At 54.9% G+C, this 69,540-nt stretch overlaps 5 protein-coding genes and 1 long non-coding RNA gene across 7 annotated transcripts; 5 read left to right on the top strand and 1 right to left on the bottom strand.

Moving 5' to 3' along the window:
• The first annotated feature begins 4,115 nt into the window (after positions 1-4,115).
• Positions 4,116-13,795, top strand: LOC133342099 (AF4/FMR2 family member lilli-like). Its single transcript, XM_061551038.1, has 2 exons — positions 4,116-4,376; positions 10,481-13,795. The coding sequence occupies exon 2, from the start codon at positions 10,505-10,507 to the stop codon at positions 13,040-13,042; it is 2,538 nt and encodes an 845-aa protein (XP_061407022.1). The 5' UTR covers positions 4,116-4,376; positions 10,481-10,504; the 3' UTR covers positions 13,043-13,795.
• A 3,194-nt stretch (positions 13,796-16,989) lies between these two features.
• LOC133342725 (SAYSvFN domain-containing protein 1-like) lies at positions 16,990-25,689 on the top strand. The gene is made up of 5 exons (XM_061552068.1): positions 16,990-17,449; positions 18,496-18,766; positions 20,498-20,633; positions 25,009-25,043; positions 25,329-25,689. Exons 1-3 carry the CDS (start codon positions 17,084-17,086, stop codon positions 20,605-20,607), a joined length of 747 nt encoding a protein of 248 aa, XP_061408052.1. The 5' UTR covers positions 16,990-17,083; the 3' UTR covers positions 20,608-20,633; positions 25,009-25,043; positions 25,329-25,689.
• Positions 25,690-27,533: 1,844 nt separating this feature from the next.
• On the bottom strand, positions 27,534-38,374 carry LOC133342529 (Ig-like V-type domain-containing protein FAM187A). The gene is made up of 11 exons (XM_061551693.1): positions 38,340-38,374; positions 37,616-37,757; positions 36,578-36,639; positions 36,201-36,293; positions 35,489-35,553; positions 34,287-34,362; positions 32,498-32,657; positions 32,114-32,232; positions 31,943-32,023; positions 31,131-31,263; positions 27,534-27,984 (listed from the first exon to the last, which is right to left on the bottom strand). The coding sequence occupies exons 2-11, from the start codon at positions 37,680-37,682 to the stop codon at positions 27,686-27,688; spliced, it is 1,155 nt and encodes a 384-aa protein (XP_061407677.1). The 5' UTR covers positions 37,683-37,757; positions 38,340-38,374; the 3' UTR covers positions 27,534-27,685.
• A 602-nt stretch (positions 38,375-38,976) lies between these two features.
• LOC133342535 (sepiapterin reductase-like) lies at positions 38,977-56,052 on the top strand. 2 transcript variants are annotated; one of them, XM_061551702.1, is made up of 5 exons: positions 38,977-39,131; positions 51,484-51,882; positions 52,880-53,056; positions 53,328-53,483; positions 54,183-56,052. In XM_061551702.1, the coding sequence occupies exons 1-5, from the start codon at positions 38,990-38,992 to the stop codon at positions 54,446-54,448; spliced, it is 1,140 nt and encodes a 379-aa protein (XP_061407686.1). In that variant the 5' UTR covers positions 38,977-38,989; the 3' UTR covers positions 54,449-56,052. The 2 variants fall into 2 exon arrangements, with proteins under 2 accessions (XP_061407686.1, XP_061407694.1); XM_061551710.1 differs by lacking the exon at positions 38,977-39,131 and adding an exon at positions 39,995-40,101.
• A 1,168-nt stretch (positions 56,053-57,220) lies between these two features.
• LOC133342829 (translocon-associated protein subunit delta-like) lies at positions 57,221-64,503 on the top strand. The gene is made up of 5 exons (XM_061552140.1): positions 57,221-57,378; positions 60,246-60,439; positions 61,018-61,107; positions 61,837-61,902; positions 64,244-64,503. The coding sequence occupies exons 1-5, from the start codon at positions 57,273-57,275 to the stop codon at positions 64,346-64,348; spliced, it is 561 nt and encodes a 186-aa protein (XP_061408124.1). The 5' UTR covers positions 57,221-57,272; the 3' UTR covers positions 64,349-64,503.
• A 2,213-nt stretch (positions 64,504-66,716) lies between these two features.
• Positions 66,717-69,169, top strand: LOC133342959 (uncharacterized). Its single transcript, XR_009755203.1, has 3 exons — positions 66,717-66,988; positions 67,194-67,247; positions 69,086-69,169. It is a non-coding gene; the product is annotated as an uncharacterized LOC133342959 (long non-coding RNA).
• The last annotated feature ends 371 nt before the right edge of the window (positions 69,170-69,540 follow it).

Below are 69,540 nucleotides of genomic sequence, written 5' to 3'. Positions count from 1 at the left end.
CTGCGCCACCGCTCCCCATCACTAGCATCAACCACCATAATCTCCATAAACAACACCAAAACCAAAGATCCCCCGTGTAGCCTTAACAGACTGTAGGAGCAAGTGCTCCCACCAACTCAAACCATCACCCAGCCCGCCAGCAGCAGCAGTCGTGGGTGCTGTGGGGGGCGTGTGAGTGAGGGCCGCGTTGCATGGCCGCGTCTCGCTCCCCCAGTTCCATTGATATGTTAATGAGCCCCCCCCCTCCCATACTACCCCCCACACACACCAAAGACCACCCCACACACACCATACACCACCCCACACACACCCCACACACCCCACACACCACACCCCACACACACCATACACCACCAAACACCCACCCCACAAACACCCCACACACCCCACCCCCCACCTCACACCCCATACACCACCCCACACACACCCCATACACCACCCCACACACACCATACACCACCACACACCCACAACACCCCACCCACACCACACACCACACACAGAACCCACACCATCCCCGCATAAACCTCCCCCCACCCCCCACACACCCCAGACATACCCCACACCACGCCACACCCTCCACACACACCCCACCACACCCCCACACAAACCGACACACCACACCCCCACACACCACACCCCACACATACCCCCATACACACCCCTACCACACACCCCACACCACGCCACACCCCACACACACACCCCACCACACCCCCACACACACCTCCACGTCACACCCCACACACACACACCCCCACACCACACCCCCCACACACACCCCCACACACCCCCACACACACCCCCCCACACACCCCCACACACACCCCACACACATACACCACGCCCCGACGCCACGCCCCGCACCTCACCCCCACACCACGCCCCTACACCACCACACAACCCCCCCACCCCACACCCCCACACACACCCCTACACTACCACACCCTCCACACACACCCCACCACACACCCCCACACACCCTCCACACACACCCCACCACGCCCCGACGCCACACCCCACACCGCCCCACACAATGCGAGACGCGCACAGACAAAGGTCCTCCCCCCGTGTAGCGCACGCGCCTGTCGGGGCAAGTGCTATTTAGAGAATGCGAGGAGCAGCCACTGAAGACCGCCACGACACCGCAGATAAGGCGGTGGCCTGGCCCCTGTTGCCTCCCCAGTGATCATGATGATGATGAGCTGATGATGATGAGCAGATGATCATGATGATGATGATGATCATGATGATGATGAATATGTGATGATCATGGTGATGATGAGCTGATGATGATGAGCAGATGATCATGATGATGATGATGATCATGGTGATGATGATGATCATGGTGATGATCATGGTGATGATGAGCTGATGATGAGCTGATGATGAGCTGATGATCATGATGATGATCATGATGATGATGAGCTGATGATGATCATGATGATGATCATGATGATGATGAGCTGATAATGAGCTGATGATCATGATGATGATCATGATGATGATGAGCTGATGATCATGATGATGATCATGATGATGAGCTGATGATCATGATGATGATGATCATGATGATGATGAGCTGATGATCATGATGATGATCATGATGATGATGAGCTGATAATGATCATGATGATGATCATGATGATGATGAGCTGACAATGATCATGATGATGATCATGATGACGATAATGATGATGATGAGCTGATGATCATGATGATGATCATGATGATGAGCTGATGATCATGATGATGATGATAATGATCATGAAGATGATGAGCTGACAATGATCATGATGATGATCATGATGATGATCATGATGATGATGAGCTGATGATGATCATGATGATGATCATGATGATGATGAGCTGATGATGATGAGCTGATGATCATGATGATGATCATGATGATGATGAGCTGATAATGATCATGATGATGATCATGATGATGATGAGCTGACAATGATCATGATCATGGTGACGAGGGTACTAATTACGAAGCTGATGATGATGAGAGTGAAGATCGTGGTGGTGATGAGCTAATGATGATGGTGCTAATTACGAAGCTGTTCATGATTAGAGTGAAGACCAAGACCATTCGAGTGAAGATCGTGGTGGTGATGAGCTAATGATGATGATGATACGTTAGTGATGATTACAGCGAGGATGATGATAATCTGTCGACGATTTCGTAGCTGATGATAATAATTGATCGATCATGAATATGCTGAGATTATATGATCTGATTAATAACGATGAGTTGGTGATAATTAGCAATGGATCTGATTAATAACGATGAGTTGGTGATAATTAGCAATGGATCTGATTAATAACGATGAGTTGGTGATAATTAGCAATTGATGCTGAGGGGATGGTGAGCTGATAATGATGAGATGGTGATGATCGGTTGATGGTAAAGCGATGAGAGTCTGATGATGAAACTATGGCGATGATGGTGAGATGGTGATGATGGTGATGACAGTGTGATGATGATGATGGTGAGATGGTGATGATGAGATGGTGATGATGATGAGATGGTGATGATGATGGTGATGATGATATGGTGATGATGAGATGGTGATGATGATGATGAGGACAGTGTGATGGTGATGATGAGATGGTGATGATGATGAGGACAGTGTGATGGTGATGATGATGAAATGGTGATGATGATGATGATGAGGACAGTGTGATGGTGATGATGAAATGGTGATGATGATGAGATGGTGATGATGATGGTGATGAGATGGTGATGATGAGGTGGTGATGATGAGATGGTGATGATGATGAGATGGTGATGATGATGATGATGAGGACAGTGTGATGGCGATGATGAGATGGTGATGATGATGAGGACAGTGTGATGGTGATGATGAGATGGTGATGAGATGGTGATGATGATGATGAGATGGTGATGATGACATGGTGATGATTATGATGAGGACAGTGTGATGGTGATGATGAGATGGTGACGATGAGCTGGTGATGATGAGATGGTGATGATGAGATGGTGATGATGAGATGGTGATGATGAGATGGTGATGATGATGGTGATGATGATGAGATGGTGATGATGATGAGGACAGTGTGATGGTGATGATGAGATGGTGATGATGATGATGAGGACAGTGTGATGGTGATGATGAGATGGTGATGATGATGGTGATGATGATGAGATGGTGATGATGATGAGGACAGTGTGATGGTGATGATGAGATGGTGATGATGATGATGAGGACAGTGTGATGGTGATGATGAGATGGTGATGAGATGGTGATGATGATGATGAGGACAGTGTGATGGTGATGATGAGATGGTGATGAGATGGTGATGATGATGGCAGTGTGATGGTGATGATGAGATGGTGATGAGATGGTGATGATGATGGTAATGATGATGAGATGGTGATGATGATATGGTGATGAGATGGTGATGATAATGACAGTGTGATGGTGATGATGAGATGGTGATGAGATGGTGATGATGATGACAGTGTGATGGTGATAATGCGATGATGATGAGGACAGTGATCTCATCATGATCATAATGAGATGCATGATAATGAGGAGGAGGAGGCGGCTGCGGTTTTCCCGCCAACGTCGAACGGGCGCCGCGGTGACGTCACGAGGCCCCGCCCCGCGCGCGCTGCTCGAGGAGACGACGGAGACAACGGGGGGAGACACAGAGGGGGACACGGCAGGGAGACTACGGGGAGACACAGAGGGGGACACGGCAGGGAGACTACGGGGAGACACAGAGGGGGACACGGCAGGGAGACACAGCGGGGGGAGACTAAAGGGGACACAGGGGGACACGGCAGGGAGACCACGGGGGACACGGCAGGGAGACTAAGGGGAGACACAACGGGGGACACGGCGGGGAGACCACGGGGAGACACAACGGGGAGACACAGCGGGGGACACGGCAGGGAGACCACGGGGGGACCACGGGGGGAGACAACGCGGGGAGACACAGAGGGGGACACGGCAGGGAGACACCGCGGGGGGACACTGAGGGGAGAGACCACGGGGGGAGGAGACAACGGGGAGACACGTCAGGGAGACCACGGAGAGGAGACACCGCGGGGGGAGACATCGCGGAGAGGAGACAGCGGGGAGACACCGCCGAGGGGAGAGACCACGGGGGGAGACACGGCGGTGAGATCACGGGGAGGAGACAACGGGGAGACACCGCGGGGGGACATCGCAGGGAGACACCACGGGGGGAGACGGGGAGGTCGCACGGCGGCGAGGAGGAGGAGGAGGAGACGTAGAAGTGGATCGCGTCGTCTGCTCCTCGCGATTCTGTGAAGGCGGCGCCATGAACTCGCCCAGCTGCGCGGCGAGGAGACGCGGCCAGAGAGCGGCGCAGAGGCGGTAAGGGTGGGGGTGGTGAGGTGATGGTGGTGATGGGGGTGATGGTGGTGGTGAGGTGATTGTGGTGATGGGGGTGAGGTGATGGTGGTGATGGTGATGAGGTGATGGTGATGAGGTGATGGTGGTGATGGGGGTGGTGATGAGGTGATGGTGGTGATGGGGGTGGTGATGTGATGGTGGTGATGGGGGTGGTGATGAGGTGATGGTGGTGATGGGGGTGGTGATGTGATGGTGGTGATGGGGGTGGGGATGTGATGGTGGTGATGGGGGTGGTGATGAGGTGATGGTGGTGATGGGGGTGGTGATGAGGTGATGGTGGTGATGGGGGTGGTGATGTGATGGTGGTGATGGGGGTGGTGATGAGGTGATGGTGGTGATGGGGGTGGTGATGGGGGTGGTGATGTGATGGTGGTGATGGGGGTGGTGATGAGGTGATGGTGGTGATGGGGGTGGTGATGAGGTGATGGTGGTGATGGGGGTGGTGATGTGATGGTGGTGATGGGGGTGGTGATGTGATGGTGGTGATGGGGGTGGTGATGAGGTGATGGTGGTGATGGGGGTGGTGATGAGGTGATGGTGGTGATGGGGGTGGTGATGAGGTGATGGTGGTGATGGGGGTGGTGATGTGATGGTGGTGATGGGGGTGGTGATGTGATGGTGGTGATGGGGGTGGTGATGAGGTGATGAGGTGATGGGGGGATTGGTGATGAGGTGATTGGTGATGAGGTGATGGTGATGGGGGTGGTGATGAGGTGATGGTGGTGATGGGGGGATTGGTGATGAGGTGATGGGGGTGGTGAGGTGATGGTGGTGATGGGGATGGTTGTGAGGTGGTGATGGGGATGGTGATGGTGGTGATGAGGTGATGGTGGTGATGAGGTGATGGTGGTGATGGGGGTGATGGTGGTGATGGGGGTGATGGGGTGGTGGTGATGGTTGTGAGGTGGTGATGGGGGTGGTGATGAGGTGATGGTGGTGATGAGGTGATGGTGGTGATGGGGGTGGTGGTGATGGTGGTGGTGATGGTGGTGAGGTAATGGTGGTGAGGTGATGTGGGTGAGGTGATGGTGGTGAGGTGATGGCGGTGATGGGGGATGGTGGTGGTGGTGATGAGGTGATGGTGGTGAGTTGATGGAGGTGGTGGTGGTGAGGTGATGGTGGTGAGGTGATGGGGGTGATGGGGGATGGTGGTGGTGGTGGTGATGAGGTGATGGTGGTGAGGTGGTGGTGGTGAGGTGATGGTGGTGAGGTGATGGTGATGAGTGATGGTGGTGAGGTGATGGTGATGAGATGATGGTGGTGAGGTGATGGGGTGATGGGGTTGAGGTGATCGGGTGAGGTGATGGGGATGAGGTGAAGTGATGGTGGTGATGCTGTGAGGTTTTGGGGGTGATGGGTGAGGTGATGGGAGTGAATGTGATGCTGCAGATGAGGTGGTGATGAGGTGATGGGATGGGGATGTTTGTGATGCTGTAGATGAGGTGGTGATGTTTTTGATGGGGGTGCGGTTGAGGTGATGGTGCTGCAAATTAAGTGGTGGTGTGATGATGAACGAGTTGAAGTGACTTAAAACATGGGAATGAGGTGGTGGTGATGGTGATGTAGCTGATGAGGTTATGGAGTGGTGGGAGATAATTGATAATAGAGTAAATCTTGTGACGCGGCTGATGCATTTGTGTGTTTGTGATGAGGTGATGTGATGGCGTGATGCACGTGTGATGATTCTGCAGATGAGGAGCTGATGATGGTAGTGAGTGTAGTGATGATGGTAGTGGTGTAGTGATGATGGTGGTGAGTGTAGTGATGATGGTAGTGGTGTAGTGATGATGGTAGTGGTGTAGTGATGATGGTGGTGGTGTAGTGATGATGGTGGTGAGTGTAGTGATGATGGTAGTGGTGTAGTGATGATGGTAGTGGTGTAGTGATGATGGTAGTGAGTGTAGTGATGATGGTGGTGATGTAATTTAAGTACGGGAGGGAGGGTGGTGATGATGATTTAACGGTTTGATGCTATGGCGTGATGGGTGTAATGTTGGGTATGATGTTGGTGATAGGGGTGATATGATGGGGATGTGGTGGTGGAATTGCATGTGACGGTGCATGTAATTGTGGTATGGTAATGGTGAGATTAGGCACCACCATCACCACCATAAGCCCTTCTCACGCCTTGTGAGGGGCGTTACCGTGGTAACGCGCGCGTGATTGGACGAGGCGAGCTCCAGAGGTCACGTGGTATGTAGTGTGTGTGGTTGTGTGGTGTGTGTGTGGTTGTGTGGTGTGTGTGGTTGAGCGGTGTGTGTGTTGTGCGGTGTGTGTGTGTGGTTGTGCGGTGTGTGTGCTTGAGCGGTGTGTGTGTGTGGTTGTGCGGTGTGTGTGTGTGGTTGTGCGGTGTGTGTGTGTGTGGTTGTGTGGTGTGTGTGTGTGTTGTGCGGTGTGTGTGTGTGGTTGTGCGGTGTGTGTGTGTGGTTGAGCGGTGTGTGTGTGTGCTTGAGCGGTGTGTGTGTGGGGTTGAGCGGTGTGTGTGTGTGGTTGTGCGGTGTGTGTGTGTGTGGTTGAGCGGTGTGTGTGTGTGGTTGTGCGGTGTGTGTGGTTGTGTGTGTGTGTGGTTGAGCGGTGTGTGTGTGTGCGGTTGTGCGGTGTGTGTGCGGTGTGTAGTGTGTGCGGTTGAGCGGTGTGTGTGTGTGCGGTTGTGCGGGTGCGGTGTGTGTGTGCGGTGTGTGTGTGTGCGGTTGAGCAGTGTGTGTGTGTGTGTGGTTGAGCGGTGTGTGTGTGTGGTTGTGTGGTGTGTGTTGTGCGGCGTGTGTGTGTCGTTGAGCGGTGTGTGTGTGTGGTTGTGCGGAGTGTGTGGTTGAGCGGTGTATATGGTTGTGCGGTGTGTGTGGTTGAGCGGTGTGTGTGGTTGAGCGGTGTGTGTGGTTGTGTGTGTGTGCGGTTGAGCGGTGTGTGTGTGTGTGTGGTTGAGCGGTGTGTGTGTGTGTGGTTGAGCGGTGTGTGTGTGTGTTGAGCGGTGTGTGTGTGTGGCTGAGCGGTGTGTGTGTGGTTGAGCGGTGTGTGTGTGTGTGGTTGAGCGGTGTGTGTGTGTGTGGTTGAGCGGTGTGTGTGTGTGTGGTTGAGCGGTGTGTGGTGTGTGGTTCAGCGGTGTGTGTGTGTGTGGTTGAGCGGTGTGTGTGTGTGGTTGTGCGGTGTGTGTGGTTGAGCGGTGTGTGTGGTTGAGCGGTGTGTGTGTGTGTGGTTGAGCGGTGTGTGTGTGGTTGAGCGGTGTGTGTGTGTGGTTGAGCGGTGTGTGTGTGTGGTTGAGCGGTGTGTGTGTGTGTGGTTGGGCGGTGTGTGTGTGTGTGGTTGAGCGGTGTGTGTGTGTGTGGTTGAGCGGTGTGTGTGTGTGTGGTTGAGCGGTGTGTGTGTGTGTGGTTGAGCGGTGTGTGTGGTTGAGCGGTGTGTGTGGTTGAGCGGTGTGTGTGTGCGTGGTTGTGCGGTGTGTGTGTGCGTGGTTGAGCGGTGTGTGTGGTTGAGCAGTGTGTGTGTGTGTGGTTGAGCGGTGTGTGTGGTTGAGCGGTGTGTGTGTGTGGTTGAGCGGTGTGTGTGTGTGGTTGAGCGGTGTGTGTGTGTGGTTGAGCGGTGTGTGTGTGTGTGGTTGAGCGGTGTGTGTGTGTGTGGTTGAGCGGTGTGTGTGTGTGGTTGAGCGGTGTGTGTGTGTGTGTGGTTGAGCGGTGTGTGTGTGGTTGAGCGGTGTGTGTGTGTGTGCGTGGTTGTGCGGTGTGTGTGTGCGTGGTTGTGCGGTGTGTGTGGTTGAGCGGTGTGTGTGTGTGTGGTTGAGCGGTGTGTGGTTGAGCGGTGTGTGTGTGGTTGAGCGGTGTGTGGTTGAGCGGTGTGTGTGTGTGTGGTTGAGCGGTGTGTGTGTGTGTTTGGTTGAGTGGTGTGTGTGTGGTTGAGCGGTGTGTGTGTGTGGTTGAGCGGTGTGTGTGTGTGGTTGAGCGGTGTGTGTGTGTGGTTGAGCGGTGTGTGTGTGTGTGGTTGAGCGGTGTGTGTGTGTGTGGTTGAGCGGTGTGTGTGTGTGGTTGAGTGGTGTGTGTGTGTGGTTGAGCGGTGTGTGTGTGTGTGGTTGAGCGGTGTGTGTGTGTGTGGTTGAGCGGTGTGTGTGTGTGTGGTTGAGCGGTGTGTGTGTGTGTGGTTGAGCGGTGTGTGTGTGTTTGGTTGAGCGGTGTGTGTGTGTGTGGTTGAGCGGTGTGTGTGTGTGGTTGAGCGGTGTGTGTGTGTGGTTGAGCGGTGTGTGTGTGTGGTTGAGCGGTGTGTGTGTGTGGTTGAGCGGTGTGTGTGTGTGTGTGGTTGAGCGGTGTGTGTCTGGTTGAGCGGTGTGTGTGTGTGGTTGTGCGGTGTGTGTGTGGTTGTGCGGTGTGTGTGTGGTTGAGTGGTGTGTGTGTGTGTCCGCGGTGTGTGTGGTTGAGCGGTGTGTGTGTGTGGTTGAGCGGTGTGTGTGTGTGTGGTTGAGTGGTGTGTGTGTGTGTGTGTCCGCGGTGTGTGTGGTTGTGCGGTGTGTGTGTGTGGTTGAGCGGTGTTTGTGTGTGTGTGTGTGGTTGAGCGGTGTGTGTGTGTGTGGTTGAGCGGTGTGTGTGTGGTTGAGCGGTGTGTGTGTGGTTAAGCGGTGTGTGTGTGGTTGAGCGGTGTGTGTGTGGTTGAGCGGTGTGTGTGTGTGGTTGAGCGGTGTGTGTGTGTGTGGTTGAGCGGTGTGTGTGTGTGTGTGGTTGAGCGGTGTGTGTGTGGTTGAGCGGTGTGTGTGTGGTTAAGCGGTGTGTGTGTGGTTGAGCGGTGTGTGTGTGGTTGAGCGGTGTGTGTGTGTGGTTAAGCGGTGTGTGTGTGGTTGAGCGGTGTGTGTGTGGTTGAGCGGTGTGTGTGTGTGTGTGGTTGAGCGGTGTGTGTGTGGTTGAGCGGTGTGTGTGGTTGAGCGGTGTGTGTGTGGTTGAGCGGTGTGTGTGTGTGTGGTTGAGCGGTGTGTGTGTGTGTGGTTGAGCGGTGTGTGTGTGTGGTTGTGTGGTGTGTGTGTGTGGTTGAGCGGTGTGTGTGTGGTTGAGCGGTGTGTGTGTGCGTGTGGTTGAGCGGTGTGTGTGCGTATGGTTGAGCGGTGTGTGTGGTACGATGTGTATACATCGCCACTGTGGAGACAAAGGCGGCCGGGCATGGTCCTGGCCACCCACCCCCTCGTGTGCCATCCCAGCCTTCATAGCTGCCGGCTAACAGCATTTGCCCCAACAGTCTGTTCGGGCTATAGTGGGGATCTTTGCATGTTGGGGTGTCCAGTGATGTCCTGTGTGTTGTCCGATTCTGTTTACATATAGTGGTGCTGTGTTGGTCTGCTGTGTGTGATCCTGCACATGTTAATGTTGTTTTCTGATAAGTGTGTATATTGGTGCATGTGTGGCTGTGGGCGCATGCCAGAAACCAACCAAGAATATCTACTGAACTCTTGTGGCTAGACGGCAAATGATAGCTCATGTTCTTGACACCAGGACTTACAGTGGAGCTGATCTGTCCACTGACCATCAGCTTGTCATCTGTAAGATGCACCTGCTGTTCTTCCACTGTGGACTGGCAATCCGCGTCTCATCATGTTCAAACCAGAAATAGCCCCGTCTGGACTCGCTGTTGAAAGTTGCAAGCGAGAATCTGATCATCGCTTGTGGCTGGGGTTGGCATCGTAACCCCCACCTCCTCCTGAAGTCGAGGGGTAATTGGAGAGGTTCAGGACTGCGGCTCATGCAGCTGCTCTGGCTTGATTGGGCACGTGGTCTTGACCTCCCCACAAACCCTGGTTAATGGAGGTGTTCCAGCGAGCTGAGAGACAGCGACAGGCCCACTCTCACTGCTTATAGCTTCCTACATGAGGGAATGAGGAGGCTCATTGCAGCCTCCTCTTGGAGGTTCGGAGAGTTATGTGGCATTGCTTTAAATGGTTGCAAGTGAGAATTTGATCGTATTTGTGTGATGTCTGTCTGTGATGGTGTGGTGACTGTATTATGATGTGGTGGCTATGCGCGATTGTATTTGACCGTGTGTGTCGTTGGCTGTGTGTGACACCGTGTGATGCTGTGCCGTGTGTGCGTGTACACCAGGCCCCTGCGTTCGCTACTTCGACAATGAGTGTAGTAGTCGAGGCAACTCCGATCCTTACGGGGGAGAACGGTGCGGTCCCTGGAGGTGGTGACGCCACTCGCATATCAACTCGCACTCACCCCGTGCCCACTTGTGAAACCACCGAACCCCCCGAGCACCCGGGGGGTAGCACGGGGGGTGGGTCCGCATTGCACGGAGACAAAGAACATGGGGGAGACACAGGACACGGCGGAGACACGGGACACGGCGGAGACACGGGACACGGCGGAGACACAGGACACGGAGACACGGGACAAGGAGATACGGAACTCGGGGGGCATGATGGAGATGAGGGCGATGCGGTCCTCGCCGTTCTCACCGGGGATCCGTCTGGAGACCTCGTCGGGGACCTCGTCTTTGATTCTGAGACAACGGGGGTACCCTCCTCCTGCCTGGTCCCCACTGCCCCCGTGATCCACGGCCTGCCGCCCCCCTCGTGTCCCCTCGGCACGGACCCCGACGGCCACGGTGAGTTGGAGGCCGCGGCCGTCCCCCGCTCCTCCTCCCCAGGGGAGCCGGCGTCCGCCTCCCTCCCGTGCCCCCCCGTGTCCCCTCCCCCGTCCCCGCCTCCGAGTTCCCCCGCACCCCCCACGGCAAAGCCCCGGGGGGGCGCCCTGCAGCAGGGGCTGGCGTTCCTGCGCCGATCGCTGCGGCTTGACCGGGCGTTCCAGCGCTCCAGCAAGCACAAGCACGGCGCCGGGAGCGGGGGAGGCGGCCTGCTCACCTATGCGGCGCAGTTCCCCCCGGAATGGTGGCCCATGCTGGGGGAGCTGCCCACCACGCAGCACCAGCTTCAGCAGCAGCAGCAGCTTCTAGGGCAGCATCTGCACAACGCGAACCAGCTGCGCAGCGTGTCCCTGCTGCGTCTGGCGGTGGCGGGGGAGGGCAGCAGCGGCGGCAATCCGGCAGCGGCGCTGGTGCTGGTGGTGCCGCGTGCCGTGGAGCTGGAGATCGTGCGGCGAATCAACCCGCAGCTCACGGAGGAGAACGTGGCGGCGCACGCGCGCGCGCTGGCGCACGCCCACGCGGCGCAGCCTTTGCCGCCAACTGCCAACGCCAATCAGCAGCGGCAGCGTGGCGCCGCCACCGCCGACGACGGCGGAGGCGGCCGCCCCGGCGGAGCCACCGACAATGACCCCCCGCCCGCCGGAGAGCTCCACTCCGACCTCAACGCCAATGGCGAGGCGGGCGCGGACGGCGAGTGGGGGCACTACCGGCGCTACCAGGAGCGGTGGCGGGGGACCGGTCGGCGCTGGCGGGGGTCCCTGCGGGGCGGCTGGACGGACAAGTCGAGTCTGGGCCCCGGCGTGTCGGACGCCCAGACTTGCGCCACCCGCGCCAGCGGCACGCGGGGGCCCGACGACGACGACAATGACGATGTGGGAGGAGGAGTGTTCCACGAGGGCGGCCACGCGGATGAGGTGTCCTCCACCACCTCGTCATCGTCCTCTCTGTCCGATTACGAGCGATACCACCGCCACCACCACCGCCACCACGAGGGGCGGCACCATCGGCGACAGCAGCAGCAGCAACAGCTGGGTCCAAGCCACCACCAGAAGCAGAAACACGAACAGCATCAACACCACCATCACCACCACCATCACCATCGGCAGCAGCAGCCGCTGACGTCTTCGCAGGGACGCGTGTCTCCTCCTCCTCCCCGCGTGCGCCCACGCGAGGCGACGGCGGCGGCTCCGCCGTGCCCCTCCGCGCCAACCCCCCACCACGCGGCGGGGCCGCCCCCGTCGCGGGCACCGCCGCTGCCGCCCATCGCGGGCAGCCCCGTGCCGCCCCCGTGCCGTCCCCGCCCGCCCTCGCGCGACGCCAGGTCGGAGGGCCGCTCCCACGGGAGGTCGCGCGACAAGCGGCCTCGCGGGGACCACCGGGCCCACGACCCCGGCCCCGAGTGGCCGAGTGGCGGGGCCGCCACCGGCGGGTCACGTGACCCGGAGCGCGGGTCACGTGACCCGGCGACGGTCGGGGCTGCGGTAGAAGAGAGGAGGTCGAGGGGTCACGGATCACGGGAGGAGGGGTCGCGGGGTCACACGAGGTCGCACGGACGCAGGTCGGCTGACGACAGGTCGCGCGACGAGCGGCACCATGCTCACGGGCGGCCGCGTGACGTGCGCGACGACGCGGCACACAGACGTAGGTCGCATGGGCGCAGCTCGGCCGATCAGAGGTCGCAGGGTCAGAGGTCGAGGGACGAGCGATCCCAGGGTCAGAGGTCGAGGGACGAGCGATCACAAGGTCAGAGGTCGCGGGACGAGCGATCGCAAGGTCAGAGGTCGAGGGACGAGCGACCGCAAGGTCAGAAGTCGAGGGACGAGCGACCGCAGGGTCAGAAGTCGAGGGACGAGAGGTCGCAAGGTCAGAGGTCGAGGGACGAGAGGTCGCAGGGTCAGAGGTCAAGAGATGAAAGATCGCAAGGTCAGAGGTCACATTCCTTGGCCCGGAGACGGAGCGGGGGAGAGGAGAGGTTCACTCTGCCCCGACCCGGAGAGTTCAGTGTGATCCTGTGATGCTCGCCCGTGCTTCACACAGCACCACCACGCGTCGTGGTCGGTGTACGTGGGAGATGCTCTGGGGAAGAGTTTCCCAAACTTTCGTCCTCACGATCCACCCTGCTCCGTCTTCCCAATGTAACCCCCCCCCACTTCAAATCAACTCGTGCCACGCTATATGCGCCTGATGATGGTTGTACATGCACCTGTACATACGCGCACGAGATTCCGATCTTCATTTTAATACTCTATTAACCGCGGACAGCGTTCATTGTTTAGCGCGCCACGTGGGACGTTCAACAATCAACGGACGCGTGCAGCGTGAAACGAGTTAATTTAAATGTGGAGTAAATGGCTTAACGCGGAATGACGTAGCGTGGTCGGGGGTCGCGAGGACTCAAGTTTGGAAACGACGTAGTGGCTGTACGTGAAGGTGACTGAGGTCACCAAATGTGTTTTTTTTACATCTGGACTTTGTTCAAGGGTTTAAAACCTCGCCTCAACAACAACCACCTTGACGACGTGCCAATGCGCGGGGCTACCCGAGGTGGAGTTCCATGCTGTAGGTAGAGGTGGGAGATGCTGTAGAGGACGGGGTGTAGATAGCTAGAGGGTGTAGGTATAGGTGGGAGGTGCTGTAGATTTTATGGAGGAGAAGGCGCTGGGTACACCCAGACTGAGCAGTATTCATTCCTCGACTGACGTCACCGCACGCGTTGTTGCTTTTCGTGACGATTTCTGCCAATAAAACTCAACTCGCGGTACACGCGGCGTGGCAGTGTCTGCGTAGGCGTTTGTGGCGGTGTCTGCGGAGGTAGGTGTGGTGTTATCCTGGGTTTAACCAGGCTAGCTTGTGTGGCTAGCTCACACATTCTTGAAGGCTCTGGACACATTCCCATCGGTGAGCTCTGGCAGGCAAGGCTGCGTTGGCTTCGTCATGTAGCCCGCAAGCCCAGCCACCGCCCGCTCAAGCAGCTTCTGTTTGACCGCATAGAGGGGGCTACACGAGCACGACATGGGCTGGAGAAGAGATGGACTGATGCGGTACGGGAGGATGTGGAGCTGAGTGGACTTGCCCATGACTGGTACCAGCGGTGTCAAAATCGGCCTCTGGAGGAGGCTCGTGAAGGACGCTACTGGACAGTTGGAGGCAGTCGCCCTCCAGCAACAACGGAGGGTGGAGGAGCGACGCTCGCAAGCACGAGCAGAGCGCCGTGTGGTTAAAATGCGGCAAGTTGCCAAGGTACGGGCATAGCTGGCACAGGTGGGGCGTCACGGTCGCGAGATGTTAACTACCTCGCCTGGTATACAGGAGGTCGTGCGCTCGATCCCGACCATGACGCCTGCTGTACATTTGGCGTTTGCATCTCAGTCAGCCAACCCATGTCACCTGGGTCTGTACCGAGACCTATCGGCGAGCCTTCGACACTTCACCTGGCCTGGCACAGGTGCCGTGGTGACATCACCGTCGCTTCGTGGCGAATGGCGGGCGTGGTGTTGGCAACCCACCCACCCCCTCGTGTTCCGTGCCGGCATTCATAGGTGCTCACGAACAGCATTTGCCCCGCCAATCTGTTAAAGGCTATATGGGGGATCTTTGTCATGTAGGTCGGTGTGGGGAGCGGTAGTGTAGCGGTGAGCACGCTGAGCTACAAACCTGCTAACACGAATTCGAATCCTGCTCACGGACAACGTGGTTATCTTAACCGGTCCGGAGCCTCCCCTGGGTCGACTCGGCCTCAAATGAGTACCTTTTACGATGTATAAACATTGCCACTTGGGAGACAAAGGCGGCCAGGCGTAGTGCTGGCCACCCACCCCCTCGTGTGCCCTGCCGTCATTCATAGGTGCTCGCTAACAGCACTTGCCCCAAAAGTCTGTTACGACTATACGGGGGATATTTAATCGTGTGTGTGTGTAGGTGAGTAAGTGAGGAGTCGGGCGGCATGATCTTTTCGTCAGCTGTGTAACGCTGTATTGGAAGCTACCTGGCCTATCGCTCCACACTCAGGCAGGGGTGGGGAACGTCCGGCCCGCGGGCCGTATAAGGCTCGCGAAATCATTTGGCAGTTCCAGCCATCACATTAGGGGCGAGTTAACGAAATGTTTAACCGAATATAACGGGCTAATCTTTAAGTTTATACTCTTGTATGGCCCGCGAATGATGTTATTAATGTTCAAATGGCCCTTGGCAGAAAAAAGGTTCTCCACCCCTGCTCCACAGTGATACCCCTCCTCTCTGCTTGTGAATCGTGGATCTCTCCAAAGGGACATCTTCGCTGGTTTGAAACATTCAGACTGGCCTGCCTACGATCCATCCTTGCTTTGACCACGTTGAGGTACAGTGTGAGGAGCTCAGAGATCCTTTAAATATCTGGACGCAGTCCCATGAGTGAGCTCCTCCGGCAAGGCGCGGAGGCTGCTTTTGCTGGGTCACGCAGCCCGCATACTCAGCCACCGCAATCCTAGGCGGCTTCTGTTTGGCCGGATCGAGGGGGCTACATGGGCGCCCCACGGGCTGGAGAAGAGATTCAGCTGATGCGGTACAGGAGGATGTGGAGCTGAGTGGACTTGCCGATGACCGATACCAGCGGTGTCAAGATCGACCACCGCAAAGGAGGCTCGGGAAGGACGCTGCTGCGCAGTTTGAGGTCGTCGCCCTCCAGCAAAAGCGGAGGGCGGAGGAGCGACGCTCACAACAACAAGCGGAGCACGGGGCGGCTAAAACGCAGCGAGGTGGCACGTTGTGGAGCACAGGTGGTGCATCTCTGCCAGTGGACCCATGGCAGCTGGGTTTGCCCTGTGACTTGTTAGTGAGCCGTCGACACTTCACGTGGCCTCGAGGCGCACCTAGCCTGGCACAAGCGCCCTGGTGACGTCACCACAATTTCGTGGTGAACCCGCTGAAAGGCTGCCCTCCTTCAGGGTGAGAAGGCACACGGGAAAACTAGACGGGGACTGATAATTGGTTTTTTACCCTTCTATCTGGCAACAAAACTGACACCTTTTTTTTTACAAGGAGTCATGTTTGCATTTACCACAATACCTGCAGTCGTAATGCAAACAAAAAAAAACAACTCTGATAATGTATGTGCACTGTCCTTGAAGTTGATTGGTCCACACCCGAGACAGCTTTCCTTAGAGCCTATTCTCACATGGGGTTGGACCAGATGACGCCAAAAGGCGCACAACTCAAGGACAATGCACCATCAGAGTATGAGAGCTCGGGGTAAGCATTTACACCATTGAAAAAGAAAAGGTGTCAGTTTTGTTGCCAGATAAAAATGGTAAAAAAACAATGATCATATTTTTTCTTCTGGCAAATGAGGTTCCAATGGTGTAGACGGGGACTCTGTCTGCTGAAGGCCTCTGCACCCTCTCGTCGTGGCGAGCAGCAGACCTCGGCACTCGTATCCAGCTCCTGAAACATATTTGCTGCTGCTGCTGCTGTCATCACAGTGGGGTCAGATAGAATCTCTATCTGACCCCACTTGAGCCAATTTGACCTGACCCTGACGTCATGTGACCTCACCTCGCTGCCTCACCTGACCCTGATGTCACGTGACCTCACCTTGTGGCCTCACCTGACCCCGATGTCACGTGACCTCACCTTGTAACCTCACCTGACCCCGATGTCATGTGACCTCACCTCGTGGCCTCACCTGACCCCGATGTCACGTGACCTCACCTCGTGGCCTCACCTGACCCCGATGTCATGTGACCTCACCTTGTGGCCTCACCTGACCCCGACGTCACGTGACCTCACCTCGTGGCCTCACCTGACCCCGATGTCACGTGACCTCACCTCGTGGCCTCACCTGACCCCGAGCCCCTCTCGTGACGTCATCACGTCCGGAGTGCGTGGTGACGTCATCGCAAAGTGTTTGTGGCCGCGTGGCGTCACGTACTACGGTGCCCGGCGGCAGCCAAATTGAAGACGGGGGGGGGGGGGGGGAAAACGCGATTCGTAAATAACAGCGGCGGGCTGAGTGACGGCTGATTCAACTTTTTCAACAGCGACGACGTCAACAACAACAACTGACACAGCAGCAGACACCAATGATACCGCCACAACAGTTACATCAACAGTCACGAACCAGCATTGACACATCAGCATCAACAATCAACAGGGCTACAACAGCAGCAGCATCATCATCATCAGCGTCATCATCATCATCAGTGCCGATGTCCCGCGGCCCGGACTCTGTTGAACGGCGTCTCGCCGAGTACAGGAGCAGCAGGAGGAGACGCGACCCGGGCACCACGGGGAGCCCCACGCACCACGAGGGGGCAGGCGGGGGGGGTGGTGGTGGTCCCCCGGCTGCTGCCGGAGCGGGGCACGGTGGCTCCTGGCTCGGCCGCCTCCTCCCGCGGCTCTGGGGACGCGACGCGCCGCACCGAGTGGAGGCCCCGCGCCCTGAGCAGGTGAGGAGCCGGAGGTTTCAGTGGTCAGTTACATTACACTGGTAGGAAGCTCCTGGTTACACCAGCCCACAGGGGATTGTTGTGTCCGTCCGTCCGTCGTGGAGGAGCTGGGTGGGGAGGGGGTGGGTGGGGTGGGGAGGGGCTGGGTGGGGAGGGGAGGGTGGTGAGGGGCTGGGTGGGGAGGGTGAGGAGGGGAGGGTGGTGAGGGGCTGGGTGGGGAGGGGAGGGTGGTGAGGGGCTGGGTGGGGAGGGGAGGGTGGTGAGGGGCTGGGTGGGGAGGGTGGTGAGGGGCTGGGTGGGGAGGGTGAGGAGGGGGTGGTTTGGGAAAGTGGTGAGGGGCTGGGTAGGGAGGGACTGGGTGGGGAGGGTGGGGCTGGGTGGGGAGGGGCTGGTCACCCCGTGGTGCCCTTATAAAACTCAACGTTTAACCTACTCACGCCGGCTTGTGCCCGCCCTCACAGTCGGGCATATTTGCGGAATACACCACGCCGCCGTTGACCGAGCAACCCAACGTACCTACCAGCTCCCTCCGCAGGAATGTGTTTAGGTATAACCCTGTGAGCCATGCGGCTCTTGACTCGGGTGCAACCGCAACAAAACAAAAACACGAAGAAACATCTTGAAGTGACTCCACGCAACAGAAAAATCCAACGAGGGTGTAAGTCTTCCAGAAAAAGAACACCGCGTTTCAACGCTGTGTGCAAAAAATCCCAGTGGGATGCAAGTCAAACAATAACAACCATAAGACAATGTAGATTAACGTTATCAGGTTTTGGTGGGGGGGGGGATGGGTTTCTGATGATGATGGTCGTGGTGCTGATGGCAAGTGGCGATATCACGGTGGTGGTGGCGGTGGTGCTGATGGTCATCTTGCCATCGTCTGCGTCAAGCTGTGTGGCAGCTACCTGGGCAGCCCGTCGCTCCACACGAAGCTTCTCGCTCGCATGGACCCCCTCCACTCTCTACGCTTTGCGAAACCTGGACCCCCCCTCTCTCTCTGTCTCCCCCGTCTCTTCCCCAGGATTTACCCCTGTCTCTCACCGCAGGAGCAGCCGCAAGGTGTGGATCCCTTGCGAGGAGAAGGGGCCCCTGGCGATGGTGACGTTGGTGGTGGAGTTGGTGGTGGAGTTGGTGGTGGAGTTGGTGGTGGAGTTGGTGCTGATGGAGGGGGGCGTGGGCCCTCCCCTCGCTGGGCCCTCTGGCTCCGCGTCTCCATCTGGCTGCTGCTCCTTGGCCTCTTCTTCTACCTGCAGCTGCTCACGCCCTTCCTGCTCGTGTCCGTTCTCATCTTCCTCCCGCTCGCCTCCTCCCGCAGGGGTAACCACGGGGATGGCGCGGGGGTCACGAGGGTGGAACCATGGGGATGACGCCGGGGTCACGAGGGTGTAACCATTGGGATGGTCCCAGGGTCACGAGGGTGTAACCATGGGGATGGCACCGGGTTCACGAGGGTGTAACCATGGGGATGGTGCCGTGGTCACGAGGGTGTAACCATGGGGATGATGCCCGCCGGGGTCACGAGGGTGTAACCATGTGGATGACGCCGTGGTCACGAGGGTGTAACCATGGGGATGACGCGGGGGTCACGAGGGTGTAACCATGGGGATGACGCCGGGGTCACGAGGGTGTAACCACAGGGATGGCGCGGGGGTCACGAGGGTGTAACCATGGGGATGACGCCAGGGTCACGAGGGTGTAACCATGGGGATGACGCGGGGGTCACGAGGGTGTAACCATGGGGATGACGCCAGGGTCACGAGGGTGTAACCATGGGGATGATGCGGGGGTCACGAGGGTGTAACCATGGGGATGACGCCGGGGTCACGAGGGTGTAACCACGGGGATAGCGCCGGGGTCACGAGGGTGTAGCCATGGGGATGACGCCGTGGTCACGAGGGTGTAACCATGGGGATGACTCCGGGGTCACGAGGGTGTAACCATGGGGATGACTCCGGGGTCACGAGGGTGTAACCATGGGGATGACGCCGTGGTCACGAGGGTGTAACCATGGGGATGACACCAGGGTCACGAGGGTGTAACCACGGGACTGACGCCGGGGTCACGAGGTGTAACCATGGGGATGGCGCCGGGGTCACGAGGTGTAACCACGGGGATGACGCCGGGGTCACGAGGGTGTAACCATGGGGATGGCGCCGGGGTCACGAGGTGTAACCACGGGGATGACGCCGGGGTCACGAGGTGTAACCATGGGGATGGCGCCGGGGTCACGAGGTGTAACCATGGGGATGGCGCCGGGGTCACGAGGGTGTAACCATGGAGATGACGCCAGGGTCACGAGGGTGTAACCATGGGGATGGCGCCGGGGTCACGAGAGTGTAACCATGGGGATGGCGCCGGGGTCACGAGGGTGTAACCATGGGGATGGCGCCGGGGTCACGAGGGTGTAACCATGGGGATGGCGCCGAGGTCACGAGGGTGTAACCATGGGGATGGCGCCGAGGTCACGAGGGTGTAACCATGGGGATGGCGCCGTGGTCACGAGGGTGTAACCATGGGGATGACGCGGGGGTCACGAGGTGTAACCATGGGGATGACACGGGGGTCACAAGGGTGTAACCGCGGGGGTAAGCGTGGGTAACCAGAGGGGTAACACGGGGGGCTCTAACTCCTCCAGAATGCAGACACAGCATCCCCATTCTGGTTTATTGTTGTAACATTCTGACCTGCCTCCACTGGGCATCTTAAAAAAAGTGCATTACAGCTAATCGGATTCCTCCAGGATAAATATTCTGATTTGACTTGATGCAGTAAATCTGGCTGTGACGGTCCCACCTGATGATGGAGACTTGTGTTGCCTCCGAAACGTCGTGATTTATTATTTTATTTCTATTATTACTTCTATTAATTTTACTTTTATTTTTTACCTACGTGACTTTACCGAAAAAGCCTAAGAGTATGAATCCTTGCAGTCACGAAAGCTTCAAATCTAGAATTCTGATTTGGGTTTGATGCGTTAGCCTGTGTGACCCTATGACCGCCTGTATCTCTCTGTGTTGTTTCACCCCTCCTCCCCGTGTCCCCCCATAGCCCGTGGCACCCTGAGCGCGTACTCGGTGTTCAACCCCGGCTGCCGCCCCCTCCTCGGGGCCATCACCACAGAGCAGCTCGAGAGGGAGATGGGCTACGGAGCCTTGTGATGCCACCACCATCACCATCCAAACAGGTGATGATGATGAGCAGGGCTCTTGCAACCACAACTAATAAGAAGAGACCATCTTTGTTTTCAAATTCGGCACAAAAGTCGGTATTTAAAGAGCCACAATGAATGTGAATACGGTCCTTAATAAATAACGTCACGCATCAGTCCTTAAAACGCCGCGGGTTGCCGACCCCCGATGATGCTGATGATGATGGTGGCAGTGATGTGTGTATGTATGTAGAACTTCTTTCGCACCGTACGTAGCCGAACCGTGTTCATCGGAGGTGCGGGGGAAGGACAACAAACTAAACACAAAAATCAGTTGTTCAGACGTGAGCTTTAAATCTCGATTTAAAGGCGCAAAGCTGCCAGTGTCTTCCTAACTTCCTAATATCGGAAGTAAGAGCGTTCAAAACGGCCGCAGAAACGCATCTGAAAGTGCGCGATGCAGTGATCATGATGATGATGGTGATTATAATGATGATGGCGATGTTGTAAGTAGTGAATGTGGTACCAGCCTGAATCATTTCTATCTCGTCCTCGCCACCACCGCCTTGATCACGACCAATAGCGAGTTCGCATCTTACGCGGCTCTCCCACGCCCTCTGGTGGCCGCTCTCGGGCATCACAGAGCCGCTGACTCCAAAAGTTTAACACATTCCTGCGGAGGGAGCTGGTAGGAACGTTGGGTTGCTCGGTCAATAGCCAGGGTCAACGGCGGCGTGGTGTATTCCGCAAATATGGCCGACTGTGAGGGCGGGCACAAGCCGGCGTGAGTAGGTTAGAACCAGGTGGTTCCTACCAGTATTATAATTCACTGATTTCTCGAGCTGATATACGGCAACTTGTTCAGCAGAGGGGTGGATGCAATGGCGGAGCCAGGATTATCAGGTAGCGGGGGTAACCCGTCCAGCAATTAAAAATGATAGAGGAGTTACACCATTGGAACCTCATTTGCCAGTAAAAATATGATAATTGGGTTTTTACCCTTCCATCTGGCAACAAAACTGACACCTTTTTTCAAGGAGTCATGTTTGCATAGACCACAATACCTGCAGTCATAATGCAAACAAAAAACACAACTCTGATCATGTGCACTGTCCTTGAAGTTGATTGGTCCACATCCGAGACAGCTTTCCTTAGAGCCTAGTCTCACATGGGTTGGACCAAATGACGCCTGGCAAATGAGGTTCCAATAGTGTAAATGCTTACCCCGAGCTCTCATACTCTGATGGTGCGTTGTCTTTGAGTTGTGCGCCTTTTGGCGTCATCTGGTCCAACCCATGTGAGACTAGGCTCTAAGGAAAGCTGTCTCGGATGTGGACCAATCAACTTCAAGGACAGTGCACATTATCAGAGTTGCGTTTTTTGTTTGCATTATGACTGCAGGTATTGTGGTCTATGCAAACATGACTCCTTGTAAAAAGGTGTCAGTTTTGTTGCCAGATGGAAGGGTAAAAAACCAATTATATTTTTACTGGCAAATGAGGTTCTAATGGTGTAAATGCTTTCCCCGAGCTCTCATACTCTGATGGTGCATTGTCTTTGAGTTGTGCGCCTTTTGGCGTCATCTGGTCCAACCTATGTGAGACTAGGCTCTAAGGAAAGCTGTCTCGGGTGTGGACCAATCAATTTCAAGGACAGTGCATACATTATCAGAGTTGTGTTTTTTGTTTGCATTCCGACTTCAGGTATTGTGGTCAATGCAAACATGACTCCTCGTAAAAAGGTGTCAGTTTTGTTGCCAGATAAAAGGGTAAAAAAACAATTATCATATTTTGTTACTGGCAAATGAGGTTCCAATGGTGTTAATCCACAGGATCTTTAAAGTCCACTGTGAGCACGTTGTATCATGGTGAATTCACACTCCGGTATTCACCGGGTTGACTGCTGGTCTTGTACTGTTATTGATGTTGTTTTACTTTCTTTCCCAAGCTTGGGAATTGATGCAATTTGAACGTAGAGGAATTACTCTTTGGTTCTTTCGGTAAAGTCACGTAGAAAGAAAATAAATTAAATAATAGAATACGACGTTTCGATTGCAACACAAGCAACCATCATCAGGTACGAATGAATGGGAAAACAAACAGCAAACTTAGAAATATAATGCGATACAACCTAGAGAGTCGGCTAACAACAGTCGACACCCTCTACCTGCTTGATTAACGTTCTTCCAAAGATTGCTAAATTTTAGAGACAAAACACAGACACGGAGACACACAGAGACACACAAGCAGAGAGAGACTCGCATAAAGACACACACAGAGACACACACAGAGAGACACACACAGAGACACACACAGAGACAGAGAGAGACACACAGAGAGAGAGACACAGCCAGACACAAGCAGAGAGAGACTCACACAGAGACACACACAGAGAGACACACACACAGGGACACACACAGAGAGACACACACAGAGACACACAGAGATACACACAGAGACACATAGAGAGACACACACAGAGAGAGACACACACAACAGAGACACACAGCCAGACACACAGCCAGACACACAAGCAGAGACTCACACAGAGACACACAGACAGACACACAGAGAGAGACACACACAGAGAGACACACAACATAGACACAGACAGGCACACAAGCAGAGAGAGACACACAGACAAGCAGAGAGAGACTCACACAGAGACACACAGAGACAGAGAGAGACACACACAGAGAGACACACACAACATAGACACACACAACATAGAGACAGACAGAGACATACAGAGACAGACACACACACAGAGACATACAGAAAGACAACACCTCTGTGTCGCGGCCTTAAATTGAAAGGTCGCTTCTGAAAAAAGAGCTACATAGCTCAGTGGGCCTTCTTAAACCTGCTAAAATAATTTTTTACTAAGTTTAAAATCGATCCAGTTCGCGTGTCACGAGTCACAAAGTCGATTCCCGAATCGTTACTCGCCTGGCGAGCGGAGTTTCCGGGGCGTGGCCACGAAACCGGACGACCAGTTTCGATTCCTCCGTCAGCCACTAATCGTGTTCCCGATTCCTGGTGGCGATGTTTTAATTTAATTGTCGCGATTAAAATTCACGAGCGTGCGAATATCACCATCGCCCCCCCGCTCGGGCTCCGTCGGTCAACAGCCGCCGCGGTTTTGTGTCTTCGCCTCGGGGTCGCGCGAAGCTGGCTCGACGATTCTCTTGTGAATCGATCCGAATACGCGCCGCGCAATTAAACGGAATCGATTCCTTGTTTAGCGGGTATATAAGAGGCTGCGCGGAGCCTTCCCGGGTCTTTCCGAGCCACGAGGTGGGTACCGGTGGGGCGGTCCGCGCACGTCTACCACGATGGGGGGGTCACGAACGACCCTCATCGGTTCGATCCCTGTTCTGATTGATCCCTTGTAGAACAAGATCGTCATCTTCTACAGAGATGATATCTGGGGTTGCTGCGTTGGCGGTGCGAGATTTTAACTTGGCGCCTGTGTTAATGGAGGCCGCATTTTTGAATGCGCGTGATTATGGTGATAACGGTTCTATTAAGTGCTATAGACGAGTGGTTAACATTCTAGAAGGGCTATAGAAGAGTGGTTAACGTTCTAGAAGGGCTATAGACGAGTGGTTTAATGTTTAAGAAGGGCTATAGACGCCACAGGCCTCGTGTATGATGACATCACCGACGGGCGGACTGAGCCTCATGGTGCGGATTTGTCGAGATCTGACGCGAGGCCAACGAGGCGACGATTCCCCCCTTCCCCCGGGTCTCCTCGGCGGGCTGCCGGGGGGCGATGTTTGAGGTGGATTCGATCAAGGGGAGGACGACTTTATGGATGATGCAGCAGCGAGCTTGGGTGTTGGGTGGGCGGGAAGCGAAATTCGTGGCCGCTGGGGTCATAGCGCTAAAGGCGGTGGTGGCGTGTTGCTGACCACCCATAACGATGCCGTTCTTCTTGGTTATTTCGGTAAAGTCACGTAGAAGAGGAAATAAATAAAACGATGAAATAAAAAATCTTTTTTAGTTTATTATGTTATAAAAAAATTATTTTCGATTTAAAGCTTTCTTTCGTGACTGCAGGGATTCATCTTGGTTCTTTCGGTAAAGTCACGTAGAAAGGAAGTAATAAAATAAAACATAATATTTTATGTTTTCTTTTTATTATTTTATTACTTATGTTTTATTATTTTATTACTTCCCTTCTACGTGACTTTACCGAAAGAACCAAGAAGATGAATCGCTGCAGTCACGAAAGCTTTAAATCGAAACGACGCTGTTAGTGGCGATGTAGCGAGGGTTTGGAGACTCCGTGATGGCCTCACGAGTGCACCTAGCCTGGCACAGGCGTGGCGTGGATGACGTCACCGCCACGATGTTGAGATGCTGGCGAGGTTGTAACCCGTCTCGTATCCCCCTTGCCCCCTCCCCAGCTCGCCGGGATGAATCGGGGGTCTGCAATCACCAGGTACGAACTTGATGTGGTGGTGGGGGGCAGGTGGTGGTGGGGGGGGGGGAGGTGGTGGTGGGGGGGGGAGGTGGTGGTGGGGGGGGGAGGTGGTGGTGGGGGGGGGAGGTGGTGGTGGGGGGGAAGTTGGTGGTGGTGGGGAGTGTTGGGATGTGATGATTAGTTACGTGTTAGACTTCTGATCTCCATGAAGACCAAACGTAACTGATCCCGTGCACTCCTCCCCCACAGGTCACTGGCTCACGGGTCGTGGGGTCATGGACTAACATCGTTGTGCCTTCACAGGGACCGTCGGGGAGGAGATGGAGCCACGTGAACCGTGGCCGTTGGATCGGAATCGCACAGAACTCTACGCACGAAGATCCCCCCGTGTAGCATTTGACAGACTGTTGGGGCAAAGTGCGGATGGCGAGTAGCACTTGCGAAGGGCTGGGACGGCGCACGAGGGGGGGGGGTAGTGTGTGTTCCACCACGCCCGGCCGCCTTTGTCTTCTTCACACGCACACAATCGGTTTACTTGCCAGGGCAGGGGTGCAATGGGCACACTTGTGCACACTCTTTTACGTGCGTGCACACACATGCGTGAATATACGAGCGTGCGGAGATGGTGATGTGAATATCTCTGTAAATAAACGCTCGCTCGTCAGCTCTTGAGTGTCTGGCCTCGGTTATCGCTTTGAACGGGACGAGCCATCTCTAGCAGTGTGTCTGATTGAAGGATCGTGTGAGAGAAGACCATGAGTTCCATCTCTAGCAAGCAGTGTGTCTGAGAGATCGGGTGAGAGAAGACCATGAGTTCCATCTCTAGCAGTGTGCACGATTGAAGGATCGGGTGAGAGAAGATCATGAGTTCCATCTCTAGCAGTGTGTCTGATTGAAAGATCGTGTGAGAAGACCATGGGTTCCATCTCTAGCAGTGTGTCTGATTGAAGGATCGTGTGAGAGAAGACCATGAGTTCCATCTCTAGCAGTGTGTCTGATTGAAGGATCGGGTGAGAGAAGATCACGAGTTACATCTCTAGCAGTGTGTCCGATTGAAGGATCGGGTGAGAAGACCATGAGTTCCATCTCTAGCAGTGTGCACGATTGAAGGATCGGGTGAGAGAAGACCACGAGTTTTAGAGCAGGGGTCCGTGTGTACGTGTTCACAAACAGCACCATGCCCCAACATTCTGTTAAGGCTGTACTGGGGGGGGGGGGGGGGGTCTGTTGTCCCTGTGTATGGGGTCCCCCTGTGTGTGTAAGGGTTTCTCTCTATTGGGTCCCTGTGTGAGTGTGATGTAGGTAACCCCCTGAGTATGGGGTCTATAATAGGGTTTTCCCCTTTTTTCTGGCAACAAAACCTTTCGATTTTAAGCTTTCATGACTGCAGGGATTTAGCTTCTTGGTTCTTTCGGTAAAGTCACGTAGAAGAGAAATAAAATAAAACAATAAAATAATTATTTTTATATTATCTTATTATTTCCCTTCTACGTGACTACCGAAAGAACCAAGAAGAAAAAAAAACCTTTTTACAAGGATTCATGTCACTGCATTAGGCACAATACCTTCAGTCAAAATGCAAACAAAAAACATACTTTGATAATATGATGCATTGTCCTTGAAACTGATTGGTCCACACCCAAGGAACGGCTTTCTTTTGAGCCTCGACCCAATTGGTGCTCGACCAGAGGACGACGCCAAAAGGCGGTACAGCTCAAAAGACGACGCACTATCAAAGTAATGCAGACGTGAATCCTCGTAAAAAGATTTCAGTTTTGTTGCCAGAAACAAGGGGAAAAACCCTATTATATTTTGGTACTGGCAAAGGAGGTCTTAATGATATGGGGTCTATACTCTTAGGGTTTTTCGGTAAAGTCACGTAGGCAAAAATAAATAATAGAAATAAAATAATCGCGACGTTTCGGAGGCAACACAAGCTTCCTTCATCAGGTGTAAAAAGGCAGCAAAATAAAATAAAAAACTTATTTTGCTGTGCCTTTTTACACCCAATAAAGGAAGCTTGTTGCCTCCGAAACGTGATTTATTATTTTATTTCTATTATAATTTTATTTATTTTTACCTAGAATACGGGGTCTGTGTTGATGTAGCAGGAGTGGACAACGTCCGGCCTGTGAGCTGTACAAGACCTGCAAAATCATTTGAACTGGCCCCGCCCAGGCAACCGCACGACTCGAAACTCAACAAATCTCGGCGCTTTTTTCATAGCAACAAATATAATTTTGTATGGCCTGCGAATGATGTCATAAATACTCTTAGTTCTTTCGGTAAAGTCACGTAGGTAAAAAAATGAATTTAAAATTAATAAAATAATAAATCGCGATGTTTCGGAGGCAACACAAGTCTTCGTCATCAGGTGGGACCGTCACAGCCAGATTTGTTGCATCAAGTGTCCAGATACTCTTGATGCAGCAAATCTGGCTGTGACGGTCCCACCTGATGACGGAGACTTGTGTTGCCTCCGAAACGTCGTGATTTATTTTTTATTAATTTCAATTTTTTTACCTACGTGACTTTACCGAAAGAACTAAGAGTATGAATCCTTGCAGTCACGAAAGCTTAAAATCTAGATGTTATAAATATCCAAATGGCCCTTGGCAGGAAAAAAAGTTCCCGTTCTCACTGTAGCTGGTCCCAGGTGTTCAGGCCTCCTCCCCGTGCAATGCCCCCCTCTTCCCACGGCGCGCCGGCGGTGCCAGCGAACCCCTCCAGGCGGTGCGGGCGACGGCGGCTCGCACGCGCAGCGCCAGCACCACCGCCGTGACGGCACAGAGAGCCGCGTACAGGCGCCACAGCGCGGCCAGCGCCGCCTTCAGCTCGGGGTCGCGCGGGTCCAGCCGCCGCCGTGTCCGGTTCTTGGGGGTCACCGTCACCTCCAACTCTGCCACCATCCGCCCGGCGAGCCAGCAGCTGTAGCGGCCTGCGTCGCGCCGCTTGGCGTCTTGTGTCGGGCACGTGGCGAGAGAGAGAGAGAGGCGATGTACAACATCACCATTGGTACCTCGTTTGCCAGTAAAAAATATGATAATTGGTTTTTTACCCTTTTATCTGGCAACAAAACTGACACCTTTTTTACGAGGAGTCATGTTTGCATAGCAGAGGTCGCAACCGGGTACCCGATACCCGTCCCCTACCCGATACCCGGCCGGGTACGGGTAGCCGTTTGCGACCCTGGTGCGGCCGGGTACGGGTAGGCCGTGAGTCACTGGTGAGTAACCGTTTGTCACTCATTTCGGGTAGGGTATGGGTAGGGAACGGGTACCCGTACCCAGCCGGGTACGGGTACCCATTTGCGACCCTGGTGCGGCCGGGTACGGGTAAGGAATCAAAACCCGTTTGCGACCTCTGTTGCATAGACCACAATACCTGCAGTCGTAATGCAAACAAAAAACATAACTCTGATAATGTATGCACTGTCCTTGAAGTTGATTGGTCCACTACCGAGACAGCTTTCCTTAGAGCCTAGTCTCACATGGGTTGGACCAGATGACGCCAAAAGGCGCACAAATCAAAGGCAACACACCATCAGAGTATGAGAGCTCGGGGTAAGCATTTACACCATTGGTACCTCATTTGCGATGTACAACATCGCCCAGAAAGCCCTCTTCCTGATGACGAAACGCTCGTGTTGCGATCGAAACTACGTAGTTTTTTTGTTATTTTCTTTGAACCTATCTCCGTGACTTTACTGAAAGACCCAAAGAATATGAATTCCTGCAGTCACGAAAGCTACAAGTCACGATTTAACCTTATTACTGCTAACCCTACCTCCTCCCTTTGTTGCTGCTAATCCTACATAATGCACGGGCATAATATGACTTTGAGACCCCCCCCCACCTCCTACGCATTCCACAAGTAGTGACTAATCCCATATCTGCATTTCCCATAAATATGCTAAATTCCTCTGTTGATATGCAAATTCCTTTGTCAAGGCGCCCTTCCTCCCCTAACCCAGCTTAAATATACGCTGCCAAGCTTGGTGGTGTTCATTCAGACGCTGTCTTTCCGACAGACCTGTTCTTCACCTGAGGACGGCTGCTTGCGTTGTGGCAGAAAAGTCGTGAGAATTGCATTTTATTATGTTGTATTTTTATTATTTTATTATTTCCCTTCTACGTGACTTTACCGAAAGAACCAAGAAGATGTAACCCTCTTCCACGAGTCTCGGGACTCCTCTCTATAGGAGGGTCCTGCCAAGTTTTGTCGCAGCAGTAGGCGGCGGTGTTCCTGTTGCTGCTGTGCGATCCCAGTTGAGTGATTTGCAGGTTCGTCAACACTGGGGAAGTGGTTTGGCTGACAAGTTCCACTCGCTGTGTGGATTTAGCTATGGGAGGAAACTAGGAGAACCCGGCGGAATGCGAGATGTTAACTACCTTCCCTGGTATACAGGCGTAGTCACAAACCGAACCTCTCCATAATAATAAAGGCTCAGTCTTTTGTTATGCAGTCCATTCATAGTCTCAAGCCGCACCTTACCATAATAATAAAAAATTAACCCGTATAAATAAAGTTTTTCACTATAAATCCTTTATATGCGTGGCATCGGGGCGGCTAGAGTCCTCTCGTCCTCTGGCTTGAGATGGCTGCCACCTATGGGTCAGATGATTGTCTGGCAGCATTAACCAATTGGTAAATACATATTTTTAAAAAATTCCTAAACAGTGTAAAATTTTTGAATTTTTTTTCACGAAAATTCATTGTCACGCACAACGAGTCTGTGTGCAAAATGTTAGCTCGATTGGATCACGGGAAGTGGGTTAAAAAACGACCGAAAGATTTACACGGTCCTAAGCAAGCAAGCGAACTTAATAAAAAGGATTTAAAAAGTGTGCCGTACTTGGCCCTTCCCCTCTTCAACCATTATATATACGGAGTGGTAGCTCTTGTAATCTCTCATTTACTTGATACAGCTGTCGGGCTGTGACGGTTCCACCTGAAGACGGAAGCTTGTGTTGCCTCCGAAACGTCGTGATTTTTATTTTATTTTTATTTAATTTTACTTTTATTAATTTAAATTTTTTACCTACGTGACTTTACCGAAAAAACCTAAGCATATGAATCCTTGCAATCATGAAAGCTTCAAATTTAGAATACAGGAGGTTGTGGGTTCGATCCCAACCCTGATGCCTGCTGCTGCTGTATATTTGGAGTATTCATGTTCTCCCCGTGGCCACGTGGATTGCTGTCCAGATCCTACGTGTTTTCCCTCCGCATTTGTAACTAACGCGCGTTTAGAGTATTTGGCTGCTATACATTCCCACGCGATAAGCCACTTCGTTGAGTTATCATTTGTGGCCAGGTTGCTTCTAAAAAGAGAGCGATATCAAACTTAATTTGGAGCTTTCGTGACTACAGGAATTACTCTTTGGTTCTTTCGGTAAAGTCACGTGTAAAGAGAAAATAATAAATTAAATAGCATTCTCAGGAAGAACGTAATCAACTAGGTAGGGTGCTGACTGTTATGTTATCCGACTCTCTGTTGTATTACATTACATTTCTAAGTATACTAGATTTGTGTTTCTATTTCATTTATATCTGATGGTGATGGCTTGTGTTGCAATCGAAACGTCGTATGCTAGTATTTAATTTATTACTTTCTCTTGATACGTGACTTTACCTAAAGAACCAACGAGTGAGAGCGATATCGCTCGGTGGGCCTTGAAATAAAACAACGTTTAAACCCAAACAGAACAGGGGGAGAGAACATAGAAACAAGTATAACCCGTAAAAACAAAGTTTTTCACTATAAATCCTTTATATGCGTGGCGGCTAGAGTCCTCTCGTCCTCTGGCTTGAGATGGCTGCCACCTATGGGTCGGATGATTGCATTGCACCATTAATCAATTGGTAATTAAATATAATATTTTTGTCCTAAAAAGTGTTAAATTTTGGAAAAAAATTTTCACGAACATTAATTGTCACGCACAACGAGTCTGTGTGCAAAATGTCAGCTCGATTGGATCACGGGAAGTGGGTTAAAAAAACGACCGAAAGATTTGCACGGTCGTAAGCAAGTAAGCGAACTTAATATAAAGGATTTAAAAACTCCTCTCGCTCGGGCCCTCTCTCGCACCGGCTGTCACTCACTCAAGATGTGCAGGTGGTTGTTGTTGTCCAGTGTGACCCGCCCAAACTCCGTGGCCTCGAGCTCGCGACCCCGTGTCCTCGAGAACACGGAGCGCAGGAGAGGCTGCCCGTCCCGGTCCCAGCCCACGGCGCTCTGGGGCGCACGTCACAACACGCGTGTCACACCGCACGTGGAACATCACACTGCATGCAAAACGTCATACCGCATGCAGAACATCACACCGCATGCAGAACATCACACCGCATGCAAAACGTCACACCGCATGCAGAACGTCACTCCGTGCTAAATAGTACACCGCATGTCATGAGTAAATGCCACCCTAAACTCAACTATTATTCTTCTTGGTTCTTTCGGTAAAGTCACGTAGAAGAGAAATAATAAAATAATAGAAATAAAACATAATAAAATACAATTCTCACGACGTTTCGGCCACAATGCAAGCAGCCGTCCTCAGGTGAAGAGCAGGTCTGTCGGAAAGACAGCGTCTGAAATTTTTTTGTCTTTCCGACAGACCTGTTCTTCACCTGAGGACGGCTGCTTGCGTTGTGGCCGAAACGTCGTGAGAACTGTATTTTATTATGTTTTTATTATTATTTTATTATTTCCCTTCTACGTGAATTTACTGAAAGAACCAAGAAGATGAATCCCTGCAGTCACGAAAGCTTTAAATCGAAACTCAACTATTATTTTCCAGGTAAAGCTATTTTTCAAAAGCGACCTGGCCACGTGATGGCTCAATGAAGTGGCTTATCACGTCGAGATGTACAGCAGCCAAATACGATAAACGTGGAGGGGAAAACCCGCGCAGTACCTGGAGAAAAATCCATGGAGAGAGTGAACACGCAAACTCGAACCCACGACATCCAGCCACCGCGGCTCTCCACACGCTCCACTACACACGGCAGCACACCAGCCGCGTCATACCACGGCGCACAAGGTCACCCCCCCCCACTCGCTCCTCACCCCGTGCCCCCACCCTCACCTGTGGGGAGCCCCCGGGGCACGAGAGCTCCACGTGTCTCGCCAGGGTCACGCGGTTCTGCAGCTTGGCAACCCCCACGGGTCCCAGGCCCATCAGCTCACGCAGCGCCGCGTGGACGTCTACGGGGTGGAGGGGGGGGTATACTGGGTGTGATGTGTGGTTGGGGTGGTGGGTGTGATGTGTGGTGGGTGTGGTGGGTGTGGTGAGTGTGGTGGGTATGGTGGGTGTGATGTGTGGTGGGTGTGGTGGGTGTGGTGAGTGTGGTGGGAGTGGTAGTTGTGGTGGGTGTGGTGAGTGTGGTGGGTGCGGTGAGTGTGCTGGGTATGGTGAGTGTGGTGGGTGTGGTGAGTGTGCTGGGTATGATGGGCGTGGTGTGCCGTGTACCCTGCACGGCGCTGCCCGTCGAGGCGCACGTGTCACGGCAGCCGCGCACGAGGATCTCGGGGGGCCGGGAGCGCGCGGCCAGGAGCGCGAAGCGGGGGGCGGCCAGGGAGCCGCATCCCACGGGACCCCCAGGAACCTCGCTCACATAGCGGGGGGCCCCCTACAGCATCACATCAATCAGCACAACAACATCGTCATCATACCAATCATCATCGTCACACGAGCCCCCTCACCTCACACTGTATTTTCAATCTTGATTTGAAGCTTTCGTGACTGCAGAAATCCATACTCTTTGGTTCTTTCGGTAAAGTCACGTGGGTAGAAAATAAACTGCTGAAGTAGGCTTAGCTGTGGTTGTCCCACCTTCAAGTTTTAAGTTTCATTTATTAGGTACAGCCCTGTGAGCCATTCGGCTCTTGAATCGGGTGCAACCGCAACAAACAAAAAAACAAAAACATGAACAAGAGAACATCTTAAAGTGACTATGTGCAAACAGAAAATCCAAGAAAAGACAGCAAAATATTGCAGAAAAAGCACCGTACACCAACCCTGATGACGATTGCTTGTGTTGCGATCGAAACGTCGTGATCGATAATTTTTTACCTACGTGACTTTACCGAAAGAACCAAAGAGTGAATTTTTACTTTGCAAACGCAGAGGCCACCAGTGTAAAGTAGTATTTAACAGACTGTTTGGGCAAGTGATGTTAGCGAGTGGCAGCACGTGAAGGCCGACACGGCAAACGAGGCGGGGTGAGTGGTGGGGGGCAGCATCACGAGCGGCCGCCCCGTCTCCCGAGTGGCGATGTTTAGCACATCGCAGCAGGAATTCATTTAAGGCTGAGGTCACCCAAGGGAGGAGGCCCAGAACAGGTTCAGTGGTGGCCTTGAACGGGGAACGAACTCGGGGCTCTGGCCGGCTTCGTGGCGTGGTGCGCTAATCACTACACTACCGCTCCAACCACCACCACCACCATCATCACAACCACCACCACCACCATTATCACCACCATCACCACCACCATCACAACCAGTGTCACTACACTACCGCTCCCACCACCTCCACCATCGACATCACAACCACCACCATCATCACCACCATCACCACCACCATCACAACCAGTGTCACTACACTACCGCTCCGACCACCACCACCATCATCATCACAACCACCACCACCACCATCATCACCACCATCATCACAACCAGTGCCACTACACTACCGCTCCCACCACCACCACCACCATCATCACAACCAGTGTCACTACACTACTGCTCCCACCACCACCACCATCAACACAACCAGTGTCACTACACTGCCACCACCACCACCATCATCACAACCAGTGTCACTACACTACCGCTCCCACCACCACCACCATCATCACAACCATCACCGTGACTCTGCTTATATCACCCAGGAACGCCTCGTCGAGTCCCAACACTCCTTGTAAGGAGGATCCTGCCGCACACTACACATGAACACCACACACACCACACACACTACACATGAACACCACACACACCACACTACACACGAACACTACACACACACCGCACGCACACTACACATGAACACCGCACATGCACCACACACACTACACATGAACACCACACACACCACACGCACACTACACATGAACACCACACACACCACACACACACTACACATGAACACCACACACACCGCACACACTACACATGAACACCGCACACACACCACATGCACACTACACATGAACACCACACACACCGCACGCACACTACATGAACACTACACACGCACGCGCCTTCTTGGCAGAGGTGATGACGCTGCCGGACACCATGCACACCCCCGCGTTGATCATCTCCCCGGGCCGCCCACACCTGGGGGGAGGGGTCGGGGGGGGAGGTGTGTTGAGTGGCGGTGTGTGCGTGTAATGTGTGCTGCGTGTGTGTGCTGCGTGTGTGTGCTGCGTGTGTGTGCTGTGTGTGTGTGTTGTGTGTGTGCTGTGTGCGGTGAGTGTGTGTGCGGTGAGTGTGTGCGTGTAATGTGTGCTGCGTGTGTGTGCGGTGAGTGTGTGCGGTGAGTGTGTGCTGAGTGTGTGTGCGGTGAGTGTGTGTGCGGTGAGTGTGAGTGCGGTGAGTGTGTGCGGTGAGTGTGTGCTGAGTGTGTGTGCGGTGAGTGTGTGTGCGGTGAGTGTGTGCGGTGAGTGTGTGCGTGTAATGTGTGCTGAGTGTGTGTGTGCGGTGTGTGTGTGTGCGGTGTGTGTGTGTGCGGTGAGTGTGTGTGCGGTGAGTGTGTGTGCGGTGAGTGTGTGTTGAGTGTGTGCGGTGAGTGTGTGTTGAGTGTGTGTGCGGTGAGTGTGTGTGCGGTGAGTGTGTGTTGAGTGTGTGCGGTCAGTGTGTGTTGAGTGTGTGTGCGGTGAGTGTGTGTGCGGTGAGTGTGTGTGCAGTGAGTGTGTGCGGTGAATGTGTGCTGTATGGTACATGTGTTGAGTGGCGTCTGGTGAGTGTGTGTTGTGTGAGTGAGGTGTGGTTATGTGGTGTATGTGTAGAGTGGTGGGTGGTGAGCGTGGTGTGTAGGCATGTGTTGAGTGGTGTGTGGTGTTGTGTGAGTGAGGTGTGGTGAGTGGTGAGTGAGGTGTGATGAGTGGTGTATGTGTTGAGTGGTGTGTGGTGTTGTGTGAGTGGGGTGTGGTGAGTGGTGAGTGAGGTGTGATGAGTGGTGTATGTGTTGAGTGGGGTGTGGTGTTGTGAGTGGGGTGTGGTGAGTGGGGAGTGAGGCGTGGTGAGTGGTGTATGTGTTGAGTGGGGTGTGGTGTTGTGAGTGGGGTGTGGTGAGTGGGGAGTGGGGAGTGTTGTGTGGCCACGTGGTGTATGTGTTGAGTGGTGAGTGAGGTGTGGTGAGTGGTGTATGTGGTGAGTGGTGTGTGGTTGTGTGAGTGGGGTGTGGTGAGTGTTGAGTGAGGTGTGGTGAGTGGGGTGTGGTGAGTGGTGAGGCAATGCTCACCTGTCACACGGGGTCCACCCACTCCAAGCCGTGAACACCGTCACCTTGTTGTGCACACCCTTCACCTGCACTCACCACACTCACCACACTCACTCACCACACACCACAACAACAACCGCCATTCGCCACTAAGTGGCGGTGACATCACCACGTCACTAGTGCCAGGCCATGTGCGCCTTGAGGCCACGTGAAGTGTCGAACGCCCGCTGGCAGGAGGTCACGGGGGCAGACCCAGCAGGTGCCACGGGTCGACTGACCGAGATGACTGGCCACACACCACACTCACACATTCACCCACCATACACCACAAACTCACCACATGCCACTCACTACACACCACAAACTCACCATATTGTCTTCACACTTAACACAAACTCACCACATGCCACTCACTACACACTCACCACAAACTCACCCATACTGTCTTCACACTCAACACAAACTCACCACATGCCACTCACTACACACTCACCACAAACTCACCACATGCCACTCACTACACACTCACCACAAACTCACCCATACTTCACACTCAACACAGCACCCTGCTGATAAAGTGTCCGGGGGCTCATGTGTGGCCTTCCTGGATACGATGCAATGATATTGTTCACTCACCACCCAGCCTCCACACTCACCCACACTCACCCACACTACTGACTGTGACGTCATGACCCCCCCCACCCCCACACCCCCCTCGTGCCCCCTCCCCCACCGTGAGCTCAGGTCGCGGTTGCTCCTCCCGGTCCAGCAGCACGAGGCGGGCGCTGCCCGTGAACTGCACCACGACCTGGGGGGGGGGGGTCACCTCGTCACAGGGAGGTGGGGGGGGTCACAGGGAGGTGGGGGGGGTCACCTGTCACAGGGAGGTGGGGGGGGTCACCTCGTCACAGGGAGGTGGGGGGGGGGTCACAGGGAGGTGGGGGGGGGGTCACAGGGAGGTGGGAGGGGGTCATCTTGTCACAGGGAGGTGGGGGGGGGGTCACAGGGAGGTGGGGGTGGGTCACCTCGTCACAGGAGGGGTCACAGGGGGGGTCACCTCGTCACAGGGAGGTGGGGAGGGGGTCACCTCGTCACAGGGGGGGGGGTCACCTCGTAAGCAAAGTAGAAGTCTCCGTCTGACGAGCCGCAGATGTAGTGACCAGAGTCCGAGGCTGCGAGGTGACATCATCATCCACATCATCATCATCATCCACATAGTCACACCATCATCATCCACATCATCATCCACATAGTCACATCATCATCATCCCCAGTCACATCATCATCATCCACATAGTCACACCATCATCCACATCATCCACATAGTCACATCATCCACATCATCCTCCACAGAGTCACACCATCATCATCCACATCATCCTCCACCTTTGCATCATCACCTAAACATCAGGTGGTGAATCATGTGAGTGATGGGGTGAGTAAACTAAAACTAAACTTCTTATATTCTTGGTTCTTTCGGTAAAGTGACTTTACCGAAAGAACCAAGAATATGAATCCCTGCAGTCACGAAAGCTTTATATCAAAATTTAAACTTCTTATTTTTATTTTACCAGGTAAGGCCCACTGAGCTATAAGAAGCGACCTGTCCACAATTGACAGCTCAACGGAGTGGCTTGCCATGGAGAAATTGATAGCAGCCAAATATCCCAAACGCATCTTTCTAACGAGGTGATCGTGATAATTGTTTTTTTACCCTTCTATCTGGCAACAAAACTGACACCTTTTTTACAAGGAGTCATGTTTGCATAGACCACAATACCTGCAGTCATAATGCAAACAAAACCCATGTGAGACTAGGCTCTAAGGAAAGCCGTCTCGGGTGTGGACCAATCAACTTCAAGGACAGTGTAGACATTATCAGAGTTATGTTTTTTGTTTGCATTACGACTGCAGGTATTGTGGTCTATGCAAACATGACTCCTTGTAAAAAAAGGTGTCAGTTTTGTTGCCAGATAGAAGGGTAAAAAAAACAATTATCATATTTGTTTAACTGCCAAATGAGGTTCCAATGGTGAGATAGTGACGAGGTGGGTGATGAGGTGGTGAGTCTCTCAGGCCTGGAGGATGAGGAGGCTGAGTGGAGGAGACGAGTAACGAGGCGAGGAGGTGAGGAGCGGTCTCGCTCACGGCGGCTGTCGAGGATGACGAGGTTGAAGAGGAGAATGCTGAAGCGGCTCGTCAAGTCGGCGCTCATGGCGTCGCGGTCCAGGATCCGCGTGCCCGAGCGATCCGAGAGAACCACGGGGCGAGACGAGAACCAGCCGGGGAGCTGTCTCCACGGGGGGACACGGGGGGGGGGGGGGGGGGGGAGACACGGGGGAGACACGGGGGGATACAGGGGGGACACGGGGACACAGGGGGACACGGGGAGACACGGGGGAGACACGGGGGGACAGGGGGAGACACGGGGACACGGGGAGACACGGGGGGATACGGGGACACGGGGGGACACGGGGGAACACGGGGAGACACGGGGGGATACGGGGAGACAGGGGGAGACACGGGGGGACACGGGGAGAGACACGGGGGGACACGAAGGGACACGGGGAGACACGGGGAGAGACACGGGGAGACACGGGGGGACAGGGGGGGACACGGGGAGAGACCACGTGACCTACTAGAGCCACCCTCAAGCCCTTCCCCTCTCTCTAGCCCCCGCGCTCCTAGGACCCCCACTCGCCTCCCCCCCCTCTCTGTAGTAACCCACGTGACCCCCCCCCCCCCACCGCTCTGTAGTAGAACCACGTGACCCCCCCACCTCTCTGCAGTATAACCACGTGACCCCCCACCTCTCTGCAGTACACCACGTGACCCCCCCACCTCTCTGCAGTACACCACGTGACCCCCCCACCTCTCTGTAGTAGAACCACGTGACCCCCCCCACCTCTCTGTAGTAGAACCACGTGACCCCCCCCCCCACCTCTCTGTAGTAGAACCACGTGACCCCCCCCACCTCTCTGTAGTAGAACCACGTGACCCCCCCCCACCTCTCTGTAGAACCACGTGACCCCCCCCCCCCACCTCTCTGTAGTAGAACCACGTGCCCCCCCCACCTCTCTGTAGTAGAACCACGTGACCCCCCCACCTCTCTGTAGTAGAACCACGTGACCCCCCCCCACCTCTCTGTAGTAGAACCACGTGACCCCCCCCACCTCTCTGTAGTAGAACCACGTGACCCCCCACCTCTCTGTAGTAGAACCACGTGACCCCCCCACCTCTCTGTAGTAGAACCACGTGACCCCCCCCCTGTAGTAAACCACGTGACCCCCCCCCACCTCTCTGTAGTAGAACCACGTGACCCCCCCCTGTAGTAAACCACGTGACCCCCCCCCCACCTCTCTGTAGTAGAACCACGTGACCCCCCCACCTCTCTGTAGTAGAACCACGTGACCCCCCCACCTCTCTGTAGTAGAACCACGTGACCCCCCCCCCACCTCTCTGTAGTAGAACCACGTGACCCCCCGGAGCGCGTCCTCGGGCTTGCAGCGGCAGGGCAGCTCCATGGCGGAGCCGCTGAGGAAGGCGGCGCTCACGAAGCTCAGCGTGGCGGGGCAGCGGGGAGGGGCAGCCGGGGGGGGGGCCACGCTGGTGGGGGGGGCGAGCACGAGCAGCAGCACGAGCAGCAGCGGCAGCAGCGTGGGGTGTGAGTGAGTGTGCATGGTCGGTGTTGTGGCGTCAGTGGTGGTTGTGTTGTGGTGTTATTATTGTGGTTGTGGTGTTATTGTCGTGGTTGTATTATTGTGCTGTTATTATTATGGTGTTATTATTGTGGTTGTGTTATTATTGTGGTGTTATTATTGTGGTTGTGTTGTTATTATTGTGGTGTTATTATTGTGGTTGTGTTGTTATTATTGTGGTGTTATTATTGTGGTTGTATTGTTGTGGTTGTATTGTTGTGGTGTTATTATTGTGGTTGTATTGTTGTGGTTGTATTGTTGTGGTGTTATTATTGTGGTTGTATTGTTTTGGTGTTATTATTGTGGTGGTATTATTGTGGTTGTATTGGTGTGGTTGTATTGTTGTGGTGTTATTATTGTGGTGTTATTGTTGTGGTTGTATTATTATTGTGGTTGCATTATTATTATTGTCGTAGTTGCATAGTTGCGGTGTTATTGTTGCGGTGTTGTTGGGGGTAGCAAAGTCCGTTATGGAGGTGGAACCGTTACGCCCCGTGACCCGTAGCGATGGGGGAGGGGGGAGGGGGGCGTAGAGAGGCGGGGCTAGGGGGGGGTGGAGGGGGTCTCACAGACTCCGCCCACCCCGCCCGTACGCCCCGCCCACCCCGCCCGCCCCACCCCACCCCGCGCTCGTCCCCCCCGCCCATTCGCCCCGCCTACCCGTCTCGTGCACGCACGCCCCGCCCATTCACTCCGCCCCACCCGCACGCCCCGCCCGCCCCACCCCGCGCTCGTACGCCCCGCCCACCCGCCCCACCCCGCGCTCATACGCCCCGCCCACCCCGCCCTGCGCTTGCCCACCCCACCCCACCCAGCCCGTCCGCCCCACCCCGCCCCGCCCGCACAGGCCCCCGTGCTTGGTCGCCATCAGTCAGCAGCAGCAAGGCGAACAAGTCGCGATGAGTGAGACGGAGTCCGCCGCCTCGCTCCCTCGGGGTAACCACGTGGAGGTTGTGTGTGTGGGCGACGCGTGGAGGTTGTGTGTGTGGGCAACACATGGAGGTTGTGTGTGTGGGCGAGGCGTGGAGGTTGTGTGTGTGGGCAACACATGGAGGTTGTGTGTGTGGGCGAGGCGTGGAGGTTGTGTGTGTGGGCAACACATGGAGGTTGTGCGTGTGGGCGAGGCGTGGAGGTTGTGTGTGTGGGCAACACATGGAGGTTGTGTGTGTGGGCGAGGCGTGGAGGTTGTGCGTGTGGGCAACACATGGAGGTTGTGTGTGTGGGCGAGGCGTGGAGGTTGTGCGTGTGGGCAACACATGGAGGTTGTGCGTGTGGGCTACACATGGAGGTTGTGTGTGTGGGCTACACATGGAGGTTGTGTGTGTGGGCTACACATGGAGGCTGTGTGTGTGGGCTACACATGGAGGTTGTGTGTGTGGGCTACACGTGGAGGTTGTGTGTGTGGGCTACACATGGAGGTTGTGTGTGTGGGCTACACATGGAGGTTGTGTGTGTGGGCAAGGCGTGGAGGTTGTGTGTGTGGGCTACACATGGAGGTTGTGTGTGTGGGCGAGGCGTGGAGGTTGTGCGTGTGGGCTACACATGGAGGTTGTGTGTGTGGGCTACACATGGAGGCTGTGTGTGTGGGCGAGGCGTGGAGGTTGTGCGTGTGGGCTACACATGGAGGTTGTGTGTGTGGGCGAGGCGTGGAGGTTGTGTGTGTGGGCTACACATGGAGGTTGTGTGTGTGGGCGAGGCGTGGAGGTTGTGCGTGTGGGCTACACATGGAGGTTGTGTGTGTGGGCTACACATGGAGGCTGTGTGTGTGGGCTACACATGGAGGTTGTGTGTGTGGGCTACGCGTGGAGGTTGTGTGTGTGGGCTACACATGGAGGCTGTGTGTGTGGGCTACACATGGAGGTTGTGTGTGTGGGCTACACATGGAGGCTGTGTGTGTGGGCTACACATGGAGGTTGTGTGTGTGGGCTACGCATGGAGGTTGTGTGAGTGGGCTACACATGGAGGTTGTGTGTGTGGGCTACGCGTGGAGGTTGTGCGTGTGGGCTGCACGTGGAGGTTGTGTGTGTGGGCTACGCGTGGAGGTTGTGCGTGTGGGCTGCACGTGGAGGTTGTGTGTGTGGGCTACGCGTGGAGGTTGTGCGTGTGGGCTGCACGTGGAGGTTGTGTGTGTGGGCTACGCGTGGAGGTTGTGCGAGTTTTTGTTGCAGTTGTCACGGTCCGCACGCTACGCTCCGAACCAGACGGGCCCCAGTTCGAATCGCGTGCAGTGACGATTTTCCGAACCGGTCCCGGGCCTCTCCTAGGTCGACTCGGCCTCAAATGAGTACAGTAGCTGGTGTGGGGTGTGTAAACATCGCCACTAATGGGGAGAGACAAAGGCGGCCAGGCGTGGTGTTGCCCACCCTTGCACGTGCCCCACATGGCTGTTTTGAGGATATTTGGTGAGTTTGGGGGTGTTTGGGGGTGAGTTTGGGGGTGAGTTTGAGGGTGAGTTTGAGGGTGTTTTGGTGAGTTTGGGGGTGTGTTTGAGGGTGCGTTTGGGGGTGATTTTGAGGGTGAGTTTGAGGGTGTTTTTGGTGAGTTTGGGGGTGTGTTTGGGGGTGAGTTTGAGGGTGAGTTTGAGGGTGTTTTTGGTGAGTTTGGGGGTGAGTTTGAGGGAGTTTGGGGGTGAGTTTGAGGGTGTTTTGGTGAGTTTGAGGGTGAGTTTGGGGGTGAGTTTGAGGGTGTTTTGGTGAGTTTGAGGGTGAGTTTGAGGGTGAGTTTGGGGGTGAGTTTGGGGGTGAGTGGCACGTGGTGTGGTGAGCCTCGTGACGTCCGTTATCACGAAGACCCATCACGGTGACAATTAGGAAATCGGCAAACGGTGAAAGTACAAAATGACTAAAGTCTGGGATTGCACGCAAGCCCCCTATTGACAGCAGACGAACGCGTAGGCGACCGATATCCATCATCAGTCGCCTGTCATGCTCCGATGGAAATAGCTGTTGCGAAAAGTAAACAAAGTAAATGTTACGATTTTTCCCACTGATCTGTGTCGTGAATGTCATTTCTGTACGATTCCAATCATTTTTATCGTCAAAATCGCCAAATTTTTGCGGAGCTCCGCTGCAAACACGAGGACAGACGAGAGGTGAGGCAGCCACGAGCTCAGCCTCCCCTCTGATTGCGCAATGAGCGCGTGCCTGTTGCTATCTCTCTGTATGTCACCAGTGTAATGTTTGTAGACGCCTTCATTACATGTCCTCGCCTTCCATAGTCCACGTAACTTATTTCACGTGTGTATATAAAGTTATTTAAAGACCCACAGACACGCACAGAGACCCACAGACACGCACAGAGACCCACAGACACGCACAGAGACCCACAGAAACCTTGCATAGAGACCCACAGACACGTACAGCGACCCACAGACACGCACAGAGACCCACAGGCACGCACAGAGACCCACAGAGACCCACAGACATTCACAGAGACCCACAGAAACCTTGCACAGAGACCCACAGACACGCAGAGAGACCCACAGACTCGCACAGAGACCCACAGACACGCACAGAGACCCACAGACACGCACAGAGACCCACAGACACGCACAGAGACTCACAGAGACCCACAGACATGCACAGAGACCCACAGAAACCTTGCATAGAAACCCACAGAAACCTTGCATATGAAGTACTCTTGAAGACGCGTGGACACCGTAGTAAGGCACACCGTATTTATTACACAATGTCGTACAGCACTGGAGGGATGTATCGGCCCCCTCACCCGTATAACTGGGAATTCACCTCTAGCTAGCCTTCCTAGCCGAGTCCTCCACTAACGGGCTAGGGGAGGCTGTCTGGCCCGACACTGGTCAGTCGGGCTACGGTACCCGGAATCCCAGAGGACTAACTCTGGTTCCGGGACCACGCCACTGGCTCCAGCCTGTGCTGCCCTTACAAGGGCGGCGTCCCAGGGGGAGTCCAGGGCCTATCTGGCCGGTCTTCCGTCTTCCTTTTACTACTCTAAGACTCAACCCCGAGCTCTCTGGCTCATCCCTTTTTATACCCCCCTAGAGGATCGAAACCCCCCTCACGCCGTCCAGTGCGGACGTCGTTGCGGCCACCACCCCGTGTGCTCACGGAGTCCCCGCCCACTGTGTTTGTTATCCGTTAGCTCCCATGCAAACAGCCCTACACAAACAGCCCCTCTGTAACAGCCCTACATCACCCCCCCCTGTACAGCTCGCAGCCGTCCCGGCTGCAACAACTTCAATAAAAGTTATTTAACCCCTGGATCCCCGCGTGTGCCTTAAAAAAACGTTTTTAACGATAACATGAAGGGAACAACAACAACAACAACAACGACAACAACAACAAAACCCACAACCCCGAAGGGAACAATCCGACGCACCCCCCCTGAATAAATACGAATACCGTAAGAGCGACGTATATACAGGTTTAGCAGAGAACTCCTAGCACGCATGCAACACAACAAAAAAAATGTGGTAGGAGCTCCCCACCGACGCAGCACCACGCAACCGTACGTAAGAGAATAAAGTGTTCGTCCAATGCATTATAAGAGTCTGCGCATTTTTGCGCGTGTCCTTGCTGCAGGCCCGTCACACGGGGCAATCCCGGGTGGCGAACCCGCCGGTGGCGGTTGTTCATTTTGTATAGAGTCCGCGTCTGACGTCGCGAGACCCTCGGCATCCCTCGCAGCAGTAGGTGGGTGCGAGCTCGTCAGTCCCGGTGCACCTGTGGGTGGGACAGCCGGCGACACGTCAGGCGAGGGCAGTGAGGACGGACCCTTTGAGTCGGCCGACCCCCCACATGTTTGGCCACGCGTGTGTGGAGTGGGGCCTCGCACCGCAACGAATGGTTTTAGCCTCGAGGGGTGCACAAACCACCGGCGCTTCCCCCATTTGATGCGAACACACTGAGGCCGCAGAACCTCGACCACCTCTACAGGCCCCCTCCACGGCCGCGCCAGTTTAGGGGATGTTGCGAGCGGTACCTGGGGGCAGTGCAGCCATGCTCTGTCCCCCGGCTTCCACTGCAGCACGTGCGCGCGACCCAGTCTGAGGCGCTCGTTTGCTTTTTGACGCTGTTCCGAATTTAACATGGCAGCATCCCGTGCCTCAGTCAATTTTTCAAGGTTGAATTTGACATGGTCAATTAATGTAGTTTTACCCAGTGGTGTGGGGATCTGCAGCTGCGCCCGAATGGGTGGGTCAGGGTCGCGCCCATACATGAGGAAGAATGGCGAAAATCCCGTTGCAGCATGGGGGGCCAATCTGTATGCTGCCAAGACCCCTTGGATTTTCAAGTCCCAATCAGTCTGTGAGTCCGAAACCTGCTGTGATAACATAGACGAGATGGTACGATGCAGACGCTCGACCATCCCGTCAGTTTGCGGGTGATAGGGGGAAGTACGAATCTTTTTCGTTCCTAGGAGCTCACAAACCTGTTGGAGGAGTTTTCCCGAAAAATTTCTACCCTGGTCGGTCAGCAGCCGCTCCGGGGCACCTTTGTCCATGACATAGCCTTGGACAAAGGCGTCGACGATGGCTGCTGCCGACTGATTGGCCAGGGGCCAGGCCATAGGCCAGCGCGTAAAATACTCGACCCCGGTTAACAAGTATCTGTTTCCCCTAGGGGTGGCGGGGAATGGGCCCAGAATATCCAGCGCGACAAGTTCGTTTACTCTGGAGACCCTGATAGACTGCAAGGGCGGGTTAGATTCTCGCGCTGGTGGTTTTCGCTGTGCACACCGCGGGCATGAAGCCAACAGATCAGAGACATCCCTTGTCATGCCTTGCCAAAAGAAATCACGCTGGAGCAAGGCGAGGGTCTTTTGGGTACCCAGGTGGAGGAGGCGCTCATGAGCAGCCCACACCACCCTACCCCGTAAGCCCGAAGGGACCACCAGCCGGTGTCGGTGGGATTTTCCGTCCCAGTGCAACAGCAACCCCCCGTGCATTTCCCATGCGTCGGCATCACCCGATCCCCGCCCTGCCTCCCCGGCGCGACGACGCAACGCGAGGAGGGAGGTATCCTCCATCTGGAGGCGCCCCCATTCCTGAATGTGCAAACCCAGCAGGGAATCTTTCCCTTGTTGTTCAATGGAATTCAGAACAACTGTCCCGCTGTCGGCGGCGGCCGCAAGGCCCGGAACCGACCCGTCCCCTGCTGGTTTGCAACGTCCCGACCCCAGGAGGCACGCGCATTCCGAGGTGGTTGGCATGCGCGACAGAGCGTCCGCGTTGGTGTGGCGGACGCCCTTACGGTATGTGGTGTCAAAATCAAAATCCTGGAGGATCTCCAACCATCGGGACAATTGTCCCGATGGCTGTTGAACTCGCAGGGCGTACTGCAGTGCCGCATGATCTGTGCGGACGGTGAAACGCCGACCGTACAGATATGGGCGATACTGTTGGATGAAATAGACAATTGCCAACAGTTCTCTGCGGGTAACACAATATCTTTGCTCTGCTTGAGACAACACCCGACTGCCGTACGCAACCACCCGTTCGACGCCGTCAACCACCTGGGAAAGCACGCCCCCAATACCCGTGTTGCTCGCATCGGTGTCGAGCAGGAACGGCTTTGAAAAATCGGGGTAGATCAAGGGAGGAGCTTTTACCAAGGCGTCCCGAAGGGAGCAAAAAGCAGCCTCCTCCTCTTGACCCCAGTGGAACCGAACCCCCTTTGATGTTAATGCGTGTAGGGGTTTGGCAATTGTTGCAAAGTCGGCGACGAACCGTCTAATATGACGCGAAGCCGACGAAACTCCTGACCTCTCCCACCGTGGTGGGAGTTGGCCAGGAGCTGACACACTGCGTTTTGGCGGGATCGGTAGCAATACCCGAGCGCCCTACGATGTGCCCCAAATAACGCACGGAATCGCGTAACAAATGACACTTTTGGGGCTTGAACTTCAAATTAGCAGCCCGCATCTTTAGGAAAACCGCCCGCAACCTCTGGAGATGTTCATCAAAAGTTTTAGCGAAGACAATAACATCATCCAAATAAATCAGGCACGACTCCCATTGCAATCCAGCCAAAACCAATTCCATCAAACGTTGGAAGGTTGCCGGCGCTGAGTGTAAGCCCATCGGCAACCGGTTGAATTGGAACAGGCCGTGCAGTGTACGGAAAGCAGTTTTAGGTTTCGATTCATCATCCAGAGGAAGCTGCCAGAATCCCGAAAGTAAATCCAGCGTGGAGAAAAATCGCGCTCCCGCCAAGGCGTCCAGCGATTCGTCCATCCGTGGGACCGGGTATGCGTCGGCAACCGAGATTTTGTTAAGGCGCCGAAAATCAACGCAAAACCGCAACGAGCCGTCCTGGTTTTTAACCAGGACGATCGGCGCTCCCCAAGGGCTGGTAGAGGGAGAAATGATGTCGGCGGCTAACATGTCATCCACAGCCAATTTGACATGGTCCTTTTCGGCGGGACTCAACCGAAACGGATTTTGGCGAATTGGCGCGCTGTCACCCGTGTCAATATGGTGACGCAGCAGATGAGTGCAACCCAAATCATATTTATTTCGACTAAAAACGTCGGAAAATTCCTGCAGTAGTGATCTAAGCTGTTGGCGCTCTGAATTTGACAGGTCCGTCGATCCCGCACAAAGCGCGTCGAGCCACCCGTCATCGCTGTCCGAATGTGGGTGCAGTCGGGTGGTGGTGCCGACATGATTCGCAACTGGTTCCTCGCAGGGCATCGGCGTCGCGTGCGCAAGCACCGTCCCTCGAGGAACCACAACAGGTTGCGATCCCACATTGAGGACCGCGATGAAAGGGTCCCCATCTCCCCTCACAACGGTCAGGGCCGGAATCAAATGCGGTCCACTAACCCCGGCCCTAGACGGTCCCAACAGGATCCCCTGGGCCCCGATACCCTCTGCGAAGGGCCGACGAAGTTTTAGAGGTACTAACATCTGAGCCCCCGGCGGCACACGAACGGTTTCGACGACGGACGCTGGTATAGTTACGAACGCCGTCCGAATCACCGAAGGGGAGGGTAAAAACGCCATGCGCCGTCCCGACGGGAGCTCAATACATCCCTGGTCTATTAAAATACGGATCGGCATTTTACCCAAGAAGTCCGTCCCCAGCAGGCACGGAACCGCCAGTGAGGAGGAAACAAAAATCGGGCCTGATAATTTGATATCCCCGATACAAATTTGCGCTCGAATTTGTCCAATAATACCCAGGGAGCCCCCATTCGCCGCATAGAATGGGACATTAACTGGTAGTAAGGGACGGCTTTGGACAGGCAAAATGTTGTAAATCAATTCGGAAATAATGGTCGCCGATGCCCCCGTGTCAACCAGGATGCGTACCTCAACCCCGTCAATAAGTCCCACGACGGCCGACGACCCTGACGATGCGGCCACAACGCGATGGGCCAACGCGGACCACTGCCCGGGCTCAATTCGAGTCCCCACAGTGGTACGCGCCGGCCCGTCGCGATGCGACGTCGTCCCCCCATTCGTTGCGATGCGAGAGTGTGCGACAGGTGTGTGTGTTGGCCAAACATGTGTGGTGTCGCGACTCGCCGGATCATGCTGATGAAGCTTGGGAGGAGGAGGAGGCCCGGCGTCCTGGCGAGGCGTCGTCCCACGCTGTTGGGGAGAGCGGCATCCCGAGGCGACATGGCCCCGGACGCCGCAGTTGAAGCAGCGCGGAAGCGGCGGCGGCGATGACGGACGGTCGAAGCGGCTCGACCCATCCCGGCCCGGCCGTGCTCCCGTCCCCTGCTGCCGACGGTGGTTGACGGCGAAGACCTCCTCCGCCGGGAGGGTGGCTGCCGCCACCGCACGCCCAGCCGCTGCCCTGCTGGCCTTCCGCCGCTGCGACAGCAAGTTGGCGTGGAGGAATCGCGCCGCTTGTAGAGAAGTCATCTCTGTATCCTCCTGTGCCACGACGGCGATGTCCAGGTCGTCTGCTAGCAGGAGGATTTTCTCAGTTACCATGGCGTCGACCCCGTCCTCGTCCATGCGAGGAAAGGCTGTCTTGGCCAACGCCAGGAGGCTTGTTCTGTAAGCCAGCGGCGACTCCTTCGCGCCCCGCTGGCGGTCGTAGAACTGCTGCCTACACTCCGCGGAAGGCCCGTAGACTCCGGCCAGCAGCTGCAGCGCCATCGGCAGCGTAGAGCGCTTCTCCTTCGGCGCCGATGTGAGGGCGGCGAGCGCGTCGCCGTCGAGGAGCGCCGGCAGCGCGCTGAGAGCTTCAGCGTCTGTCCATTTGGCCATTTCTTGGTGGGCGAGGAAGCGTCTTTGGAAGCCGCCCCAGTCGCCCTCTGCGCCCACGAATTCTTTAAGCGGAGGCAGCCTTTGGTGCAGCGCAGCGGTTGCCGTGGAGTCCCGTGGGCTGCTGTCTCCCCGACTCGGCTGTGTCTCGGCGCGAACGGCAGATGGTATCGCCTGTCGCAGCCTTGATGACGCGCCCTCCTCCGTCGTTGACGCGGCAGCCCCAGCGCGGCCGATGTCGGACCCCAGGTTGAGGTTGGCCACGCCCCTAGCGGTCGCCGCGTCGATGGCGGGAAATTCGAAGTTTGAATCTTCGGAAATGGCGGGAAGGCGCTCCGGACGGCGGCTCCCCTCGCCCTGCGGTGGACCACCAGCCCCCAGCCGTGTGATGTTTTCTAGCGTGGCGGCAGCGGCGTAGAGCAGTTCAGCCAGCCTCTCGTGAGCCAGCCTCAGGTCGTCTGTCCGCGGCTCCTCTTCATGCCGACGCTCCGGTAAGAACGCGTCCGGCCCCGGCTGCACGTTGTCTTGTTGAGCCATCTCGGGCTCGACAATTTCGGCGGCGTCTTCCATTTGCTGTACTTTGGCTCGAGCTGATTGGCGCGTGTCCATGTTCTTAGTTCTTCTGACGCCAGATGAAGTACTCTTGAAGACGCGTGGACACCGTAGTAAGGCACACCGTATTTATTACACAATGTCGTACAGCACTGGAGGGATGTATCGGCCCCCTCACCCGTATAACTGGGAATTCACCTCTAGCTAGCCTTCCTAGCCGAGTCCTCCACTAACGGGCTAGGGGAGGCTGTCTGGCCCGACACTGGTCAGTCGGGCTACGGTACCCGGAATCCCAGAGGACTAACTCTGGTTCCGGGACCACGCCACTGGCTCCAGCCTGTGCTGCCCTTACAAGGGCGGCGTCCCAGGGGGAGTCCAGGGCCTATCTGGCCGGTCTTCCGTCTTCCTTTTACTACTCTAAGACTCAACCCCGAGCTCTCTGGCTCATCCCTTTTTATACCCCCCTAGAGGATCGAAACCCCCCTCACGCCGTCCAGTGCGGACGTCGTTGCGGCCACCACCCCGTGTGCTCACGGAGTCCCCGCCCACTGTGTTTGTTATCCGTTAGCTCCCATGCAAACAGCCCTACACAAACAGCCCCTCTGTAACAGCCCTACACATAGAGACCCACAGACTCACACAGAGACCCATAGACACGCACAGAGACCCACAGAAACCTTGCACAGAGACCCACAGACTCGCACACATATCCACAGACACGCACAGAGACCCACATACTCGCATAGAAACCCACAGACATGCACAGAGACCCACAGAAACCTTGCACAGAGACCCACAGACTCGCACAGAGACCCACAGACACGCATAGAGACCCACAGACACACAAAGACCCACAGACACGCACAGAGACCCACAGACACGCACAGAAACCCACAGACACGCACAGAGACCCACAGACACGCACAGAGACCCACATACACCCACAGACCCGCACAGAGACCCACAGACACGCACAGCGACCCACAGACACCCACAGACCCGCACAGAAACCCACAGACACGCACAGAAACCCACAGACACGCACAGAGACCCACAGACTCGCACAGAGACCCACAGACACGCACAGAGACCCACAGACATGCAGAGACCCACAGACACGCAGAGACCCACAGACACGCACAGACACCCACAGAAACCTTGCACAGAGACCCACAGACACGCACAGAGACCCACAGACATGCACAGAGACCCACAGACACGCACAGAGACCCACAGACACGCACAGAGACGCACAGACACGCACAGAGACGCACAGAGACCCACAGACACGCACAGGGACCCACAGACACGCACACATATCCACAGACACGCACAGAGACCCACAGACACACACAGAGACCCACAGACACGCACAGAGACCCACAGACACGCACAGAGACCCACAGACACGCACAGAGACCCACAGACACGCACAGAGACCCACAGACTCACACAGAGACCCACAGACTCACACAGAGAGACCCACAGACTCACACACAGAGACCCACAGACTCACACAGAGACCCACAGACTCACACAGAGACCCACAGACTCACACAGAGACCCACAGACTCACACAGAGACCCACAGACATGCACATAAATTCACACGGGCTCAGAGACCCACAGACGCACATAGGGACCCACAGACATCTATCGGGACTCACAAAAGTGCAGAGACCGACAGACATACACAGAGACCCACGGACACGCTCAGAGACCCACACGGACCGAAGCTCCTCTTCTCAGATGGGGGTGGGTGGGAATCATGAATCTCCAAGAAACTACGAGAGAATTCCCCCCTCGAGTAATTTCTCCCCATTTCCAGCCCTACTCACGTGGTCACTTGAAATTGTGGTGAATATTGTGGTGAAAGAGACTCGTGGTGAGTGCAGAGGTCGCAAACGGGTTTTGATTCCTTACCCGTACCCGGCCGCACCAGGGTCTCAAACGGGTACCCGTACCCGGCCGGGTAGGGTCCGGGTACGGGTACCCGTACCCGATACCCGGCCGGCTATGGGTAGCCGGGTATCGGGTAGGGTATGGTTATCGGGTACCCGATTGCGACCTCTGGGATGAAGCCATGTTGCAGGCGCGGGTGGGTTGATTCTAGGAACTTGAATTGTGAGAAGAGACAAGACGTTGGGAAATGAGTGACAAACGGTTACTCACCAGTGACTCACGGCCTACCCGTACCCGGCCGCACCAGGGTCGTAAATGGGTACCCGTACCCGGCTGGGTACGGGTAGCCGGGTATCGGGTACCCGATTGCGACCTCTGGGTGAGTCTCATCATGGTGAATGACTGAATCTCCTGGTGAGTATGGTGTGTGATTGAGTATCGTATCATGGTTATTGAGTATGGTGGTGAGTGTGCTATGGTGTTTGAGCAACGTGGTATCATGGTGAGTGATTGAATGTCGTGGTGAGTATGGTGGTGATTGAGGGACGCGGTATCATGGTGCGTGATTGAATGTCATGGTAAGTATCGTGGTGTTTGACGGACGTGGTATCATGGTGAGTATCGTGGTGATTGAGTGACGCGGTATCACGGTGCGGTGCCCCGCAGGCCCCTGGCTCTGCGTCCTCACGGGGGCCTCGCGGGGGTTCGGAGCGGCCTTCGCAGAGCTGCTGAGTGCCGAGATCCTGGGCCCCGGCTCCCTCCTCCTCCTCTCGGCGCGCTCCCTGGAGCCCCTGCGCCTCCTGGCCCACCGCCTCCTCGCCCAGCGGCACGGGGGGCCCCCGCAGGAGCCAGGGGGGCAGGGGTGCGTGGGGGGCGAGCCCCGGGAGGAAAGGGGACCCCAAGAGGAGAAGGGATCCCTGTTGGTGAGCTGCCCTGGGGGCTGCCTGCGCCTGCTGTGCGTGGCCGCTGACCTGGAGGGCCCCGAGGGCCTCCAGGCGCTGGAGGCGGCTCTCAGGACCCAGGAGCCGGGTCGATACAGGCGGCTGCTGGTGCTGAACAACGCCGGTAGGGGACGCCCCACACACCGCCGCGTCACCACTGATCCGTGCTGGGTCTGGCCTGTTCCTGGGATGGGCATTCTCGCCCCTGCCATGGGAATGTTGAATTACCACCCCTGGCTTTGCGCCAATGGGGGTGCGGTTACGCAGTGACCCGGCCGCAGCTCGTTTTACCGCTTGGCCCAGAGGTTCACGGCTTATTAACCGGAATGGCCGCCGCGGTTGCGTGCGTTAACCCTGAACATCATAACAACAAACGGCGTCTGCTCGACTCGCAGAGGACCTGAAGGATCCCAGTGACGTCATTCGCAAGAGCAGCCGTTGTGTGCCAGCGTCACGGTAGCTCAGTTGGTACCACAGTCAAAGATCCCCGGCAAGCACCTCTGTAGGCCAGAATGGTACAGATCAGGGTGGGTGACCAGCATCGTGCCCGACCGCCTTTGTGTGTGAATGTGTGAGTCATCTCGGTCAGTCGACCCGTGGCACCTGGGTTTGCCCCGTGACCTCCTGCCAGCGGGCGTTCGACACTTCACGTGGCCTCAAGGTGCACATGGCCTGGCACAAGCATCGTGGTGACGTCACCGCCACTTAGTGGCGAATGGCGGTTGTTGTTGTTATACACAACTACACTTGCACACATTCACACGCGACAACAACCGCCGTTCACCACCAAGTGGTGGTGACGTCACCACCAAGTGGTGACGTCACCACGGCGCACAAGCGCCTCGTGAAGTGCTGAAGGTTCACTCCTGACAGGGGATGATGGGACAGACCGAGGTGCCATGGGTTATTTGACCTAAATGACTGGACGATGCACCACCTGTGCTCCCCACTGCGCCAACTTGCTGAGTTTTAGCCGCCCGCGCTCCGCTCACTGTGTCGCTCCACACTCTCACTGCAGAACAGGGAGAGACACAAACTCCACACAGGCATCCTAATCGGGAGCGGAATCAAAACCCGTTTGCGACCTCTGGACCTTCCCCACCCCCCCCCCCCCCCCCAAGGCTCGCTGGGGGACGTGAGCCGGCGCGTGAGGGACGTGACGACGGCCGAGTGGGCCCCCCTGTGCCGCCACCTCCAGCTCAACGTGGCCGCCCCCCTGCTCCTCGCAGCATTCGCACTACGCTGGTTCCAGGGCCTCGAGGAGGCTGAGGGGACCGGAGGGGATGAGGGTCCCTCAGGTGAAAGGATGTGAGGGGGTGAGGGGGTGTGTGTGTAGGGCAATATTTCCACGGTGATTAATGTGAGCTCTGTGTGAAGGGCGTGTTGCTACGGTGATTATTGTGAGCTGTGTGTGTGTATGTGTGTAGGATGCGTTGCCATGGTGATTAACGTGAGCTGTGTATGTATGTGTGTAGGACGTGTTGCCATGGTGATTAACGTGAGCTGTGTATGTATGTGTGTAGGACACGTTGCCATGGTGATTAACGTGAGCTGTGTATGTGTGTGTAGGACGCGTTGCCATGGTGATTAACGTGAGCTCTCTGTGCGCCATCACTCCGTACCCGAGCTGGGCTCCGTACTGCTCGTCACGCGCAGCCAGAGACATGCTGCACGTCGTCGTGGCAACCGAGGAGCCGCACGTGCGGGTCCTTAACTACGCTCCTGGTGCGGTCGCCCTGCTTACGACAGCATTCAACACTCAATCCAACAACAACAACAACCGCCATTCGCCACTAAGTGGCGGTGACGTCACCACGGCGCTTGTGCCAGGCCATGTGCACCTTGAGGCCACGTTAAGTGTCGAATGCTCGCTGGCAGGAGGTCACGGGACAGACCCAGGTGCCACGGGTCGACTGACCGAGATGACCGAGATGACTGGCTGATGCACCACCTGTGCCCCCTACTGTGCCAACTTGCTGTGCTACAGTCAGGTTTTGCCTTCGAATCCAGCGGCTGCCTTCGTTAATACTGCGTTGTGTATTAACCACACACATCGCATGCGCCGTTTGCTTTACTCACAGTGGCCATCGACATTTACACTGCGAAATACACAACTAGAATTATACACAAAGCAGCAACACCGCCTCCTACTGCGACAAACTTGGCAAGACCCTTCCTGGAGATAGTCACGAGACTGATTGAGGCTTTAAACACAAGGGGGCAACAGACACCACGATCTCCCCACCACGACACTCAATGGACTCACCATGATACCCGTGCTACTCAATCACCATACCACACGCACCACGATACTCACCATATCAGTCATCAAGTTGAGCCGTGCTTAACAGGACAGAGTTTGTGACGGCACCAAGGGAGCTATCACGCTTCTCATAACCCCTCACCTCCCCCCCCCCCGCACAGGTCCGATGGACACAGACATGCAGGCGGAGGCGTGCGTGCAGACGGGCGACGCGGGGCTCCGGGGGCGGCTGGAGAAGTCTCGTGCTGCAGGGACGCTGGTGGACCCCCGCGACTCGGCGCGTGCGCTGCTGCGCCTGCTGCGGGCAGACTCCTTCCGCAGCGGCGCACACGTGGACTACTACGACGTGCCGGGGCCACGGCGCGAGGGAGACGGAGCGGAGACGGCACGCCGCGGGAGAGAAGGAGGCACGCCGCAGGGACAGTGATGGCACAGAGACGGGACAGAGACGACACAGTGATGGCACAGAGACGACACAGATGACACACCACGGGAGAGATGTCGGCACAACGCACAGACAGTGACGGCACAGAGATGGAATCGCGGAGATGACACAGAGACGGCACACCACACAGAGGCAGCTGGTGGCAGTGATGACGAGAGAATCGCTACGACTGTGACTCGTAGCGATTGGGACTGCAAACACGTCACGCGCCGAACAGATGACGCTCCGACGCGGGCTACGTCACAAACTACGCCGGGGCAATCGTCCTCAACGCTAACGGTGTGGCCCGGCATCACAGCAGGACGAGACGGCATCACACAGAACGGACATCTTAATTACGAGGCCGGCTTAAAGCAAGAGTATACAGTAGGTGACGTTTCGGGCAATGGCCCTTCTTCATGGCACACGAATTAACACAACAGCAGGGTCCTGCATCCCAAACACTACTGACGTCATTGCCTCTTGCGAGGGTGCCGGAGGGCGCCGTGGCGTTATACTACACACAGGGTTCTCGGTGTCACTGCCTGAATTGCTGAAAGTCGCGGCTACTTGACCAGGCATCCAAAACACGACGTCATCACCAGCGAGACTTGGTTAATATTACCCACGAGAACCTGACTTCACGAGTCTGGCTCTGTGTGAGTCTGTGCCTCTCTGTGTGAGTCTGTGGCTTTCTCTGTGTGAGTCTGTGGCTTTCTCTGTGTGAGTCTGTGGCTCTCTGTGCGAGTCTGTGCCTCTCTGTGCGAGTCTGTGTCTCTGTGTAAGTCTGTGGCTTTCTCTGTGTGAGTCCGTGGCTTTCTCTGTATGAGTCTGTGCCTCTCCGTGTGAGTCTGTGGCTTTCTCTGTGTGAGTCTGCCTTTCTCTGTGTGAGTCTGCCTTTCTCTGTGTGAGTCTGTGCCTTTCTCTGTGCGAGTCTGTGGCTCTCTGTGCGAGTCTGTGCCTCTCTGTGCGAGTCTGTGTCTCTGTGTAAGTCTGTGGCTTTCTCTGTGTGAGTCCGTGGCTTTCTCTGTGTGAGTCTGTGCCTCTCCGTGTGAGTCTGTGGCTTTCTCTGTGTGAGTCTGCCTTTCTCTGTGTGAGTCTGCCTTTCTCTGTGTGAGTCTGTGCCTTTCTCTGTGTGAGTCTGTGCCTCTCTGTGTGAGACCGTGGCTCTCTGTGAGTCTGTGGGTTCTGTGTTAATCTATGGGACTCTGTATGTCTCTGTGGCTCCCTGTGTCAGTGTGAGTCGGTGAGTCTTTGTGCGAGTCTGTGGGTCTCTGTGAGTCTATGATGATTGAGATTTTGGCTTCATCTGGGAACAAGCCGGAGATTCCCCATTGTATACGAGGCGAAATCAACTGCCAATGCACCGTCTTGCTGTACTGCCATCGTCTGGCCTTAATCTGGTAGTGCAATAGGGATTTATCCGCCAAAACTTTCCTTTTTTGCGGCGGTTCATGATCGCTTTAATGTATTGATTGCTAAACCTCGCCCTTCCAGGGGTGATCCATGATCGCTTTAATGTATTGATTGATTGTCGGTAATTTAATTGCTAGCTGTAGCTAATGATCCGCGTTCGATTTGTAATCAATAAACATGATTGAAATGTCCTGTGTGCGAGAACGAGTGAGTGGTGAGGGAGACTGATGAGTGTATTCCATGTGTGTGAATCGGGTGAGTGTATTCCAGGTGTGTGAATCGGGTGAGTGTATTCCAGTTGTGTGAATCAGATGAGTGTACCCCAAGTCAGAGGTTGTTATTTTGATTATTTTGCTCCTAAACATTTCCACAAGATAAGCCGCCACTTTGTTGAGCTGTCATTTGTGGGCAGGTCGCAATTGAAAAATAAGTTAATAAGCTCAGTGGGATGTATCTGGTACAAGAAAAAAATAACTTTAATTTTCTTTGTTTATTTTTTTTACGTGAAATTAGTTTTCACCTTTCCTATACTTTTCATGCCTATCGTGCTTTTGCATTGTTTCTTGTTGTAACGTCCCGGAGACCCCCGTACCCATCTGTGAGATGGAGAAAAATAGAAGAGCTTCATATATCATCGACAGTACATTAAAAATAAACGCCAGTAACAGGACTCCGATTTACACTATTGGAACCTCATTTGCCAGAAGAAAAAATATTTTTTTTTACCCTTTCATGTCAACAAAACTGACACCTTTTTTTACAAGGAGTCATGTTTGCATAGACCACAATACCTGCAGTCGTAATACAAACAAAAAACACAACTGATAATCAAGCACAGTGCATACATTATTAGAGTTGTGTTTTTTGTTTGTATTACGACTGCAGGTATTGTGGTCTATGCAAACATGACTCTCGATTTAAAGCTTTTGTGACTGCAGGGATTCATCTTCTTCTTGGTTCTTTCGGTAAAGTCACGTAGAATGGAAATAATATAATAAAAATAAAACGTAATAAAATAGACAGACTCTGTCTTATCTCTGTCGTTTCGACAGCCCTGTTCTTCACCTGAGGACGGCTGCTTGCGTTGTGGCCGGAACGTCGTGAGAATTATTTTATTATGTTTTATTTTTATTATTTTTATTATTTTATTATTTCCATTCTACGTGACTTTACCGAAAGAACCAAGAAGACAAACATGACTCCTTGTAAAAAAAAAAAGGTGTCAGTTTTGTTGTCAGATAAAAAGGTAAAAAAACAATTACCAGGACTCCGATTGTGTTAAACCCCCACCACCCACCACGTGGGCGGAAGTGGCGACCACGTGGCGCGTGACGGGAGGAGGGGGGTGCAGTCAGCGCTGGCACTGCATGCTGGGAGTGAAGCACTTCCGCTTCCGCCAGCCACGAGCATCATGATGAAGATGGAGTCGCGGTGCAGCTGCAGCAGCAGGAGCGGACAGCGAATGGGGGCGATCGTGAGATGCCTCCTCTTCGCCGCCTCCGTGGCGCTCGCCTCGGGTGAGGCTGTGGAGGGAGAACGGACGAGGAGGAATGTTGATGAGGCAGGAGATGGAGGGGGAAGTGGGAGCCCGTCCCCCCCCCCCCTCGGGGTGCAGAGTGGTGACGTGGCCAAGTCGGAGTCGTGGGGAGCCAGAGTCTGGCTCTGGGTCACGGGTCCCAGGTCACGGCCTCTGGGTCACGGGTCCCAGGTCACGGCCTCTGGGTCACGTGTCCCAGGTCACGGCCTCTGGGTCACGGGCCCCAGGTTCGGGCTGTAGGATCTGGACCCAGACCCGGGGTTTCTAGGTCCCGGGCCCCCAGGTTCGGGCTCTGGGCGAGGTAACGCGGCGCTCAGGGGCATCACTTGCGTAGTGGTAGCAGCAGCAGTAGCAGCAGCAGTAGCAGCAGAAGTAGCAGTAGTAGCAGCAGCGGCAGTAGCAGCGGCAGTAGCAGCGGCAGCAGTAGCGGCAGCAGCAGCAGCAGCAGCAGCAGCAGCAGCTGTAGGAGCAGCAGCAGCAGCAGTAGTAGCAGCAGTAGCAGCAGCAGCAGTAGTAGCAGCAGCAGTAGTAGCAGCAGCAGCAGTAGTAGCAGCAGTAGCAGCAGCAGCAGTAGTAGCAGCAGTAGCAGCAGCAGCAGTAGGAGCAGCAGCAGTAGCAGCAGCAGCAGCAGCTGTGTTGGTGTTGTGTGTCGGTGTCGAACAGAGATAGGGGACCTCGCCTACGAACGCCTGGCTGTGTCGCCAGCATTGGTTCAATCAGCGCGACTGACTGCTGCTGCTGCTGATGAGACACTTAATGTCGAAACCGCTCCCGAGTTGTGCTTGTGTTGATCAACCAACGCTGTTGCTGCTGAGATGATGCCTTCCCAGATGGCCGTGTATGTGTGGGGCTGACGGGATGTGTGAAACAAATACTTATGTTTTATACGTGGAGAGAGAGAGATGTGGGATTTATCTGCTTGGTTATTCTGCTTTAGAGTAGGCCGTGACCAGCTTGGTGACGTATGGTCAGAGAACCCCCCCCCCCACGACCGACACATCGTGGGGATGTCTTCATCCTGCAGTGGATTGTCGCAGCTGTGAATCATTGACCCAACCTTACGCGAACACCGCGTTTTAATTCGCACACATTCACAACAAATGCACAGTGTGGGTTTAACTCAAGAGAGGGAATCATAGGTCTATTGTGTGCATGTCTACGACCATACGGGTCTCAGTGAGCCCTCCACATGAGCCTGTGTGTGTGTGTCCATCTGCGTATCTATGCGAACCTGTCTCTCTGACTCTTTGTGTCTCTGTCAAGCTGTGGGTCTCTCTCTGTGGGTGTATGGGTCTTCAGAGGTACTCGCTAACAGCACTTGCTCCTACACATCATCGCGGCTTTTGGCTGGCCATCGAACAAAGACGGTCACCGCATCGCGCGCTTTTCGATGCGCTTCTGCGGTCGTCTGGAACGCTCTTCCAATAAGAGGAAGCCACTGCACCTTATGCACTTGTAAATACAGGCAGTCCTCTACTTGCGATGGAGATGCGTTACGACGACCCCATCATCGTAAGTCGAAAATATCGTAAGTCGAAGATGGCCTAGCCTGCCCATGAGTCTTAAAGAATGGTGATAATTTAGCAAAACAGAGCAATTTACAGTAGCGTACTGTATAAACTATATACTGTATATTAATTACAATACTGTATTGCACAGTAAAATGTAAAGTACAAAAAATCAAGGTAAATTCTTAGCCTACCTATATGAACTGCAATTTAATAGAAAGTTTTTTTCAGGAAACAATCCAATTTGCCATAAAAAAAACTTAACATGCATTGAACGTATCGTATCGTGGTAACCCTAAAATGAAATCGCTAAAGCTACGTATCATACATGCATTGAACGTATCGTAACGTATCATATTGTACTGTACTCACCAAGATTCTGTCCGTCGTCTGCATACTTGAACGATGTTAGGTTGTTGATGGCAATTTTGTCATATCGCTATCGCCATCGTAAGATCGAAATATCGTAAGTCGGACCATCGTTACTCGGGGACTACCGGTAATCTAGATTGAAAACTCATTTATTTGGAACTGCTGTTGGTTTATCCAAGATTTGAAGCTTTCGTGACTGCAAGGATTCATACTCTTAGGTTTTATCGGTAAAGTCACGTAGGTAAAAGAATAAAATTAATATTAATATTGCTGTATCAAGTAAAGTTAACTTAACTTGATACAGCAGTCGTGCTGTGACTGTTCCACCTGAAGACGGAAGCTTGTGTTGCCTCCGAAACGTTGTGATTTTTTATTTAACTTTTATTAATTTTATTTTTTTACCTACGTGACTTTACCGAAAAAACCTCAGAGTATGTTGGTTTATCGTTTGTTATCCTTCCCTCGCCGCACCGATTGGCACGATTGGCTACATACACTGTGAAAGAAGTTCAACGTACACTAGAGGTCGCAAACGGGTTTTGATTCCTTACCCGTACCCGGCCGCACCAGGGTCGCAATTGGGTAACCGTACCCATACCCTACCAGATACCCGGCTACCCGTACCCAGCCGGGTATCGGGTAGGGTACGGGTATCGGGTACCCGATTGCGACCTCTGGGATGAAGCCATGTTGCAGGCGCGGGTGGGTTGATTCTAGGAACTTGAATTGTGAGAAGAGACAAGACGTTGGGAAATGAGTGACAAACGGTGACTCACCAGTGACTCACGCCTACCCGTACCCGGCCGCACCAGGTATTGGGTAGGGTACGGGTATCGGGTACCCGGTTGCGACCTCTGACGTACACTCGTACAATGGCAGGCTGCTCTCCTCGTGGTGCCGCCACTCTGCGTGACCCCCACACTGACCGTGCCCCCCCCCCCCCCCCCACGATTCTGCCTCTGTGTAGGGGAGCTGTGTGCGGACCCCGCGGTGGTCTCGTCCTCGTACAGCACGAGCGACGGCGTGCTGGCCACGGACACCGTGTTCATCGTCGAGGTCTCGCTGTACTGCGGCAGCGAGGCCCAGAACGTGGCGCTGTACGCCGACGTGGACGGGAAGCAGTTCCCCGTCACCAAGGGCCAGGACGTGGGCCGCTACCAGGTGAGCTGGCCGGAGGGCAGAGGTCGCAACCCAATACCCGTACCCTACCCGATACCCGGCTACCCGGCCGGGTACAGGTACCCATTTGCGACTCTGGTGCGGCCGGGTACGGGTAAGGAATCAAAACCCGTTTGCGACCTCTGCCGGAGGGCCACAGTGGCCGCCCAGCGCCGCTGGACTCCGGTGGGAAGACCGTCCCGGGGGACGAGGTCACGTGACGCCATCTAGCCCGGCCCTCGGTGCTCACCCGAAGTGGTCAGACAGAGGCAGACGCCTCGTCTTTGTAAATAACGCCACCCGGCTACGGGTAAATGAGCGGCTGTTTTAGCTGCATCCGTGTGTCTTGGTCCGTCCGTGTCCATCTGTTTGTCTGTGCGTGGTGTGTAACGTGGGGTCATGATGTCTCTCGTACGGACGATCTGAGCGACGCGGATCACATCTGGCAGTGCTGCTGCTACCGGCCTAGAGGATACTGGGGCAGATCATATCCTCGGCATCGGTCGCGGCGATTCCGAACAAAAACGAGAGCTAAAAGTCCGCGCCACTGTGTCCCCTCCCCCCGCCATCCCACCCCCCAGGTGTCGTGGAGCGAGCCTCACCGCACGGCACGCAGCGGCACACACGCGGTGCGCTTCTACGACGAGGAGGCCTACAGCGCCCTGCGCAAGGTGTGACGCCCCGTGCCGCCACACATTGCCACGCATTACCGTACACCGCCATGGTACAGCATCATAGCGTCGTACACCATCATAGCGTCGTACACCATCATAGCGTCATACACCATCATAGCGTCGTACACCATCATAGCGTCATACACCATCATAGCGTCATACACCATCATAGCGTCGTACACCATCATAGCGTCATACACCATCATAGCGTCGTACACCATCATAGCGTCGTACACCATCATAGCGTCGTACACCATCATAGCGTCATACACCATCATAGCGTCGTACACCATCATAGCGTCATACACCATCATAGCGTCGTACACCATCATAGCGTCATACACCATCATAGCGTCATACACCATCATAGCGTCATACACCATCATAGCCTCATACACCATAGCAGTGAACACTGTCATAGCGTCGTACACCATCATAGCGTCATACATCATCATAGCGTCATACACCATCATAGCGTCGTACACCATCATAGCGTCATACACCGTCATAGCAGTGAGCACTGTCATAGTGCAATACACCATCATACACCATCATAGCGTCATACACCGTCATAGCGCAATACACCATCATACAACATCATTGCGGAGAGCAACGTCAATCGCGGCTACACTGTCACTCATTGCACTAAGTGGTGGTGATAGTGGTTATGGTGATTGATGTTGGTGGTGCTGATGTTGATGGTGCTGGTGGTGTTGACGTTTGTAGGCGCAGAGGAACAAGGAGGATGTGTCTGACATCAGCCCGCTCTTCGTCGTAGCAGTGGAACACAGGGTGAGTGCAGACGTGTACATACACACGCCTACACACACACCTACACTCACACACTCACACGCCTACACACTCGCACACGCCTACACACTCACATGCCTACACACTCACACGCCTACACACTCACACACGCCTACACACACATGCCTACACACTCACACGCCTACACACTCACACACACACGCCTACACACTCACACGCCAACACACTCGCACAAGCCTACAGTCACACACACGCCTACACACTCACACCTACACACACACTCTTACACAAATACAAAGATCCCCCGTATAGCCTTCACATACTGTTGCGGCAAGTGCTGTTAACGAGTAGCACCTATGAAGGCCGGAAAGGTATACCAGGGGGTGGGAGGCCAGCACCACGCCCTACCGCCTTTGTCTCCCTAGTGGCGATGTTTGCACACTGCACCAGGTACTAATTTGAGGCTGAGTCGACCTAGGGGAGGCCCAGGATCGGTTCAAATAATCGTCACTGGTGTTGGCCGTAAGCGGGAATCGAACTCGGGTTGCCGGTTTCGTAGCGCAGCGCGCTAACCGCTACACCGCCGCTCCCCACCAGACAAAGACCCCCGTATAGCCATAACTGACTGTTCAGATTATAATGAATCTGTTCAGATAATCATCGCCGCTGTTGGGAAGGCGAGGTGCGCCTTCAGGCCACGTGGTGTGTGTGCTTGGCTCACTGGCAGGAGGTCAGAGATATAGACCCAGGTGCCATGGGTGGACTGACTGAGGTGACAGGCAGAGGGCACCACCTGTGCTCCCCACTGCGGTTTAGCCGCCCCGGTGCTCCGCTCGTTGTTGCATCGCTCCTCTGTCGCGCCACTGCTCCTCGTACAAACACATGTGTAAAAACATGTATGCACACATATATAGAGCACGTAACGGTGTGATGTGTTTATTGCTACGTAACGGTGTATGTGTGTATTACCATGTATCAGTGTGCTGTGTGTATGGCTATGTCACGGTGTGGTGTGTGTATTTCCATGGAATAGTGTGGTGTGTGTATTGCTATGTATCGGTGTGCTGTGTAACGGTGTGTGCTGTGTGTATGGCTGTGTAACGGTGTGTGCTGTGTGTATGGCTGTGTAACGGTGTGTGCTGTGTGTATGGCTGTGTAACGGTGTGTGCTGTGTCTATGGCTGTGTAACGGTGTGTGCTGTGTGTATGGCTGTGTAACGGTGTGTGCTGTTTGTATGGCTGTGTAACGGTGTGTGCTGTGTGTATGGCTGTGCAACGGTGTGTGCTGTGTCTATGGCTGTGTAACGGTGTGTGCTGTGTGTATGGCTGTGTAACGGTGTGCTGTGTGTATTGCCATGTAACGGCGTGGTGTGTGTATTGCTATGTAACGGCGTGTCGTGGTGTGCTGTGTGTATGGTGTGGTGTTATGGTGTGGTGTGTGTATGGCTGTGTAACGGTGTGTGGTGTCTGTATGGCTGTGTAACGGTGTGGCGTGGTGCGCTGTGTGTATGGCTATGTAACGGTGTGTGGTGTCTGTATGGCTATGTAATGGTGTGTGGTGTCTGTATGGCTATGTAACGGTGTGTGCTGTGTGTATTGCCATGTAACGGTGTGCTGTGTGTATGGCTGTGTAACGGTGTGGTGTGTGTGTGGCTGTGTGACGGTGTGCTGTGTGTATGGCTATGTAACAGTGTGGTGTGTGTATTGCCATGTAACGGTGTGGTGTGTGTATTGCTATGTATCAGTGTGGTGTATGTATTGCTATGTAACAGTGTGTGCTGTGTGTATGGCTGTGTAACGGTGTGTGCTGTGTGTATGGCTGTGTAACGGTGTGGTGTGTGTGTGTGGCTGTGTAACGGTGTGCTGTGTGTATGGCTATGTAACGGTGTGGTGTGCTGTGTGTATTGCCATGTAACGGTGTGGTGTGTGTATTGCTATGTAACGGCGTGGTGTGCTGTTTGTATGGCTGTGTAGCGGTGTGGCTTGGTGTGCTGTGTGTATTACCATGTATCAGTGTGGTGTGTGTGGCTATGTAATGGTGTGTGCTGTGTGTATTACCATGTAACGGCGTGGTGTGTGTATGGCTATGTAACGGTGTGGCTTGGTGTGTGTATGGTGTGCTGTGTGTATGGCTGTGTAACGGTGTGTGCTGTGTGTATTACCATGTATCAGTGTGCTGTGTGTATTGCTATGTAACGGTGTGGCTTGGTGTGTATGGCTGTGTAACGGCGTGGTGTGCTGTGTGTATGGCTGTGTAACGGTGTGGCTTGGTGTGTGTATGGTGTGCTGTGTGTATGGCTATGTAACGGTGTGTGGTGTGTGTATGGCTGTGTAACGGTGTGTCTTGGTGTGCGGTGCGGCAGGGCGTGTGGGGCGGGCCGCTCGTGGCCACGGAGGTGGTGGCGGCGCTGGTCGGCGTCGGCCTCTACGCGTTTGCCTACCGGGCCAAGGGCCTCATCCAGAGCTAGCGCTCGCCTCGCTCACCGGCACCAGTTCGCCTCGCCACTCGCACCGCACGCGCACACACGGTCACACCACACCCACCCACCCACCCACGCGCCCGCCGTCCGTCCGTCCCTCGTGTGAACTCGGAGATGTTTGAATAAAACCAGCGGTGGCCAAATCTCGCAGCGTCCCTCGTGATGTTTGCGTTGTCGAGGGTGAACGCACGTCGATCGGTGCACGGACATCGCAGCACCAACATCACAGAAGCAATCTTAATTTTGGAGCTTTCGTGACTGCAGGAATTATTCTTTGGTTCTTTCGGTAAAGTCACGTATAAAGATAACATAATAAATTAAATAATAGCATACTACGACGTTTCGATTGCAACACAAGCAATCATATATGCTTATATGTCTGTCTATAGTTTTCTAGTTAGATTTTTGTTGCTATTTCTTTTATACCTGATGATGATTGCTTGTGTTGCAATCGAAACGTCGTAGTATGCTATTATTTAATTTATTATGTTATCTTTATACGTGACTTTACCGAAAGAACCGAAGAATAATCACAGAAGCAGCGCGTGGGTTCGACTCCCGACCCGGACGTCGCTTCTCTGTGTGGAGTTTGTGTTTCTCCCTCTGCCGCATTGGTGTCCTCCGGTTTCCTCCTTCCAGAGCTAAAGCCCCACACCCAGTGGAACTGGTATTGGGGCTAGGCCACATCCACAATGCCGATGACGTTCACTGAAAATCTCTCAACTGGGATCGCAAAGCAGCAGCATCACGCCCTAGTGGTGCGACAAGCTTGGCAGGACCCTCCTGAGCACGAGTCTTGAGACTCAAACTAAACAGACGGTGAGGACCCTGACCCACGGTGAGTCTCGGAGTGTCTCGCCGTCTTGTGTATGTCCACGCCCTGCACAAGTGAAAGTGGCTCTGTCGCTTGATTAAAAGTGTGCGTCTATATATCTGTCTCTGAGTTTCCATAACTGCTCACAGATGTGAATTCCTGAACAGCAGGGACGTGGGGGGAGAGGGGTGGGGGTAATGGCAGCCACGTGCAGGACTCCCACCTCCTGTACCCCCCCCAGACCCCTCCCCCCCAAACCCCTCCCCTCCTCCCCTGAAGAGCAACGAGTCGAGATTGAGTTCGAAGTGATTGAGCTGTCCAGTTGCTTTGTGAGTTGGTGATTTGCAGGTACTGTACACCCACCCATTCACTCCCCCACACCCACTCACCCATTCACACCCCACATTCACCCATTCACACCCCCACACTCAACAGCCCACTCACCCGCCCACCCCCACCCACTCACCCATTCACTCCCCCACTCACCCCTCCACTCACCCCTCCACTCATCACCAAGTCACCTACTCACCCATCCACGTCTTCACCTGTGTGTGTAGCAGTGCCAGGTTCTATGGCCGTGGTGTTCATAGCCGCAGTTGCCCACAGGAGGAATCTCCGAGTCTCCTCCACTCGTGCACCTGGTGTCCTCGCTGATGAGCTGTGTGGAGTGGAAGCCGGTAATGTGGTGGTGGAGGGCTCGCTGATGAGATGTGTGGAGTGGAAGCCAGTAGTGTGGTGGTGGAGGGCTCGCTGATGAGATGTGTGGAGTGGAAGCCGGTAATGTGGTGGTGGAGGGCTCGCTGATGAGATGTGTGGAGTGGAAGCCAGTAGTGTGGTGGTGGAGGGCTCGCTGATGAGATGTGTGGAGTGGAAGCCGGTAGTGTGGTGGTGGTGGTGGTGGAGGGCTCGCTGATGAGCTGTGTGGAGTGGAAGCTTGAGGCGATGGACTTTCCTGCTTAAACACATTCCTCCTGCGGAGGGAGCTGGTAGGAACGTTGGGTTGCTCGGTCAATGGCCAGGGTCAACGGCGGCGTGGTGTATTCCGCAAATATGCCCGATTGTGAGGGCGGGCACAAGCCGGCGTGAGTAGGTTAAACGTTGAGTTGTATAAGGGCACCACGGGGTAACCAGCCACTCCCCACCCAGCCCCACCCCCCACCCAGCCCCTCCCTGGACGACGGACGGACGGACACAATAATCCCCTGTGGGCTGGTGTAACCAGGAGGTTCCTACCAGTAAAACTCTGTTTAGCTTTGGTGTCTGTGGGGAGCCAGTGTCCCTCCAGCGAGTCCCACCCCTTGACCAGGGCGAGGAGGAGGTGATGATGAGGAGGAGGTGAGGAGGTGATGATGATGAGGAGGCTGTGTGCTTGAGTAGCCACATCGCTCCTCCACACAAACCAACCCCCTCCCCTCAACCTCCTCCCCTGCACCAGAGCCCCTCCCCTACCCCACCCCGGCTCCCCCCCCACCCACATCCCACCAAACCCCTCCCCCCCGCACCAGAGCCCCTCCCCTCCCCACCCGCCTTTGTTCTGCGTGCGGTGTGCGAGCCACAGAGAGGGGTCGCGTTTTGTGCGGTGAGTGAGTGTGAGGAGCGGTGGCGCAGCGGTTAGCGCTCCGCTACGAGTTCACTTCACCGCTGGGCATCCCCAGTGCTGGAGAGACAAAGGCGGTCGGGCGTGCTTCTGGCTGCATAGTGTTGTTGTTGCATCACTTTTTGGGTTGTTGTGGCAGGTTTGTGCCAGGCTAGGTTCACCACGACCGCCAATATGGGGCCAATCTTCTTGCTGCTCCTGATGGTGGCAGCTCCAGGTAAGTCCCATGTGACTCGCTCACCCGTGCTCACCCACGACTCACCCACGACTCACCCACGACTCACCCACGACTCTTTAACCAGTGACTCACTCACCTGTGACGCTCTCACTCACCCGTGTTCCACCCACCCACGACCCTCTTAACTCGCGCTCCCGTCACGAGACCGTGACCGACTCACCCGTGGCTGCTGTCCGTCGTGTAGATGGAGAAGCTGGGAGAATCAGCAAGAGAGCTGGAGATGAGGTTCAGCAAGAAGGTGACCCATTTACTCACCCACTCATTCACCCACACACTCACCCACTCACCCACTCATTCACCCACTCACCCACCCACTCACCCACCCACTCACCCACTCACTCACCCACTCACTCACCCACTCACTCACCCACTCACCCACTCACTCACCAACTCACTCACCCACTGACCCACTCACTCACCCACTCACTCACCCACACACTCACCCACTCACTCACCCACTCACTCACCCACTCACTCACGCCCGGTCTCACCAGTGGCGATGTTTACGCACCAGGTACTCATTTGAGGCTGAGTCGACCTAGGGGAGGGGCCCAGGACCGGTTCAGATAATCGTCACTGGTGTGACCGTGAGCGGGAATCGAACACGGGTCGCCGGGATCGTATCGCAGTGCACGAACACACATTCACACATCACTCCATCTCTTCTCCAGCCCGTTCTATGCCCGTTCAGCCCCCTCTATCCGGCCAAACAGAAGCTGTTTGGCCATGCGGTGGCTGGGTCATGTGGCCCACATGACCCAGCCAATGCAGCCTCGCCTGCCGGAGGAACTCTCCGATGGGACTGTGTCCAGGTCTCTGGAGGATTTGTGAGCTCCTCACACAACCCAGTCTGGTTAAGGCCAGGACGGATCATCGACAGTGTCAGCCTGAATGTTTCCTTCATGGGAGTCCACGTTTTTGCAGTTATAGAGAAGGGAGGGCACAACTGTGGCTGACAAGACCTCGAGCGAGAGGCCAGGTAGCTTCCACACAGCGAGACGCAGCTGACGAAAAAGGTGATGCCACTCGACTGATTTTGGAGTGAGATCTCTGAGGCCAAACCCCGGGTACAGAGACTCCTCCCCTCTCCCATGCAGGTCACTCTTGCAAATGAGACTTCTACCCACGTCTCTCCAGTTCTCAGCTGGTCACACAAAATCTACTTGCCTATCAACACATTAACTCGCCTCCATCTCTACCCCCTCGCCCCCCCTCCTTCTATCCACCTCTCGTCTCTGTCTCATCACTCCCCCCCCTCCCTCCCCTTTCCACCTTCATTTCCCTATCCTCTCCTTACCTTTCGATTTAAAGCTTTCGTGACTGCAGGGATTCATCTTCTTGGTTCTTTCGGTAAAGTCACGTAGAAGGGAAATAATAAAATAATAAAAATAAAACATAATAAAATAATTCTCACCACGTTGCGTTGTGGCCGAAACGTCGTGGGGGGAAGAACCAAGAAGACTCTCCTTACCTCTTCCCCCTCTCGCCTCTCTCCCCCTCTCCTCTACTTTCCTCCCCCCCCTCTACCCCCTCTCCCCCTCTGTCTCATCTCTCTCCGCCCCCCACCCTCTCCACCATCACTCTGTCCTCATTTCCTTTCCCTCCCGTTCTCTCCCCCCCCCTCACTCTCTCACTCTCTCCTCTCCTCCCCCCTTCTCCTCCTCTCCGTCTCATTCCTTTCCCTCTCTCCCTCTCTTTTTTTACGATCATTGGAAACAAGAAGATTATCGGTGTAGTCGGCACTTTGCTTCGTTCATCATTCAAATTTTTTTAAAAAAAACTTTGCTTTATGTAAACCCCCACCCTCGCTCACTCTCTCGGTCACTCCCTCGCTCACTCTCTCGGTTACTCTCTCGCTTTGTCACTCTCTCGCTCACTCTGTCGCTCACTCTCTCGGTCACTCTCTCGCTCTCTCTCTCGGTCACTCCCTCGCTCTCTCGCTCACTCTCTCGCTCTCTCGCCCACTCTCTCGCTCGCACTCTCGCTCACTCTCTCGCTCGCTCTCTCGCTCTCTCTCCGGTCACTCTCTCTCTCTCACTCTCTCGCTCTCTCTCCCTCTCCCCTCCCTCCCCGCAGTCTCCGTGGGCTCCCGGGCCGCCCACGCCTTCCTGCGGACCCGCCGCCAGGCCTGGGACCCCCAGGACCCCACGTTCTGGCGCCCTGCAACCAGCACTTCCTGCCACTGGGCCACTACGAGGCGGTGAGCGCCCCCCCCGCTGCCGCGGGCCCTCTTTATTCACCACGTGCTCCCCCGTGATCCTATTGCCCCCGTTGACCCCCCCTCGTTGGGCCCCCTGATCCCTGTGGTCTCCATTGACCCACGTGGCCCACCTTGACCCCGCTGTCCCCCTTGACCCCGTAGTTCCTCCCCTTGATCCCCACGGTCCTCCTTGACCCGCCACAGTCCTCCGTGACCCCCGGCAACCCCCCTTGGCCACCACTGCCCCCCTCGATCCCCCCCCCCTCCCCTCGGCGTGCAGGTGTGTTGAGATGGACGCGGCGTTCTGGGCTCTGCACGCCGCGCGACCCCG

This window comes from Lethenteron reissneri, chromosome 2 (assembly GCF_015708825.2).
Source record: "Lethenteron reissneri isolate LAM-NWPU_2019-01 chromosome 2, ASM1570882v1, whole genome shotgun sequence".
Lineage (NCBI taxonomy): Eukaryota > Metazoa > Chordata > Hyperoartia > Petromyzontiformes > Petromyzontidae > Lethenteron > Lethenteron reissneri.
The sequence above is the reverse complement of the archived record's forward strand: the minus strand, read 5'-3'. Positions and strand labels throughout refer to the sequence as shown.

What these genes read in the sequence shown, in the direction of transcription:
- LOC133342535 (XM_061551702.1), top strand. Translation starts at nt 38,990, where the DNA reads ATGGCGGAGCCGCTGAGGAAGGCGGCGCTCACGAAGCTCAGCGTGGCG. An exon ending in AGGGGATGAGGGTCCCTCAG is followed by an intron (nt 53,057 to 53,327) that starts GTGAAAGGATGT and finishes ATGTGTGTGTAG; the next exon opens with GACGCGTTGCCATGGTGATT. An exon ending in GGTCCTTAACTACGCTCCTG is followed by an intron (nt 53,484 to 54,182) that starts GTGCGGTCGCCC and finishes CCCCCCGCACAG; the next exon opens with GTCCGATGGACACAGACATG.
- LOC133342099 (XM_061551038.1), top strand. Translation starts at nt 10,505, where the DNA reads ATGAGTGTAGTAGTCGAGGCAACTCCGATCCTTACGGGGGAGAACGGT.
- LOC133342529 (XM_061551693.1), bottom strand. Translation starts at nt 37,682, where the DNA reads ATGAGCGCCGACTTGACGAGCCGCTTCAGCATTCTCCTCTTCAACCTC. An exon ending in GACGGGCAGCGCCGTGCAGG is followed by an intron (nt 32,233 to 32,497) that starts GTACACGGCACA and finishes TCCACCCCGTAG; the next exon opens with ACGTCCACGCGGCGCTGCGT. An exon ending in GCCCCGGGGGCTCCCCACAG is followed by an intron (nt 32,024 to 32,113) that starts GTGAGGGTGGGG and finishes TGCCGTGTGTAG; the next exon opens with TGGAGCGTGTGGAGAGCCGC.
- LOC133342725 (XM_061552068.1), top strand. Translation starts at nt 17,084, where the DNA reads ATGATACCGCCACAACAGTTACATCAACAGTCACGAACCAGCATTGAC. An exon ending in AGGCCCCGCGCCCTGAGCAG is followed by an intron (nt 17,450 to 18,495) that starts GTGAGGAGCCGG and finishes CTCTCACCGCAG; the next exon opens with GAGCAGCCGCAAGGTGTGGA. An exon ending in GCTCGCCTCCTCCCGCAGGG is followed by an intron (nt 18,767 to 20,497) that starts GTAACCACGGGG and finishes GTCCCCCCATAG; the next exon opens with CCCGTGGCACCCTGAGCGCG.
- LOC133342829 (XM_061552140.1), top strand. Translation starts at nt 57,273, where the DNA reads ATGATGAAGATGGAGTCGCGGTGCAGCTGCAGCAGCAGGAGCGGACAG. An exon ending in AGGACGTGGGCCGCTACCAG is followed by an intron (nt 60,440 to 61,017) that starts GTGAGCTGGCCG and finishes CCCACCCCCCAG; the next exon opens with GTGTCGTGGAGCGAGCCTCA. An exon ending in TCGTAGCAGTGGAACACAGG is followed by an intron (nt 61,903 to 64,243) that starts GTGAGTGCAGAC and finishes GCGGTGCGGCAG; the next exon opens with GGCGTGTGGGGCGGGCCGCT.